Consider the following 70,342-nt stretch of genomic DNA (forward strand, 5'->3'; position numbering starts at 1 on the left):
TGAAGGAGAGAGAGAGAGAGAGGGGGTGGTGGAGGGAGAGAGAGAGAGAGGTGGTGGAGGAGAGAGAGAGAGAGGGGGTGGTGGAGGAGAGAGGGAGAGGTGGAGAGAGAGAGGGAGAAAGAGGTGGAGGGAGAGAGAGAAAGAGAAAGAGAGAGAGGTGGTGGAGCAGAGAGAGAGAAGTTTGGTGGAGAAGTGGGAGAGAGAGGTGGTGGAGGAGAGAGAGAGGTGGTGGAGGAGAGAGGTGGTGGAGGAAGGAGAGAGGGGTGGTGGGAGGAGAGAGAGAGGGGTGGTGGAGAGAGAGAGTGGTGGAGGAGAGAGAGAGGTGGTGGAGGAAGAGAGAGGTTGTGGAGGACAGAGAGAGGTAGAGAGAGAGGGAGAGAGAGAGGTGGAGAAAGAGAGAGGTGGAGAGAGAGGGAGAGAGGTGGAGAAAGAGAGAGGTGGTGGAGGAGAGAGAGGTGGGGAGAGAGAGGTGGAGAAAGAGAGAGGTGGTGGAGGAGAGAGAGGTGGAGAGAGAGAGAGAGGGAGAGAGAGGTGGTGGAGGAGAGAGGTGGAGGAGAGAGAGTGGTGAAGGAGAGAGAGGGAGTGAGGTGGTGAGAAAGAGAGCGTGGTGGAAGAGGAGGAAGATGGAGAGTTTGTGGAGGAGAAAGAGATGGAGAAAGAGGTGGAGAGAGAAAGGGAGAGAGGTAGAGAGAGAGAGTGGTGGAGGAAGAGGAGGAAGGAGAGATTGTGGAGGAGAGAGAGATGTTGTGGAGGAGAGAGATGTGGTGGGAGGAGAGAGAGGTGGTGGGGAGAGAGAGAGGTGGTGGAGGAAGGAGAGAGGGGTGGTGGAGGAGAGAGAGGGGTGGTGGAGGAGAGAGAGATGGTGGAGGAGAGAGAGAGGTGGTGGAGGATAGAAAGAGAGGTGGTGGGGAGAGAGGTGGTGGAGGAGAGAGAGAGGTGGTGGAGAGAGAGATGGTGGAGGACAGAGAGAGAGGTGGTGGGGAGAGAGAGGTGGTGGGAGAGAGAGAGAGGTGGTGGAGGAGAGAGAGAGGTGGTGGAGGAGAGAGAGAGGTGGTGGAGGAGAGAGAGAGGTGGTGGAGGAGAGAGAGAGGGTGGAGGACAGAGAGAGAGGTGGTGGGGAGAGAGAGGTGGTGGGGAGAGAGAGGTGGTGGAGGAGAGATACATATGGTGGATTAGAGAGAGGGAGAAAGAGGTGGAGAGAAAGAGAGAAAGAGAAAGAGAGAGGTGGTGGAGGAGAGAGAGAGAAAGAGAAAGAGAGAGAGGTGGTGGAGCAGAGAAAGAGGTGGTGGAGGAGAGGGAGAGAGAGGTGGTGAAGGAGAGAGAGAGAGGTGGTGAAGGAGAGAGAGAGAGAGAGATGGTGAAGGAGAGAGAGAGAGAGAGATGGTGAAGGAGAGAGAGAGAGAGAGGTGGTGAAGGAGAGAGAGAGAGGTGGTGAAGGAGAGAGAGAGAGAGAGAGAGATGGTGAGGAGGAGAGAGAGAGAGATGGTGAAGGAGAGAGAGAGAGAGAGGTGGGTGAAGGAGAGAGAGAGAGAGAGATGGTGAAGGAGAGAGAGAGAGAGAGATGGTGAAGGAGAGAGAGAGAGAGGGGGTGGTGGAGGAGAGGGAGAGAGAGAGAGGTGGTGAAGGAGAGAGAGAGAGAGAGATGGTGAAGGAGAGAGGAGAGAGAGATGGTGAAGGAGAGAGAGAGAGAGAGATGGTGAAGGGAGAGAGAGAGAGGGGGTGGTGGAGGAGAGGGAGAGAGAGAGAGGTGGTGAAGGAGAGAGAGAGAGATGGTGGAGAGAGAGAGAGAGAGATGGTGGAGAGAAAGAGGTGGTGGAGGAGAGGGAGAGAGAGAGAGGTGGTGAGAGAGAGAGAGAGAGAGAGAGATGGTGAAGGAGAGAGGGAGAGAGAGGTGGTGAAGGAGAGAGAGAGAGAGAGATGGTGAAGGAGAGAGAGAGAGATGGTGAAGGAGAGAGAGAGAGAGGGGGTGGTGGAGGAGAGAGAGAGAGAGGTGGTGGAGGAGAGAGAGAGAGGGGGTGGTGGAGGAGAGAGGGAGAGGTGGAGAGAGAGAGGGAGAAAGAGGTGGAGGAGAGAGAGAGAAAGAGAAAGAGAGAGAGGTGGTGGAGCAGAGAGAGAGAAGTTTGGTGGAGAAGTGGGAGAGAGAGGTGGTGGAGGAGAGAGAGAGGTGGTGGGGAGAGAGAGAGGTGGTGGAGGAAGGAGAGAGGGGTGGTGGAGGAGAGAGAGAGGGGTGGTGGAGGAGAGAGAGATGGTGGAGGAGAGAGAGAGGTGGTGGAGGATAGAAAGAGAGGTGGTGGGGAGAGAGGTGGTGGAGGAGAGAGAGAGGTGGTGGAGGAGAGAGAGATGGTGGAGGACAGAGAGAGAGGTGGTGGGGAGAGAGAGGTGGTGGGGGAGAGAGAGGTGGTGGAGGAGAGAGAGAGGTGGTGGAGGAGAGAGAGAGGTGGTGGAGGGAGAGAGAGAGGTGGTGGAGGAGAGAGAGAGGGTGGAGGACAGAGAGAGAGGTGGTGGGAGAGAGAGGTGGTGGGGAGAGAGAGGTGGTGGAGGAGAGATACATATGGTGGATTAGAGAGAGGGAGAAAGAGGTGGAGAGAAAGAGAGAAAGAGAAAGAGAGAGGTGGTGGAGGAGAGAGAGAGAAAGAGAAAGAGAGAGAGGTGGTGGAGCAGAGAAAGAGGTGGTGGAGGAGAGGGAGAGAGAGGTGGTGAAGGAGAGAGAGAGAGAGAGAGGTGGTGAAGGAGAGAGAGAGAGGTGGTGAAGGAGAGAGAGAGAGGTGGTGAAGGAGAGAGAGAGAGAGAGATGGTGAAGGAGAGAGAGAGAGGTGGTGAAGGAGAGAGAGAGATAGATGGTGAAGGAGAGAGAGAGAGAGAGGTGGTGAAGGAGAGAGAGAGAGAGAGAGAGAGGTGGTGAAGGAGAGAGAGAGAGAGTGGTGGTGAAGGAGAGAGAGAGAGAGAGATGGTGAAGGAGAGAGAGAGAGAGGGGGGTGGTGGAGGAGAGGAGAGAGAGAGAGGTGGTGAAGGAGAGAGAGAGAGAGAGATGGTGAAGGAGAGAGAGAGAGAGATGGTGAAGGAGAGAGAGAGAGAGAAAGAGGTGGTGGGGGAGAGGGAGAGAGAGAGAGGTGGTGAAGGAGAGAGAGAGAGATGGTGAAGGAGAGAGAGAGAGAGAGATGGTGAAGGAGAGAGAGAGAGAGATGGTGAAGGAGAGAGAGAGAGAGAGATGGTGAAGGAGAGAGAGAGAGAGAGATGGTGAAGGAGAGAGAGAGAGAGATGGTGAAGGAGAGAGAGAGAGAGATGGTGAAGGAGAGAGAGAGAGAGAGAGATGGTGAAGGAGAGAGAGAGAGAGAGATGGTGAAGGAGAGAGAGAGAGAGAGATGGTGAAGGAGAGAGAGAGAGAGAGATGGTGAAGGAGAGAGAGAGAGAGAGAGATGGTGAAGGAGAGAGAGAGAGAGATGGTGAAGGAGAGAGAGAGAGAGAGGTGGTGGAGGAGAGAGAGAGAGGGGGGTGGTGGAGGAGAGAGGGAGAGGTGGAGAGAGAGAGGGAGAAAGAGGTGGAGGAGAGAGAGAGAAAGAGAAAGAGAGAGAGGTGGTGGAGGAGAGAGAGAGGGGGGGGGTGGTGGAGGAGAGAGGGAGAGGTGGAGAGAGAGAGGGAGAAAGAGGTGGAGGAGAGAGAGAGAAAGAGAAAGAGAGAGAGGTGGTGGAGGAGAGAGAGAAGTTTGGTGGAGAAGTGGGAGAGAGAGGTGGTGGAGGAGAGAGAGAGAGAGGGGTGGTGGAGGAGAGAGAGAGAGAGGGGTGGTGGAGGAGAGAGGTTCCAACGACCTTCCAGTGCCACCTTCAGCCAGTTATCAAAATCCTTCCAATGACCTTCCAGTGTCACCTTCAGCCAGTTATCAAAATCCTTCCAATGACCTTCCAGTGTCACCTTCAGTCAGTTATCAAAATCATTCAAATGACCTTCCAGTGTCACCTTCAGCCAGTTATCAAAATCCTTCAAATGACCTTCCAGTGCCACCTTCAGCCAGTTATCAAAATCCTTCAAATGACCTTCCAGTGCCACCTTCAGCCAGTTATCAAAATCCTTCAAATGACCTTCCAGTAACACCTTCAGACAGTTATCAAAATCATTCAAATGACCTTCCAGTGTCACCTTCAGCCATTTATCAAAATCCTTCAAATGACCTTCCAGTGTCAACTTCAGCCAGTTATCAAAATCCTTCCAATGACCTTCCAGCAACACCTTCAGACAGTTATCAAAATCCTTCCAATGACCTTCCAGTAACACCTTCAGCCAGTTATCAAAATCCTTCCAATGGCCTTCCAGTAACACCTTCAGCCAGTTATCAAAATCCTTCCAATGACCTTCCAGTGTCACCTTCAGTCAGTTATCAAAATCATTCAAATGACCTTCCAGTGTCACCTTCAGCCAGTTATCAAAATCCTTCAAATGACCTTCCAGTGCCACCTTCAGCCAGTTATCAAAATCCTTCAAATGACCTTCCAGTGCCACCTTCAGCCAGTTATCAAAATCCTTCAAATGACCTTCCAGTAACACCTTCAGACAGTTATCAAAATCCTTCAAATGACCTTCCAGTGCCACCTTCAGCCATTTATCAAAATCCTTCAAATGACCTTCCAGTGTCAACTTCAGCCAGTTATCAAAACCTTCCAATGGCCTTCCAGCAACACCTTCAGACAGTTATCAAAATCCTTCCAATGACCTTCCAGTAACACCTTCAGACAGTTATCAAAATCCTTCCAATGGCCTTCCAGTAACACCTTCAGACAGTTATCAAAATCCTTCCAATGACCTTCCAGTGTCACCTTCAGACAGTTATCAAAATCCTTCCAATGACCTTCCAGTGTCACCTTCAGTCAGTTATCAAAATCCTTCCAATGACCTTCCAGTGTCACCTTCAGTCAGTTATCAAAATCCTTCAAATAACCTTCCAGTGTCACCTTCAGCCAGTTATCAAAATCCTTCAAATGACCTTCCAGTGTCACCTTCAGTTATCAAGTTATCAAAATCCTTCCAATGACCTTCCAGTGTCACCTTCAGTCAGTTATCAAAATCCTTCAAATGACCTTCCAGTGTCACCTTCAGTCAGTTATCAAAATCCTTCCAATGACCTTCCAGTGTCACCTTCAGTCAGTTATCAAAATCCTTCAACCTTCCAGTGTCACCTTCCAGTTATCAAAATCCTTCCAATGACCTTCCAGTGTCACCTTCAGTCAGTTATCAAAATCCTTCCAATGACCTTCCAGTGTCACCTTCAGTCAGTTATCAAAATCCTTCAAATAACCTTCCAGTGTCACCTTCAGCCAGTTATCAAAATCCTTCCAATGACCTTCCAGTGTCACCTTCAGACAGTTATCAAAATCCTTCCAATGACCTTCCAGTGTCACCTTCAGTCAGTTATCAAAATCCTTCCAATGACCTTCCAGTGTCACCTTCAGACAGTTATCAAAATCCTTCCAATGACCTTCCAGTGTCACCTTCAGTCAGTTATCAAAATCCTTCCAATGACCTTCCAGTGTCACCTTCAGTCAGTTATCAAAATCCTTCAAATAACCTTCCAGTGTCACCTTCAGCCAGTTATCAAAATCCTTCAAAACCTTCCAGTGTCACCTTCAGTCAGTTATCAAAATCCTTCCAATGACCTTCCAGTGTCACCTTCAGTCAGTTATCAAAATCCTTCCAATGACCTTCCAGTGTCACCTTCAGTCAGTTATCAAAATCCTTCCAATGACCTTCCAGTGTCACCTTCAGTCAGTTATCAAAATCCTTCCAATGACCTTCCAGTGTCACCTTCAGTCAGTTATCAAAATCCTTCAAATAACCTTCCAGTGTCACCTTCAGCCAGTTATCAAAATCCTTCAAATGACCTTCCAGTGTCACCTTCAGTCAGTTATCAAAATCCTTCCAATGACCTTCCAGTGTCACCTTCAGTCAGTTATCAAAATCCTTCAAATTACCTTCCAGTGTCACCTTCAGCCAGTTATCAAAATCCTTCCAATGACCTTCCAGTAACACCTTCAGACAGTTATCAAAATCCTTCAAATGACCTTCCAGTAACACCTTCAGACAGTTATCAAAATCATTCAAATGACCTTCCAGTGTCACCTTCAGCCATTTATCAAAATCCTTCAAATGACCTTCCAGTGTCAACTTCAGCCAGTTATCAAAATCCTTCCAATGACCTTCCAGCAACACCTTCAGACAGTTATCAAAATCCTTCCAATGACCTTCCAGTAACACCTTCAGCCAGTTATCAAAATCCTTCCAATGGCCTTCCAGTAACACCTTCAGCCAGTTATCAAAATCCTTCCAATGACCTTCCAGTGTCACCTTCAGTCAGTTATCAAAATCATTCAAATGACCTTCCAGTGTCACCTTCAGCCAGTTATCAAAATCCTTCAAATGACCTTCCAGTGCCACCTTCAGCCAGTTATCAAAATCCTTCAAATGACCTTCCAGTGCCACCTTCAGCCAGTTATCAAAATCCTTCAAATGACCTTCCAGTAACACCTTCAGACAGTTATCAAAATCCTTCAAATGACCTTCCAGTGCCACCTTCAGCCATTTATCAAAATCCTTCAAATGACCTTCCAGTGTCAACTTCAGCCAGTTATCAAAATCCTCCCAATGGCCTTCCAGCAACACCTTCAGACAGTTATCAAAATCCTTCCAATGACCTTCCAGTAACACCTTCAGACAGTTATCAAAATCCTTCCAATGGCCTTCCAGTAACACCTTCAGACAGTTATCAAAATCCTTCCAATGACCTTCCAGTGTCACCTTCAGACAGTTATCAAAATCCTTCCAATGACCTTCCAGTGTCACCTTCAGTCAGTTATCAAAATCCTTCCAATGACCTTCCAGTGTCACCTTCAGTCAGTTATCAAAATCCTTCAAATAACCTTCCAGTGTCACCTTCAGCCAGTTATCAAAATCCTTCAAATGACCTTCCAGTGTCACCTTCAGTCAGTTATCAAAATCCTTCCAATGACCTTCCAGTGTCACCTTCAGTCAGTTATCAAAATCCTTCAAATTACCTTCCAGTGTCACCTTCAGCCAGTTATCAAAATCCTTCCAATGACCTTCCAGTGTCAACTTCAGTCAGTTATCAAAATCCTTCCAATGACCTTCCAGTGTCACCTTCAGACAGTTATCAAAATCCTTCCAATGACCTTCCAGTGTCACCTTCAGTCAGTTATCAAAATCCTTCCAATGACCTTCCAGTGTCACCTTCAGTCAGTTATCAAAATCCTTCAAATAACCTTCCAGTGTCACCTTCAGCCAGTTATCAAAATCCTTCAAATGACCTTCCAGTGTCACCTTCAGTCAGTTATCAAAATCCTTCCAATGACCTTCCAGTGTCACCTTCAGTCAGTTATCAAAATCCTTCAAATTACCTTCCAGTGTCACCTTCAGCCAGTTATCAAAATCCTTCCAATGACCTTCCAGTGTCAACATCAGTCAGTTATCAAAAATCCTTCCAATGACCTTCCAGTGTCACCTTCAGTCAGTTATCAAAATCCTTCCAATGACCTTCCAGTGTCACCTTCAGTCAGTTATCAAAATCCTTCCAATGACCTTCCAGTGTCACCTTCAGTCAGTTATCAAAATCCTTCAAATAACCTTCCAGTGTCACCTTCAGCCAGTTATCAAAATCCTTCAAATGACCTTCCAGTGTCACCTTCAGTCAGTTATCAAAATCCTTCCAATGACCTTCCAGTGTCACCTTCAGTCAGTTATCAAAATCCTTCAAATTACCTTCCAGTGTCACCTTCAGCCAGTTATCAAAATCCTTCCAATGACCTTCCAGTAACACCTTCAGACAGTTATCAAAATCCTTCAAATGACCTTCCAGTAACACCTTCAGACAGTTATCAAAATCATTCAAATGACCTTCCAGTGTCACCTTCAGCCATTTATCAAAATCCTTCAAATGACCTTCCAGTGTCAACTTCAGCCAGTTATCAAAATCCTTCCAATGACCTTCCAGCAACACCTTCAGACAGTTATCAAAATCCTTCCAATGACCTTCCAGTAACACCTTCAGCCAGTTATCAAAATCCTTCCAATGGCCTTCCAGTAACACCTTCAGCCAGTTATCAAAATCCTTCCAATGACCTTCCAGTGTCACCTTCAGTCAGTTATCAAAATCATTCAAATGACCTTCCAGTGTCACCTTCAGCCAGTTATCAAAATCCTTCAAATGACCTTCCAGTGCCACCTTCAGCCAGTTATCAAAATCCTTCAAATGACCTTCCAGTGCCACCTTCAGCCAGTTATCAAAATCCTTCAAATGACCTTCCAGTAACACCTTCAGACAGTTATCAAAATCCTTCCAATGACCTTCCAGTAACACCTTCAGCCAGTTATCAAAATCCTTCCAATGGCCTTCCAGTAACACCTTCAGCCAGTTATCAAAATCCTTCCAATGACCTTCCAGTGTCACCTTCAGTCAGTTATCAAAATCATTCAAATGACCTTCCAGTGTCACCTTCAGCCAGTTATCAAAATCCTTCAAATGACCTTCCAGTGCCACCTTCAGCCAGTTATCAAAATCCTTCAAATGACCTTCCAGTGCCACCTTCAGCCAGTTATCAAAATCCTTCAAATGACCTTCCAGTAACACCTTCAGACAGTTATCAAAATCCTTCAAATGACCTTCCAGTGCCACCTTCAGCCATTTATCAAAATCCTTCAAATGACCTTCCAGTGTCAACTTCAGCCAGTTATCAAAATCCTCCCAATGGCCTTCCAGCAACACCTTCAGACAGTTATCAAAATCCTTCCAATGACCTTCCAGTAACACCTTCAGACAGTTATCAAAATCCTTCCAATGGCCTTCCAGTAACACCTTCAGACAGTTATCAAAATCCTTCCAATGACCTTCCAGTGTCACCTTCAGACAGTTATCAAAATCCTTCCAATGACCTTCCAGTGTCACCTTCAGTCAGTTATCAAAATCCTTCCAATGACCTTCCAGTGTCACCTTCAGTCAGTTATCAAAATCCTTCAAATAACCTTCCAGTGTCACCTTCAGCCAGTTATCAAAATCCTTCAAATGACCTTCCAGTGTCACCTTCAGTCAGTTATCAAAATCCTTCCAATGACCTTCCAGTGTCACCTTCAGTCAGTTATCAAAATCCTTCAAATTACCTTCCAGTGTCACCTTCAGCCAGTTATCAAAATCCTTCCAATGACCTTCCAGTGTCAACTTCAGTCAGTTATCAAAATCCTTCCAATGACCTTCCAGTGTCACCTTCAGACAGTTATCAAAATCCTTCCAATGACCTTCCAGTGTCACCTTCAGTCAGTTATCAAAATCCTTCCAATGACCTTCCAGTGTCACCTTCAGTCAGTTATCAAAATCCTTCAAATAACCTTCCAGTGTCACCTTCAGCCAGTTATCAAAATCCTTCAAATGACCTTCCAGTGTCACCTTCAGTCAGTTATCAAAATCCTTCCAATGACCTTCCAGTGTCACCTTCAGTCAGTTATCAAAATCCTTCAAATTACCTTCCAGTGTCACCTTCAGCCAGTTATCAAAATCCTTCCAATGACCTTCCAGTGTCAACATCAGTCAGTTATCAAAAATCCTTCCAATGACCTTCCAGTGTCACCTTCAGTCAGTTATCAAAATCCTTCCAATGACCTTCCAGTGTCACCTTCAGTCAGTTATCAAAATCCTTCCAATGACCTTCCAGTGTCACCTTCAGTCAGTTATCAAAATCCTTCAAATAACCTTCCAGTGTCACCTTCAGCCAGTTATCAAAATCCTTCAAATGACCTTCCAGTGTCACCTTCAGTCAGTTATCAAAATCCTTCCAATGACCTTCCAGTGTCACCTTCAGTCAGTTATCAAAATCCTTCAAATTACCTTCCAGTGTCACCTTCAGCCAGTTATCAAAATCCTTCCAATGACCTTCCAGTAACACCTTCAGACAGTTATCAAAATCCTTCAAATGACCTTCCAGTAACACCTTCAGACAGTTATCAAAATCATTCAAATGACCTTCCAGTGTCACCTTCAGCCATTTATCAAAATCCTTCAAATGACCTTCCAGTGTCAACTTCAGCCAGTTATCAAAATCCTTCCAATGACCTTCCAGCAACACCTTCAGACAGTTATCAAAATCCTTCCAATGACCTTCCAGTAACACCTTCAGCCAGTTATCAAAATCCTTCCAATGGCCTTCCAGTAACACCTTCAGCCAGTTATCAAAATCCTTCCAATGACCTTCCAGTGTCACCTTCAGTCAGTTATCAAAATCATTCAAATGACCTTCCAGTGTCACCTTCAGCCAGTTATCAAAATCCTTCAAATGACCTTCCAGTGCCACCTTCAGCCAGTTATCAAAATCCTTCAAATGACCTTCCAGTGCCACCTTCAGCCAGTTATCAAAATCCTTCAAATGACCTTCCAGTAACACCTTCAGACAGTTATCAAAATCCTTCAAATGACCTTCCAGTGCCACCTTCAGCCATTTATCAAAATCCTTCAAATGACCTTCCAGTGTCAACTTCAGCCAGTTATCAAAATCCTCCCAATGGCCTTCCAGCAACACCTTCAGACAGTTATCAAAATCCTTCCAATGACCTTCCAGTAACACCTTCAGACAGTTATCAAAATCCTTCCAATGGCCTTCCAGTAACACCTTCAGACAGTTATCAAAATCCTTCCAATGACCTTCCAGTGTCACCTTCAGACAGTTATCAAAATCCTTCCAATGACCTTCCAGTGTCACCTTCAGTCAGTTATCAAAATCCTTCCAATGACCTTCCAGTGTCACCTTCAGTCAGTTATCAAAATCCTTCAAATAACCTTCCAGTGTCACCTTCAGCCAGTTATCAAAATCCTTCAAATGACCTTCCAGTGTCACCTTCAGTCAGTTATCAAAATCCTTCCAATGACCTTCCAGTGTCACCTTCAGTCAGTTATCAAAATCCTTCAAATTACCTTCCAGTGTCACCTTCAGCCAGTTATCAAAATCCTTCCAATGACCTTCCAGTGTCAACTTCAGTCAGTTATCAAAATCCTTCCAATGACCTTCCAGTGTCACCTTCAGTCAGTTATCAAAATCCTTCCAATGACCTTCCAGTGTCACCTTCAGTCAGTTATCAAAATCCTTCCAATGACCTTCCAGTGTCACCTTCAGTCAGTTATCAAAATCCTTCAAATAACCTCCCAGTGTCACCTTCAGCCAGTTATCAAAATCCTTCAAATGACCTTCCAGTGTCACCTTCAGTCAGTTATCAAAATCCTTCCAATGACCTTCCAGTGTCACCTTCAGTCAGTTATCAAAATCCTTCAAATTACCTTCCAGTGTCACCTTCAGCCAGTTATCAAAATCCTTCCAATGACCTTCCAGTAACATCTGACAAGGGTGCCGTAATCTTTCATTACGTTTTCCACCTATAGTTTGTGATATTGTAGAGTCTGTATGCAAGGCTGGTTTCCTAGTCTTTATGATTAACACCGGATCTCTGTCCTGCTTCTGTGTGTGTGTGTGTGTGTGTGTGTGTGTGTGTGTGTGTGTGTGTGTGTGTGTGTGCGTGCGTGCGTGCGTGCGTGCGTGCGTGCGTGCGTGTGTGCGTGTGTGTGGGTCTTGTCAGGCCCTTTCATCAGCAGCATTAGCATTAGCAGTAAATGGGTGGCCAATGAGAGACGTTATCATACAGCAACAAATGAGCAGTAATCCCCTGTTTAAACCAGCCAAGAAAGAGGGAGAGAACAGCCCAAGTCGATAGGAGGTACTGACCGTACGGTGACAATGGAAAAGATCAACTTGATTATGATGAAGGACAGTTAGTGTTTTTCCAACATAGAAAATGACCTCAGGCACACAGAGGTAGCATCCCTAATGGTACCCTATTCCCTAGACTCTGGTCTAAAGTAGTGCACTACGTAGGGAATATGGTTCCATTTGGAACGCAGTTAGAATCACATCTACCTGACCTCACATATACACACGTTTTCCCTAATCCTGAGACTATAAGGATTCAACCCTGAGAAGATTAAAGTGGATTTCTGCAAGGTAATGTGAATGACTTGATAAACACAATCTGATCACAGTGTGTTTGACCTTTTAACCCACATCCCCAGAACCGTTTCCATTGGATAATAATCACATTTCTCTCAGTCTCTTCATTGGTTTTAGCATTCCAGTCAATGTAGAACTGTCTGACTCTCACGTTTAGCAATTCAGCAAGGTTGAAACGACAACGTGAGGGATATTTGATTATGGTGAGCTTTAGCTCCCCCATGTGGTTACACGAGAGAGAGGTGGAGGAGTCCTTCTCCCTGGTCAGGTGACAGATCTATAACCTGCTCCTGTCACGCATTTTAAGTGATCAAATTCAACATGACATCATAATAAATCCTTGTGGTAGGATTTTATGAAATCATAGTCTTGTGATATAAAATCATGAACCTCCTTGAGTCCTGTGATATGACATCATGGTCGTGTGATGGTCGGATGAGTTGGTCTGCATGGTCGGATGAGTAGGACTGCAGAGTGATGGAAAAGCAGCCAACAAGTGCTCAGCATATGTGGGGACTCCTTCAAGACTATTGAGGGAATGCCAAGAGTGTGCAAAACTGTCTTCAAGGGAAATGTTGGCTACTTTGAAGAATCTAAAATCTAAAATATATTTTGATTTGTTTAACACTTTTTTGGTTACTACATGATTCCATATGTGTTTTTTCATAGTTTTCATGTCTTCACTATTATTCTACAATGTAGAAAATAGTAAAAAATAAAGAAAAACCCTTGAATGAATAGGTGTGTCCAGACATTTAACTGGTACTGTACTCAACTCTTTGCAGAGCTGTAAAAACCTTAGACATGACCTAGTAATCAACATGTAAAGTTAGGGATGTGGGAGGGAGATTTTACAGTACAGGAGAAAGTCTTCCATGGTTCTGTGTCATGACATGAGTCACAACCAATGATGTGCATAAACCCTGGATGACTGACAGGAGGCACTGTATTAAAGCCACAGTGCAGCCATCTTGGTACTCCTCCTCCATTGTAAAAATAATAATAATAATTTCTTAATGTCTAGATTTGTTTTAAAACATGTTTTCTATTAATGCATTGAAATTGTATCATGTGCACTAAACATGTTAAAATGAAAAAATACATAAAACATTTTCCTTAATTAAAGTATAGATTTTTAGAGATTATGAATGTTACTGTCCCCACAACAACAACAAAATCATGAATTATGTAATTTTGCCCTTAATTGAAATAGTGTAGAATTCTATTCATTCCTAAAGAGCAGTGGTTCCCAAACTTTTTATAGTCCCGTACCCCTTCAAACATTCAACCTCCAGCTGCGTACCCCCTCTAGCACCAGGGTCAGCACACTCTCAAATGTAGTTTTTGCGATCATTGTAAATCTGCCACACACACACTATACGATACATTTATTAAACATAAGAATGAGTGTGAGTTGTCGTCACAACCCGGCTCATGGGAAGTGACAAAGAGCTCGTACAGGACCAGGGCACAAATAATAATAAGAATCAATCATTTAGCTCTTTATTTAACCATCTTACATATAAAACCTTATTTGTTCATCGAAAATTGTGAATAACTCACCACAGGTTAATGAGAAAGGTGTGCTTGAAAGGATGCACATAACTCTGCATTGTTGGGTTGTATTGGAGAGAGTCACAGTCTTAAATCATATTCACATACAGTCTGTGCCTGTATTTAGTTTTCATGCTAATGAGGGCCGAGAATCCACTCTCACATAGGTACGTGGTTGCAAAGGGCATCAGTGTCTTAACAGTGTGATTTGGCAAGGCAGGATACTCTGAGCGCAGCCCAATCCAGAAATCTGGCAGTGTCTTCTGATTAAATAAAATCTTCACAGAACCACTTGTTGCAGTTTTGATGAGTCTCTCTTGTTCAGATATGGTAAGTGGACTGGAGGCAGGGCATAAAAGGTATAACCAATCCAGTTTTTTGTGTCATCAAACATTTTGGGAAAGTACCTGCGTAAATTGCACACCCAACTCACTCAGGTGCTTTGCTGTATCTCATTTGACATTGTCCGTAAGCTTGAGTTCATTTTCACACAAAAAATCATACAATGATGGAAAGACCTGTGTGTTGTCCTTGTTAATGCAGACAGAGAAGAGCTCCAACTTCTTCATCATAGACTCAATTTTGTCTCCACATTGAATATAGTTGCGGAGAGTCCCTGTAATCCTAGATTCAGATCATTCAGTCGAGAAAAAGCATCACCCAGATAGGCCAGTCATGTGAGAAACTCGTCATCATGCAAGCAGTCAGACAAGTGAAAATTATGGTCAGTAAAGAAAACTTTAAGCTCGTCTCTCAATTTAAAAAACACGTGTCAATACTCTGTCCCTTGATAACCAGCGAACTTTTATGTTGTAAAAACGTTACATGGTCACAGTCCATATCATTGCATAGTGCAGAAAATACACAAGAGTTAAGGGGCTTTATCAAAGTTAACCATTTTCACTGTAGTGTCCAAAACGTCTTTCAACAACTTTAGACAAACTATTATTGCCTTTTCTCTTCTGCAGGACAATGTAGAACCAATATCACCATCTTCGGTCTTCTCTAGGACAATGAAGCATCAATATCACCATCTCCTGTCTTCTCTAGGACAATGAAGCATCAATATCATCATCTCCTGTCTTCTCTAGGACAATGTAGAACCAATATCACCATCTCCTGTCTTCTCTAGGACAATGAAGCATCAATATCACCATCTCCTGTCTTCTCTAGGACAATGAAGAACCAATATCACCATCTCCTGTCTTCTCTAGGACAATGAAGAACCAATATCACCATCTCCTGTCTTCTCTAGGACAATGAAGAACCAATATCACCCTCCCTTGTCTTCTCTAGGACAATGAAGAACCAATATCACCATCTCCTGTCTTCTCTAGGACAATGAAGAACCAATATGACCATCTCCTGTCTTCTCTAGGACAATGAAGAACCAATATCACCATCTCCTGAACCAATATGACCATCTCCTGTCTTCTCTAGGACAATGAAGAACCAATATCACCATCTCCTGTCTTTTCTAGGACAATGAAGCACCAATATCACCATCTCCTGTCATCTCTAGGACAATGAAGAACCAATATCACCATCTCCTGTCTTCTCTAGGACAATGAAGAACCAATATCACCATCTCCTGTCTTCTCTTGGACAATGTAGAACCAATATCACCATCTCCTGTCTTCTTTAGGACAATGAAGCATCAATATCACTATCTCCTGTCTTCTCTAGGACACTGTAGAACAAATATCACCATCCCTTGTCTTCTCTAGGACAATGAAGAACCAATATCACCATCTCCTGTCTTCTCTAGGACAATGTAGAACCAATATCACCATCCCTTGTCTTCTCTAGGACAATGAAGCATCAATATCACCATCTCCTGTCTTCTCTAGGACAATGAAGCATCAATATCATCATCTCCTGTCTTCTCTAGGACAATGTCTTCTCTAGGACAATGAAGAACCAATATCACCATCTCCTGTCTTCTCTAGGACAAGGACAATGAAGCATCAATATCACCATCTCCTGTCTTCTAGGACAATGAAGCATCAATATCACCATCTCCTGTCTTCTCTAGGACAATGAAGCATCAATATCACCATCTCCTGTCTTCTCTAGGACAATGAAGCATCAATATCACCATCTCCTGTCTTCTCAAGGACAATGTAGAACTAATATCACCATCTCCTGTCTACTCTAGGACAATGAAGAACCAATATCTAGGACAATGTAGAACCAATATCCCTTGTCTTCTCTAGGACAATGAAGCACCAATATCACCACCTCCTGTCTTCTCTAGGACAATGAAGCATCAATATCACCATCTCCTGTCCTGACCACTGATCTAGCTGGCGTTCCAATCCATAGCCTCTTCAAGTGCAGCTACAGTATATGATTGCATTACCTTCAAAGTCATTATTTAAAGATGGTCAATTAAGATTTGAAATAACCTGCATGACAATGTGGAGCTGCCATTTACGGTAAACCAATTGTTATCTGAAATTAACCGTGTTGACCTGAGAAGAACACCGGTGCCATTCAATGCGATGATGACACTGATCATTTTAAATCACCATTACGGATCTCGAGATTGGATTGCTTATTTAGACAATATGGGTTTCTCATGCAGAGCGGTCGCTGGAAGCAGTTTTAAGAGGACATCCAGTCATTCACATGGGCGAGTGGTTATCAAGGTTCAGCCCATTTCATTCAACAAGCCGTCATTTGGTCATGAAGTTAAATTGACTCAGATTCAATACGCCGGTATGTATTCTATTCCATTAGGTGTTGATTATCTCAGACTGCCTGAGACCCCAATCTGCTGACTGCAGTTGAATACAGTGGCCAGTTAGAACGTGCAGTGAATGTAACAATTATATGGCCTGGAGTTAAACTTCATCACCAATGGTTTGGTTCACCTTGAACACTACGGATCCAAATACTGCTGGGTGAGACTCACTTTCTTTTTCTTCTCATAGTCTTCAAACTACCCAACCAACTGTCCTCTCTTCCTTTTGAGGAGCTGTGAAGAGACCCAGTGGACAGTACTTTAAAGTGAGATATATTAAAAACCATTAGTCATTTAGAAAAACTGCTCTGATGGACACAATTAAATCTTATTCCCCAATTCACTTCCATCAGGCAGATGCCTTTCCAGATGAATGCTGTGTGAGGAGAGCAGGGGACTCCCACAGGTTATCAAATAAGCTTCCACATACAGTTTATATACTCAATAGTATAGAAGTACCTTTCCTTCATATATTCATCTTTCTCCATACTTTCCTTAGAAAACAGCTTTAATAACCATATGATTTATTATGTCTTAGTGCTTTCCTTTGAACAATTGTTACAAAAGGCTCAGGACACCAGTTATTTTTATAGGGATCGTCACTTTATTTTGTAAATAAAATATGATTTCCATCAACATCATAGGCCTGTTTCCGTTTCAAATTAACACAGTGTGCATATATAATACTTTTCCATGTCCATTATTGAAAGATGTCACATTAAAATATTACATTAACAAAGAATGGTCCAGAACAGCCATCATCCCCAGTAACCCTTCAACACCCCAGACACTGAGACACACAGGTCCAATCCAGCTGTACTTTAGGACCTGGACTTTTACCCAATTTAGGCAACACATTAAATAGCGCCTATACTGCACTTTACCACAGTAAAACATCTCTATCCACCAGTTAAACAACAAAACATGTGGATGTGTCATTCACTGTGTACAATGACAGACTGATTAAGTAGTGCAACGTAAAACCTCTCGACAGGAATGTCATCTCAAGACCTCATAACCTGTTATAATCAGTACCCTAACCCAATCACATGAAACGGACAGGAGTGGAAAAGTGAAGTGCATCTTGTAAGAGAAAGAGTGAGAGATATGACTAGGAGCAATGTGAAAAGAAAAGGTTGTGTCCATCTTAATGCAGCTACCCAGTAAAACTAGTATTTGTAGATATGGGTTCAAATACTATTTGGAATCATTTCAAGTACATTAGGTGTTCTTAATTCTGCTTGCCTGCTGGCACAATGGATCCAATAGAAAAGCGCTGGCTAAACTGCCAACCCAGCCCCTCTGGCAGGTTAAAGTAAACCACACTATTTTTGAAATAAATCAAATAGTATTTAAATCCAGGTCTGATTATTTGGCACTGTGGCAACTCCACGGGAGGGCCTGGCTGCGTACATGTTGTACCTGGGGTAAAGAAGAACAGATAAAGACTAGGGGTCACGTTCATTAGGCACCAAATGGAAGAAAACTGACTGAAAACAGGGAGGGACTATCTGGACTAACTTCCCATATTCATTTTCCGTTGCGAGGTCCTAATGAAAGTGACCCAGACGTTTTCCCTGACCTGACGAGTAGAAACTCTGGGCCCTCAATGTATAACTATATAACTAGGGCCTGTTTTCCCCCTTGGTGAGGTCTCGTGGTCAGGAGTAAACTCCTGTTCCTACAAGACATTTTCTGAACTAGCTACAATAGTGTTTCAGGATGCAGTTCTGTTGTTAAACAATGCTAGCACGGGAATAAATGGAGCCTCTGAAATCCCTTCTGCCTCAGAAGTAACTGTAAGAACAGGTACATGGGATGGTTTTGGGCTGTCCTCGCTGACAGACAGCCTCCTTGGACGTGGCTGATAACTGCTCATCCTTGAGTGGAGGGCTGTGACGGTCATGGAGCTTTTGGTCACCAAATGACTGCGGTCACCGTAACAACCATTCAAATAGCTAAATAAATACAAATTAATAAATCTAGACGCACATTTCTCCTGCGTTCCTGACTGCATGTGCTGCCATAGAAACAGAATGAATAGAACAGGAGTCCCCATTCAACTCAACGTTGGCATAATGGGTGGACTGGCAGTCATTGCGAGTCTACCCATAGGACCAAAGCAGGAAGTAAAATATGTGCTGTGATTTGGTGATTCAACTCAATAGACATGACAAAAAGTACAGTACATTCCATTGCATGAGCCACAGCAGTTAACATCATTTGAATGAACATTCTACATTACAACAAAGTTTAATCATGTTAAGAGTCCATGTTGCAGAAGAAAGGGACTTCACTGCACACATTAATTTTCTGTGGTAATGGAGGTTACTTTCTTTCCGGTATTCATCCATAACCGTGGGTTACAGGGTAATAGTGCCCTACGTGTGTTTCAGGGGTTGATCCACTACACTAGTGTGAATAGAGGCTGGAGATCAACCCCTAGCCCCTCCCCGCAAGACCCTTTTCCTGACCTGAAAGGGACAGACCACTATAACCAATATGGTGGAGATTCCATCCAGCAGGCAAATCCCATCAGGAGGCCAAGGAAGTAACTACCATATTGCCTAAACTTTTCTAATCCCTTCAGGTCTACAGGTGTGCTTAGGGAAGAGGGGATAGGGCTCCATTTGGAATTCAGCTAAACACTAAGCTCAGCGGAGGTCAAGCCCATTGGCCAATTGACCTAACCCACTGTCAACATTCTAAAAGACAAATTCAAAAAGTGTCAGATTTCATAATACTGCTCCAAAGTGCTATGCATGTTTTCTATACATGGAGGTACAGTCTTTGGTCACTAATACATATTTTCACGGACTAATTCAAGTTGCACTGTCAACATGTGAAGTACCAGATCATCTTTGTAGAAAACAGTAACATGAACAACTCTAAAACAGCTAATGAAGTAATGAATGGCAGGCAGGATGTGTGTCTGTTCAATGGAAGTGGCCCATAGCTTCAGCTGCCTTGACTCTCACCACTGGGTCTGGGTCCTGGAGCAGCATGACCAGACCTGGGAGACACCACACACAGAACACAGTATGAGGTCATTGTCTTCCCCCAGGTGGCATCACTCCTATGCAACGCTGGTCAGATAAGAAAATTAGGTTTCCCGTTTCCCTGACCAGACAGAAGACAATGAGTATGAGGAGGTTTCCCTGATCAGACAGAAGACAATGAGTATGAGGAGGTTTCCCTGATCAGACAGAAGACAATGAGTATGAGGAGGTTTCCCTGATCCCTTGGATCTGAGAAGGAATAACTCCTGGCCCGACATACACAAGCACCTTTAGTGACAGTAATATCACATGGAAGGAGTACTCATCACACAGACTACTACAACCGTTCCAACAGGCCCAAGTCACTGGGAAGCAGAACTAGAGAAACAGCCTACCTTTGGTCACACTCCCCATGTTGATGTGAGAAAATAATTCCTCAGGAAGATTACCCAGAAGGAAACCTACAAAGAAATAAAGGACATTAGATAAATATTTTAAGTGAAAATCTATACCATGGTAAATGAGAGAGAATATTTGGTTTGTGCAAACAAGCTTCACTGATATTCTCTTCTTGAAAATGACATGTATCCTATATTAATAACAGAACACTGTTTGAAAAATGACTAATACTTTTCTAACTCACTAATGACTACAAAGGGATAGCTACAGAAGCTAAGACACAGAGCAGAGCCATGTTGAGCAGGGTTGAGGTCAATTCACAAGGTAAACTAAATTCCAATTTTCCTTATTGAAAAGCATTGAAGAGAATTGGGATTTCAGTGTACTTCCTGAATTGAATTGGAATAGAACCCAACCCTGGTGTTGAGGTGAAGTTGAGGAAACAGAGATGATCAAAGAAAACAGAGACATCCCACTAACCAGTTTCCCTACCTACCGATAAACATAGCAGCGCCGGCCCGAACCTCGGCCCAGCTGCTTTTGAAGAACTGGATGACAGTGATGTGGTAGAAGTTGAGCATGCCAGGGAAGTCTTGAATCTGGGGACAGATCAAAGAACAGTTCTATCATATGAAGAGAGAAAAATAACTGTAACCTTTTGTAGTAGAACATTATTCAAGGTGGGTTTCCAAGGCAACTGCTCGTGATTGCATAGCGTGCAACGCATTTAAAAAGCTGTTTACAACAGTAGGCAAATAATTTCCGCCTCCTGACGCCAGATCTCCGTTACTAGTTTTGATGGCCAACGGTGAGGTCTGTACCAGTTTGTGGATGGTGAGTAGAGTATTACAGTATTAGATAGTGATCAACTCACAATATATTTGGTGAGGTCGTTGATGAACTCTCCGTAGTGCAGACTCTTGTCCTCGTGGAGATGGTTCTGGAACATAGTGGTGATGAGCTCTGAGCCCACCACCGGAGCACACACTCGCATGGCATACTTACACGCCTGCACGGACAAACAGACAGGAAACAATCTTTTAGCCTACCATCTGAGTCTCTGCACAAAGGCTGCTTCAGTTCAATCCACATGACGTAATAATGTATAATTTCCTTTCATCTATGACATAAACCAGACTATATCAGATTAATCTTTGATATAACCTTTTCTAACTAGGGGGCAGTATTTTCATTTTTGGATTAAAAAATGCATATTATTGACAGCTTTGGATAGAAAACACTGATGTTTCCAAAACTGCAAAGATATGGTCTGTGAGTGTAACAGAACTGATGTTACAGGCGAAACCTAGATAAAAATCCAACCAGGAAGTGCCCCATTTTTTTTTGAAAGCCCTGCATGCCAATGACTCCTTATATGGCTGTGAATGGGCTACGAATGAGCTTACGCCTTCTACGTATTCCCCAAGGTGTCTACAGCACTGTGACGTCTTTTTACGCATTTATGTTGAAGAATAGCCATAAGGGACCACATTGAGCAAGTGGTCACATGATGGTTCCCACAGAAAATGTTGCGTAAAGTACACAAGAAGCCATTTTTCCAATCGCTTCTTATGAGAAACCAATTGTCCCGGTGGATATTTTATCGAATAGATATGTGAAAAACACCTTGCGAATTGATTCTAAACAACGTTTGACATGTTTCTGTCGATATTATGGAGCTAATTTGGGAAAAAGTTTGCAGTTGTAGTGACTGCATTTTCCGGTCCATTTCTCAGCCAAACGTGAAGAACAGACGGAGCTATTTCAACTACAAAAATATTATTTTTGGAAAAAAGGAACATTTGCTATCTAACTGGGAGTCTCCTGAGTGAAAACATCCAAAGTTCTTCAAAAGGTAAATTATTTAATTTGATTGCTTTTCTTATTTTCGTGAAAATGTTGCCTGCTGGTAGCAGAGCCTAGAATAGCATTATGCCATGATAAACTTACACAAATGCTTGTCTAGCATTGGCTGTGAAGCATATTTTGAAAATCTGAGATGACAGTGTGATTAACAAAAGGCTAAGCTGTGTCTCAATATATTTCATTTGTGATTTTCATGAATAGGAAAATTTTCTTGGACGATTTATGTCCGCTGCGTTATGGTAATTAGTTTGAGGCTATGATTACGCTCCCGCATGCGGGATGGGTAGTATCAAGAAGATAAACCAGACTATATAATAATATAATAATATAATATGCCATTTAGCAGACGCTTTTATCCAAAGCGACTTACAGTCATGTGTGCATACATTCTACGTATGGGTGGTCCCAGGGATCGAACCCACTACCCTGGCGTTACAAGCGCCATGCTCTACCAACTGAGCTACAGAAGGACCAGATGAATCTATGACATAAACCAGACTATATCAGATGCATCTATGATATAAACCAGACAATATCAGATGCATCTATGACATAAACCAGACAATATCAGATGCATCTATGATATAAACCAGACAATATCAGATGAATCTATGATATAAACCAGACTATACCAGATTAATTCTAGGTATGTAAAGCACAGGACTGCAAAGAAAACTAGACAACAGGTATAATATACCAAACATCAAACCAGTTTGTAGAACCATAGTTCCCCAAGTCCACTGCCTGAGTGTTGATGTGAAGTTACCCACCTTGACCACCTGCAGGTTGGGGTCACTGAGGTGCAGCAGCAGGCTGACCAGTACGTTGTGGATCTGGTCTTTGAACACAGGCTCTCCGGAACCAAACTTAGACAGGTTCCCCAGGAGCATGATGGAGGCACAGCGGATCTCATCATTCTCCTGTTGGGTCAACAGTACAGGAGCACAGTTAGAGGATTCAACCTAAACCCATCATAACATTAACACACACCAGTAGACCTACATAACAGAGAACCTTGAGAGGATTCAACCTAGACCCATAACATTAACACACACCAGTAGACCTACATAACAGAGAACCTTGAGAGGACTCACACTAAACCCATCATAACATTAACACACCAGTAGACCTACATAACAGAGAACCTTGAGAGGATTCAACCTAAACCCATCATTATATTAACACACACCAGTAGACCTACATAACAGAGAACCTTGAGGATTCACACTAAACCCATCATTATATTAACACACCAGTAGACCTACATAACAGAGAACCTTGAGGATTCACACTAAACCCATCATAACATTAACACACCAGTAGACCTACATAACAGAGAACCTTGAGAGGATTCACACTAAACCCATCATAACATTAACACACAGCAGTAGACCTACATAACAGAGAACCTTGAGAGGATTCACACTAAACCCATCATAACATTAACACACCAGTAGACCTAAATAACAGAGAACCTTGAGAGGATTCAACCTAAACCCATCATAACATTAACACACCAGTAGACCTACATAACAGAGAACCTTAAGAGGATTCACACTAAACCCATCATTATATTAACACACACCAGTAGACCTACATAACAGAGAACCTTGAGAGGATTCACACTAAACCCATCATAACATTAACACACACCAGTAGACCTACATAACAGAGAACCTTGAGAGGATTCAACCTAAACCCATCATTATATTAACACACACCAGTAGACCTACATAACAGAGAACCTTGAGAGGATTCACACTAAACCCATCATAACATTAACACACACCAGTAGACCTACATAACAGAGAACCTTGAGAGGATTCAACCTAGACCCATCATTTAAAACACTGTCATTTAGTAGATCAAACCCTTCTTATCCAGAGCGACTCAGTCTAACATCCATTTATTGAAACAAGGTTGTCCTTTTCTTGATCCTGTCAACTTCTACATGATAGAAATCTGTCCCTGAGAAACTAGGAACTCAAAACACCAAATATCACAAACATATATCTTGCCTTCTCTCTGAGAAGTGAAATGTAATAAGCCTAACAAATGTGTTTCAGACGTTGTAGCCCCATCACAAGCATCCTCCTCAGAGGCCACTAGTCTCTAATACCCTGACTATACCGATCGCTGCAAAATAAATGTAGGAATCCATGTTATTCAATTATTGTACCCACACTGCTCGTCTGCGTTGCCAAGGGCAAAAATAGAAGTCATTCCTATTTCTGACACAGATCGCGCTGCAAATCCTGCCTCTCCCATCTCCTCATTGGTTTATAGAAGCAGGTACGCACGTGCCATCTCCTCACTGGTTATACCCACGTGGGTGATTGAAAGACGAACTGTTGCCGGTTGTCGTGGTAATACGATGAAACTTTAGATACCAATCATCATATAAGTTAAATGATGAAAAAGCCTGGAAGGAGGAGAGATGACTAGAAACAATTCGGTTGACCGTTTTTTGTGTGTGATATTAACTAATGTTAATATCCCAGGACAAATTAACTAGCAACAGCAAGCTAGCAAAATAGGACAAATTAACTAGCAACAGCAAACTAGATAAATAGGACAAATTAACTAGCAACAGCAAGCTAGCAAAATAGGACAAATTAACTAGCAACAGCAAGCTAGCAAAATAGGACAAATTAACTAGCAACAGCAAACTAGATAAATAGGACAAATTAGCTAGCAAGTGTAAGCTAAATTGCCATAAATGTGTAATGCTTTTCGACCTGTCCCCAAATTAATGTAATTGGTTAGGAGTTTGTTTTGATATTTTAACCTGTGTGTCGTGATGGCGTTTGGTGTAGGGGGACAAAATAAGTGTGCACACGATGGAGCACGCTCGCAGCCGGTTTGGGTTCCGTGTCAGGGATTGGTGCAATTTCACCTTAATCTATATATATCAGGTAGGGGAGTTACCAAGAGAGAAAAGCATATTTTAGGGTGCCAGACGCTGGACTTATGTCAGGAATAGTTCAAATAAGCTTAAAGACCCAACCACATATACCTCAATGACGCTTGTCTCAGGTTAAACTGCATGTCTTATGTTATTAACTACAAAAGGCCCCTGAGGTAAGAAACCTATTTTGCAACCTTGCAAAGTTTCAGTAATTGTATTATTTTTTATTTATTTAACCTTTATTTAACTAGGCAAGTCAGTTAGGAACACATTCTTATTGACAATGATGGCCTAGGAACAGTGGGTTAACTGCCTTTTTCAGGGGCAGAATGACAGATTTTTACCTTATCAGTGCGGGGATTCGATCTTGCAACCTTTCAGTTACAAGTCCAACGCTCTACCCACTTTATTTTGTCCCCCTACACCAAACGCAGGTTAAAATATCAAAACACACACTGAACCTGCCGCCCCAAAGTAATAAATGGATAAAAGCTACTGGACATGGAATCAATGTACAAGGACCAGGATTCACCTCTATTTTGATTGAACCCAAACTACCAGTTAAGTTGACTGAAAAACACATTCCCATTTACAGCAATGATCTGGGGAATAGTTATAGGGGAGAGGGGCGATGAATGAGCCAATAGTAAGCTTGGGATGATTAGGTGATGGTATGAGGGCCAGATTGGGAATTTAGCCAGGACACCAGGGTTAACACCCCTACTCTAACAGTAAGTGCCATGGGATCTTTAGTGACCACAGAGAGTCAGGACACCTGTAACGTCCCATCCGAAAAACAGCACCCTACACAGGGCAATGTCCCCAATCACTGCCCTGGGGCATTGAGATATTTTTTTTAGACCAGATTAAAAGGGTGCCTCTTACTGGCCCTCCAACAACACTTCCAGCAGCATCTGGTCTCCTATCTAGGGACCGACCAGGACCAACCCTGCTTAGCTTCAGAGGCAATCTAGCAGTGGGCTGCAGCAGGGTGGTAATGCTACCATCACAACAGTGGGCTGCAGCAGGGTGGTAACCATGACAACAGAGAAGTGTATATCTGCTCAACTCACACTCTCCAGGAAGGGTTTGATCTTCATGAAGATGTAGACGACCAGCAGCTGGACGTTCTTCTTGTCCAGGTAGAGGAGCACCTTGGACAGGCCCGACATGGCCTCCAGAGTGATGCGTTTCCCAGGGTCGTCCTTCTCCTCCATCCCAGAGCTCATAGCAGCCAGCAGCTCCTTGGCATACTTATTTACCTAGAAAATAGATTTGGTATAGGTTGTGATTACCTAGGAGATGCATATTTGTCTTAAACATTGTTCCCCTCTGCTGCTGTCTTGGTTAGATGAGAAGGATGTACTACAAAGTAGGATTAGCCAGAACTTACCTAATATTCTGAAATCACTTATTTTATACAAGCTTGAAATTGGTATGGTCTAATTGATTCAACCAAAAACACAGTTCAGATTTCTTAATGAACCAGAAAATCAATATATATTTTGGGTTGTTTATAAAATATATCTGGCTAACGCATTGCTCCTGCTCTGTAGTATATCCTAACCCGATCCCTCTGATATCTCTTGAAACTTCTGTTAATACTTTTTGCCTGCGTAATATTGCCACATTGAGGTAAGATTAATCAGTCATACCTTCTCAGGTGATCCTATGGTGATGTTCCCCAGCCCCCTGACAACCAGCACCTCCCCTCCCCCCTCCATATGTACCTTCTCAGGTGATCCTATGGTGATGTTCCCCAGCCCCCTGACAACCAGCACCTCTCCTCCCCCCTCCATATGTACCTTCTCAGGTGATCCTATGGTGATGTTCCCCAGCCCCCTGACAACCAGCACCTCCCCCCCCCTCCATATGTACCTTCTCAGGTGATCCTATGGTGATGTTCCCCAGCCCCCTGACAACAAGCACCTCCCCTCTCCATATGCATCTTCTCAGGTGATCCCACAGCGATGTTCCCCAGCCCCCTGACAACCAGCACCTCCCCTCCCCCTCCATATGTACCTTCTCAGGTGATCCCACAGGTGATGTTCCCCAGCCCCCTGACAACAAGTCCCCTCCCCTGATCCCAACCAGCACCTGACAACCACCTCCCCTCCCCCTCCACATGTACCTTCTCAGGTGATCCCACAGCGATGTTCCCCAGCCCCCTGACAACAAGCACCTCCCCTCCCCCCTCCATATGTATCTTCTCAGGTGATCCCACAGCGATGTTCCCCAGCCCCCCCTCCATATGTACCTTCTCAGGTGATCCCACAGTGATGTTCCCCAGTGATGTTCCCCCCCCCCTCCATATGTACCTTCTCAGGTGATCCCACAGCGATGTTCCCCAGCCCCCTGACGGCCAGCATGCGGACGGTACAGCAGGGGTCAGAGATACGCTCCATCATGTTGTTCATCAGGACATCCATCATCATCAGCTCTGTCACTACGTGGTGGTTCAGCAACTAGCGTTACAGAGACAGAACACAGTAGTTCAGCAACTGGCGTTACCCACAGAGACAGAACACAGTGGTTCAGCAACTAGCCTTACACACAGAGACAGAACACAGTGTGAAGCCGGTACATTGAGATATACATGAAGGAGACCTACAAAAGCACAACAAATGCAATGTAAACTACTTTGACTCCTGGTGACAACGACAATTAAAATGCAATCCCTTCTAAGTATTATAATACTGTAAAGCCACTATGTCCAGTTTGACATCCTAACTCTGTCACACCTGTGGGCAGCCCCCCCTCCAACACCAGGTTTTACCTTATGACCCCCCCACAAGCATCACGGGTACATCCGATCTGCCAACTTCTGTCTGTAGTGTTTGAACAGTTTGGGCTACACACTAATATGACCCTCACAAACACGAACATGTCAGTTGTTTCACTCCAGGACGCCCACAACCCTTATAAGACTAGTCTGAAGGTAGCCGTGCACCACTTTAAAAAAAATATACATGGAACTTTATGGAGATAGTTTAGTGCTTAAACTAAGGGGTTAAATACATCAACAAAATGTTAGCTTAGTAAGCAGAGTTGCAGTTCTTGACACAAACCAGTGTGCCTGGAACCTACTGTACTACCATACCCTGTTCAAAGACACTTCTATATTGTCTTGCCCATTCATCTTCCGAATGGCACACATATACACTCCATATCTCAATTGTCTCAAGGCTTAAAAATCCTTCTTTAACCTGTCTCCTCCCCCAGACCTTTCTGTCCTTCTGTAGCTCAGTTGGTAGAGCTTGTAACGCCAGGGTAGTGGGTTCGATTCCCGGGACCATCCATACGTAGAATGTATGCACACATGACTGTAAGTCGCTTTGGATAAAAGCGTCTGCTAAATGGCATATTTCTTCTTTTATTTCTATGAACTGCACTAGCTAGCTAACTTAGCTCATCGCTAGCTTGGTTTGCTAGCTAGTTACAGTAGCTTGGCAAAACGGCAACATTTTCGCTAACTAGCTAAATTTTACAGCCAGCATTGTCTATAACGATGATGTTACAATTGCCAAACGTTTGGCAAAACAAATAATTTATGATACCATGATGTATGACAGGGTTGGATGTTGCATGCAATTTCTATTGCATTTGAATTGATTTGTGTAGCAGCAAAGCTGATGTCACTTGCATCTGCAACAGATATTGCATCCAAATTGCTTGGTGTGACACAGGATTTATATGTTTGCAGATGTGAAGGGTCTGGATAGGTATAATCAGTGTGGTGGTGGACATTCTACCATATTCCCTCCTTACAGACCTACAACAGTGGGCCCTGGGCTTGGCTCACCTTACAGACCTACAACAGTGGGCCCTGGGCTTGGCTCACAGACCTACAACAGTGGGCCCTGGGCTTGGCTACAACAGTGGGCCCTGGGCTTGGCTCACAGACCTACAACAGTGGGCCCTGGGCTTGGCTCACAGACCTACAACAGTGGGCCCTGGGCTTGGCTCACCTTACAGACCTACAACAGTGGGCCCTGGGCTTGGCTCACCTTACAGACCTACAACAGTGGGCCCTGGGCTTGGCTCACCTTACAGACCTACAACAGTGGGCCCTGGGCTTGGCTCACCTTACAGACCTACAACAGTGGGCCCTGGGCTTGGCTCACCTTACAGACCTACAACAGTGGGCCCTGGGCTTGGCTCACCTTACAGACCTACAACAGTGGGCCCTGGGCTTGGCTCACCTTACAGACCTACAACAGTGGGCCCTGGGCTTGGCTCACCTTACAGACCTACAACAGTGGGCCCTGGGGGCTTACAGCTCACCTTACAGACCTACAACAGTGGGCCCTGGCTCACCTTACAGCTACAACAGTGGGCTGGGCTTGGCACCTTACAGACCTACAACAGTGGGCCCTGGGCTTGGCTCACCTTACAGACCTACAACAGTGGGCCCTGGGCTTGGCTCACCTTACAGACCTACAACAGTGGGCCCTGGGCTTGGCTCACCTTACAGACCTACAACAACAGTGGGCCAGTGGGCCCTGGGCTTGGCTCACCTTACAGACCTACAACAGTGGGCCCTGGGCTTGGCTCACCTTACAGACCTACAACAGTGGGCCCTGGGCTTGGCTCACCTCAGAGAAGAAGGCTGTGATAGTGACCCTCTGACACTCGTAGATGTTGTTGAGACAGGGGCACAGACACTCCACTATGGCCGGGAGACGAGGGCCTGCGTGTTTGGCCACGGCCCTGAAAACAACAACACACCGCTCACACTAACTGGTACAGCATATAGGGTAGCTATACTGTACATATCATGAAGAAAGAGTTAGGGTTGAACCAGGATGTGGACATGAAGCCAGGGTCAGGGTGTACCTGGCGAGGAGGGTGACCCCGGTGATGTGCTGCTGGGGGTCCTTCATCTTGTCCCAGGCCCCCTCCTGGTCCAGGGGTTTAACTACATGGTCCAGCTGGGCCCGGGCCAGGAGGATCCGCAGCGCCTCCACCGCTACCCTGCAGACCCAGGAACACACAGACAAAGGAGTTAAACCTTGAATAAAAATAACTACATTTTTCTTCACATTGTATGGTAACTATGATCAGTGAAACAGATACTGTCATTACCTGTACTGAACTTCATAGAGTATGTCGCGTGTCTCTCCAGATAATCTAATGAAGTGTCCCTGCACTCCAGCCCATGTGTCTTATGATACAGTATGTGCTAGCTAGTGTATGTCGTCTCCTAACCCACCCGCACACGTCGAAGCCGGCGGACACTTTGGTGGGGCTCTTCCTGTGTGTTCCGGAGCTGTTGATGTCTTTGGGTAGTGTGACCCCCACGCTGGAGCCCAGGCGGACCAGCAGGGAGCTGAAGAGCTGGGGGAACAGGGACACCACCGCCTCCTGGCTCTGCCCGTTCAGCATCATCTCCTTCAGGGCACAGGTCATCTGACACAATAGAATAGCATAGAAAATGATTGCTCAGACTTGTACATTTGATACAAATATACTGAGCAAAACACCACTACCCAGATATCTACAGTCTCATCATAGCACTCTACAACCTGCTACTCACAGCTAGAGGGTGACTGGTGGCCACCTTGGTGAGGCCTCCTCTCATCATGGACTCCTTCTTGTCCACGTAGGGCACCATGATGTTGAGCTTATCCATCAGCATCTCCATGATCTGAGAGGTCAGTTTACTGTCTGCCCCCAGGGCAATCCACATCTCACAGCTCCAACTGGGGATCACACAGGGAGAAGTGACCATGAGGGGTAGGGCTCACTTTGAATGGGAGGCAGTGAAAACATTCTCTGCTACTAAACACAGGGTTGCAAAATGTCAAACATTCCCCAAATCCATCAGTTCTCCAGAAATACTGGTTGGAAGATTCATGGAGTCTCACTCGTGTGTGTGTGTGTGTGTGTGTGTGTGTGTGTGTGAGAGCAAGAGAATTAACACATCAAATGAAGCAGGGAGAAAGGGAGTTGACTTTTGGAAAGGAGAAGGACAGGAGGAGAGAGCTGTCACTTGTCAAATGGAGAAACAAAAACAGAGGAATCTTCCTTGTTGAACAGAGGGGAGATAGAAGAGGGAGAGAGAGCTGGTTCTCACCTCTCGAAGGGCAGGTGGTAGGAGATGGGAGGGAGAGAAGGTTCTCACCTGTCGAAGGGTAGGGGGTAGGAGATGGAGGGAGGGAGGAGAGGAAGAGAGAGATGGTTCTCACCTGTTGAAGGGCAGGGGGTAGGAGATGGAGGGAGGGAGGAGAGGAAGAGAGAGATGGTTCTCACCTGTTGAAGGGCAGGGGGTAGGAGATGGAGGGAGGGAGGAGAGGAAGAGAGAGATGGTTCTCACCTGTTGAAGGGTAGAGATGGTTCTCACCTGTTAGGGGGTAGGAGATGGAGGGAGGAGAGGAAGAGAGATGGTTTTCACCTGTTGAAGGGTAGGGGGTAGGAGATGGAGAGAGAGATGGTTCTCACCTGTCAAAGGGTAGGGGGTAGGAGATGGGAGGGAGAGAAGGTTCTCACCTGTCAAAGGGTAGGGGGTAGGAGATGGTTCTCACCTGTTGAAGGGCAGGGGGTAGGAGATGGAGGGAGGAGAGGAAGAGAGAGATGGTTCTCACCTGTTGAAGGGTAGGGGGTAGGAGATGGAGGGAGGGAGGAGAGGAAGAGAGAGATGGTTCTCACCTGTTGAAGGGTAGGGGGTAGGAGATGGAGGGAGGAGAGGAAGAGAGATGGTTTTCACCTGTTGAAGGGTAGCAGGGGGGTAGGAGATGGAGAGAGAGATGGTTCTCACCTGTCAAAGGGTAGGGGGTAGGAGATGGGAGGGAGAGAAGATGGTTCTCACCTGTTGAAGGGTAGGGGGTAGGAGATTGTTCTCACCTGTCGAAGGGTAGGGGTAGGAGATGGAGGGGAGGAGATGGAGGGAAAGAGAGATGGTTCTCACCTGTTGAAGGGTAGTGGGAGATGGAGGGAGAGGAGGAGAGGAAGAGAGAGATGGTTCTCACCTGTTGAAGGGCAGGGGGTAGGAGATGGAGGGAGGGAGGGAGAGGAAGAGAGAGATGGTTCTCACCTGTTGAAGGGTAGGGGGTAGGAGATGGAGGGAGGGAGGAGAGGAAGAGAGAGATGGTTCTCACCTGTTGAAGGGTAGGGGGTAGGAGATGGAGGGAGGGAGGAGAGGAAGAGAGAGATGGTTCTCACCTGTCGAAGGGCAGGGGGTAGGATATGAGTGTGTTGATGACAGTCTGGAGGTGCTGTGTAGCAAGGATGAGGATGGACTGGGCCACAGACACCTTCACCTGCTCCTCACTGATCATCTGCAGACGGATGTGAAGCACCTCCAGCATCTCTGATACCTGACACACACAGATCATTTAGAGGGGGTGAACGTGTGTGAGAGAGCCAGTGAGTGTGAGAGCCAGTGAGTGTGAGAGCCAGTGAGTGTGAGAGCCAACCAGGTCTTGTAGTCCAGCTCCTCTGTTCTTCAGCAGGGTGTTGAGTAGAACACTGGAGGCTCTGGAGCAGTTAGATTGAGAGTCCACCAGCCCCTCAATTAACATGAAGATCAGAGTGTTGAGCTGCTGCTGGGGCAGACGCTTACTGATGATCTACACAGATGAGGGGAAAAGACAGACAAAATAAAGACACACATTATGAAAGCAGAGTTGCAAAAATCCAGTAACTTTCCCTAAATTCTCAGGTTTTCCAGAAAGAGTTGACCAGAATTTTGAAACCCAAGGTGAAACATGTGTAAATATGTTTGACTATGTAATGCTGTATTCTCCTATCCTCACCTTGGCCAGCTCGGAGCACGTCTTGTAGAGGACAGAGTGGTCTGGGTTGTCCATGTTCTCCCTCAGTGTGATCAGTCTCTCCACAGAGTCGTCTTTATAGTCCAGAGAGAAGCCTAGCGCCAGGGCAGGGAGACAATGAGACCAGCTGCAGCTGAGCTCCACACACTGCAATCTCCCTCCCAGCGGAATGCCACACAGAGGTGTGCTTCCCAAATAGCAGCCCATTCGCTATATAGTAAACTCCTTTTGACCAGAGCCTTATGGGCCCTATATAGGGAATAGGGTGCCCTTTGGGAGGAACCAGAGTTTCCTGTATTAAAGGGGCTCACAAATGGGCTGTATTGGTCGCTGGGGGAGTTAAGCTGGTCGCTGGGGGAGTTAAGCTGGTCGCTGGGGGAGTTAAGCTGGTCGCTGGGGGAGTTAAGCTGGTCGCTGGGGGAGTTAAGCTGGTCGCTGGGGGAGTTAAGCTGGTCACCAGAGAATAGGAAACTAAACAAAACAAGGTGTCCTGAATCAGAGACAGTGTGTGTGTGTGTTACCTTCATAGCGTAGCTGGATGTAGAGCAGGGTGTAGATGCAGTCGATGGCTGCCCTGCGGACCAGGGGGTTGGGGTCGGTGCATCGGGGGGCCAGGCGGCCCAGGAGAGAACCCAGGTTGTGGAAGGTTACCATGTTCTACAAAGACAGAACACCCAGATTAAGGCTATGGGTTGGTTCCACGTTTAAAGGGATCCTTCAGGATTTTGGCAATGAGGCCCTGTATGAGGCCCTGTATGTGAGGCCCTGTATGAGGCCCTGTATGAGGCCCTGTATGAGGCCCTGTATGTGAGGCCCTGTATGAGGCCCTGTATGTGAGGCCCTGTATGTGAGGCCCTGTATGTGAGGCCCTGTATGTGAGGCCCTGTATGTGAGGCCCTGTATGTGAGGCCCTGTATGTGAGGCCCTGTATGTGAGGCCCTGTATGTGAGGCCCTGTATGTGAGGCCCTGTATGAGGCCCTGTGTGAGGCCCTGTATGAGGCCCTGTATGAGGCCCTGTATGTGAGGCCCTGTATGTGAGGCCCTGTATGTGAGGCCCTGTATGTGAGGCCCTGTATGTGAGGCCCTGTATGTGAGGCCCTGTATGTGAGGCCCTGTATGTGAGGCCCTGTATGTGAGGCCCTGTATGTGAGGCCCTGTATGTGAGGCCCTGTATGTGAGGCCCTGTATGTGAGGCCCTGTATGTGAGGCCCTGTATGTGAGGCCCTGTATGTGAGGCCCTGTATGTGAGGCCCTGTATGTGAGGCCCTGTATGTGAGGCCCTGTATGTGAGGCCCTGTATGTGAGGCCCTGTATGTGAGGCCCTGTATGTGAGGCCCTGTATGTGAGGCCCTGTATGTGAGGCCCTGTATGTGAGGCCCTGTATGTGAGGCCCTGTATGTGAGGCCCTGTATGTGAGGCCCTGTATGTGAGGCCCTGTATGTGAGGCCCTGTATGTGAGGCCCTGTATGTGAGGCCCTGTATGTGAGGCCCTGTATGTGAGGCCCTGTATGTGAGGCCCTGTATGTGAGGCCCTGTATGTGAGGCCCTGTATGTGAGGCCCTGTATGTGAGGCCCTGTATGTGAGGCCCTGTATGTGAGGCCCTGTATGAGGCCCTGTGAGGCCCTGTATGTGAGGCCCTGTATGTGAGGCCCTGTATGTGAGGCCCTGTATGTGAGGCCCTGTATGTGAGGCCCTGTATGAGGCCCTGTATGAGGCCCTGTATGTGAGGCCCTGTATGTGAGGCCCTGTATGTGAGGCCCTGTATGTGAGGCCCTGTATGTGTGAGGCCCTGTATGTGAGGCCCTGTATGTGAGGCCCTGTATGCCCTGAGGCCCTGTATGTGAGGCCCTGTATGTGAGGCCCTGTATGTGAGGCCCTGCCCTGTGAGGCACTGCTAACTAGCTAACTAGCTTTAGCGCAATGAGGCCCTGTATGAGGCCCTGTATGAGGCCCTGTATGAGGCCCTGTATGTGAGGCCCTGTATGTGAGGCCCTGTATGTGAGGCCCTGTATCTACTTCCCCCACTTGTGGATACCATTTTTATCACTCTGTGTCCAGTATTAAGGAAATTAGAAGTTGTTTCGCAAGCCAATGCTAACTAGCTTTAGCGCAATGACAAAGTATATTGGTATCTACAAGGCTGCTGCTAGCAGATACCCATAGACTTTAGTTCAGTTCACCTGTTCATCAGAGTCTGGGAAAGTAAATAAATGGCCTCATTGCAAAAATCCCCAAGAATCCTTTTAACAATAAAGAAGCACTTTTATCAACTACTACTGTTCTCCAGGAGTCCTTCAGTATTTTGTGGTGCTGGTACCACAAGCCCCATATTTCTTCCAAATGGGCCTTTAGAACCACTGCAAACATCGGTCAGCTCATAAGATACACTACTGAACATTATGGCTGAACATTATGGCAACGTTTTGAAGAACACAAACGCAGCTATTTGCTGTTAGTTCATGTCTACAGAACTCAGCTAGTAAGGCTTCAGCTAGTAAGGCTTCAGCTAGTAAGGCTTCAGCTAGTAAGGCTTCAGCTAGTAAGGCTTCAGCTAGTAAGGCTTCAGCTAGTAAGGCTTCAGCTAGTAAGGCTTCAGCTAGTAAGGCTTCAGCTAGTAAGGCTTCAGCTAGTAAGGCTTCAGCTAGTAAGGCTTCAGCTAGTAAGGCTTCAGCTAGTAAGGCTTCAGCTAGTAAGGCTTCAGCTAGTAAGGCTTCAGCTCTTCAGCTAGTAAGGCTTCAGCTAGTAAGGCTTCAGCTAGTAAGGCTTCAGCTAGTAAGGCTTCAGCTAGTAAGGCTTCAGCTAGTAAGGCTTCAGCTAGTAAGGCTTCAGCTAGTAAGGCTTCAGCTAGTAAGGCTTCAGCTAGTAAGGCTTCAGCTAGTACGGTCCAAATATACCTGAGAAAGAAGGGTTTGCAGAAGTTTCTCTGACTCACTTTGACGTGGAGGTTGTTGAAGTAGAACTCTAGGATGTGAGAGGTGGTGATCATCGCCCTCTCCCTCTCATGACCCTGAACAGAACTCAACCACTCCTCAATGTGCTGAGGACAACCAAAGACAGGGTCAAAGTGGAGTTCAAGATCAAGGTATAAATAAGTCAACATTTAAGCGTCTACTTCTTATCACCAACTTACCTTGAATACACTCTGAAGTCCGTCTGGACTCAGGTCTCTTGCAAGAATATTCCTCAACAACTCCTGAAGAGCATTGAAGGTGTCTTTGTATAACGCCTGTGGGAAAAGCAGTAGATAGAAGCTTTACCATCTCCACTGTCAGGGTATCTGCTGGTTCCATGAAGTTGAATTAAAGACTGTTCCCAAGCATTCCCACACAGAGAGAGACACGTGATCGTACACAAATGTAAGCAAGGTTTGAAATGATTATGTTTTAGTCAAACATATCTGTTTGGGGTTCTTGTGGTCAATTTGTAGTCTACAAATTATTAGTCATTATGTTCCATCCGCTCAATAAAAAAAGGAATATTTTTTGTTGTTGTTTTAATTAGCCTGCGTCTGAATCTAGTTGATGATTCCTGGGCTGCTAGGCTATAGATGACTGAAGCATGGGGTCGCCCATCTGCATTTGTTTAGGTTGGCCCAATGGGCTGATCATTAGCTAGATCAAACTAAGGCTTCGATACCTATTCCTGCTACAATGATACTTCATAACATCACCAACATACCACTGTGAACAAATCCTTTAAGTCAAAAATACAGCACAGTAAGTGTATAAACACGTGGTCAACTCTCCACCTGGAGAACCAGGTCACTGGGTGTGCAGGCGTTTGATTCAGCACTGAGTCAGATTAACAAGGTCCTGTTAAGCAGCTGATTTGTAGAATCTGACGTGTTAGACTGGGGCTGGAACAAAAGTCCACACACCCAGTAGGTCTCCTGGAGGTATTATCCAATAATAATTATGGGATACGACTAGAACATTAGCCTACAACCAAAAAGTCTAATAAAATAACTCATTCAGTGAATCCAGGATCAAACGGTGGTACTTTGAAGCAAGGTAGCTGAGAGGGAAGGCTCTAAGACTGACTTTATCCAGTGCAAAGACAGACATTATTATAGACATCTCACGTGTTCAGGGAATGCATGATAGTTATTCTGATGTGCAATAACAAAATAGGATCCAGAATAATCAAATATTAGTTTGATTTATTTGCCTGCATGTTTGTGTATATTGTCCTAGGCTTTATGCTACATAATGATACAAATAAATAAATATAATGTATTGTCACATACACCAGATGGGTGCAGTGAAATGTGTTGGCTTTAAAGGGTCAGCCATAGTAGTGAGGCACCCCTGGAGCTAATTAGGGTTGAGGTGCCTTGCTCAGATTTTTCACCTTGTCGAGTCAGATATTGAAACCAGAAACCTTTTGGTTACATGCAATTGATCTAACAGTAAATGTAACATCCTACAAAAATGTTCCATTGTATTCACCCCAGATGGTACGCCCCTCTCCGTTCCACTGGCTCATCATCCGTTTGTAAAGTGGTGTCATTTCCTCCATCTTGACAGAAATTATTTTTACCGTAGACACAAGGTTGAGATTCTACTCTTAACAGTAACAGTAGTTGTTTTAAAACAGCTGTGTCTTTCCCACAATTATATTTCTAAAATGTTGCTCAACTGTCAGTATGCTCTTATCAGAAGGCATCTCTCCCTTCACTCCGTGTGTAAAGGGGGGAGAAGGAGCGAGAGCCGGCAGCGAAACAGGGCAGATACTTTCATTTCAGGAAGCAGATTAATGCACATTACTGTTGAGAAAAAAATGTTTTTACAACCAAAACAATCTGCAGGAACGTTGTGTAGCCTCATCACCAACATAAGCAAAATGGATTAGGTAAGAAGGACGAAGTCTGTTTATCATCCCAGATCGGGTTGTTGTCTGATTGTATAGGCTACCTTCTCTCTCCCAACACACCTAACATCTTGAAAGTGCGGTTCGATTGTTATTTAATATTGCCGTTTTGTCACAGTAGCAACAATTACACAGAAGCACATTGTAAAACAGTGTAGTCATCTCAGTCACATTATTTAAGAGACTTAAACTGAATTCAAGGTATTCTTAGACTTAAGGTCTTCAAATCAGATAAATTAATACATTAAGATTCTTTTAAGGACCCGCGAACACCCTGTTTCATTCTTTCACAAAAATGAGTGTGAAGGAACAAAGTGCAGGTTTATGTTGAGATGACTGTATGTCTACACACAGAGAGAAGGTCTGTGCATACAGTATATGTATACTTGAGGTTGTTCATGTGTGTCCTAAAGTTGAACATAACTAAGGTTTCTCTATAACAGGATACATAATAATTCACTTCCTGCTTTAGTCACATGGCTTGTGACTCACCCTATGCCAATCCACTGACTTTGAAATGTCCTCGATGCAATGGTTTGATTGCACTCAGGTCAAGATCAATTATACTAAAATCAGGAACAAACGTTGTTTGCAATATGGATTGGTTGATTTGTATGAATAATGGTTCATGTACCTACATGTACAGTAATTCTCATTTTGCTCCCCCTCCAGGTTTGTGCACCTGTTGACTACAGTAACCCACTGACGGTGAAGAATCACAACGAGGTATTGAGATGCTCCAGCTCTCACCTCTCTCTGTTGGGGCTCCAGCACCTCCTCGTCTTTTCCCCTGTCCTTGTCCGGAGTGTTCACCGGGGGAAGGCCGTACACACCGTTCAGACACGTCCGCAGCATATCAAAGTTCTCATTCTCCGTCAGCGCCGGCTCCAGGTTACTGGGGTCAACCTGGGGTCAAGGACCAACTATGTCACTCAGTAGAGGCTAGGGTTGCAAAAACTGCCCAGGTTTTCCAGACATCCTGGTTGGAAGATTCATGGAATCAGGAGGGAAGGAATATCCAGAATCATCCAACAATTATTGGAAAACCTGGGAGTTTGGGGAAAGTTCCCTGATTTTTACAACCAGAGAAGAAGATGAAACACCTGGTACTGACAAGCTCCTGACAGGCTGACAGTCAACAAGACATCTCTGGGCTCTGTTCCAATATGCAACCCACGAGCACACCTCTGGGCATTAAAGGATACACGAGGTTGGCACACGTGGTCATCACAAGGTGGCGAACCGGAGTCCGCATGGCATTCGTGGGTTCTGCCTTGATAAAATCCTTCAACAAAATGAAGATATTGAGATGGGTCAACACAATCAGAACCACTTGACTGTAGCAGCCCTTACATCATAAAGCCTTTCTAACAGCTGCCTAAGATATAACAGCTGTCATAGGCAGTCATAAACAACGTTTTACAGTTGGTGTGATCTAAATCCAGTAACATTTAATGTAACCCTCCATCATAAGGACGACATAACACTGTCCTAACAACGACATAACACTGTCCTAACAACGACATAACACTGTCCTAACAACGACATAACACTGTCCTAACAACGACATAACACTGTCCTAACAACGACATAACACTGTCCTAACAACGACATAACACTGTCCTAACAACGACATAACAGAGCACATAAACATGACAAACACTGACCATCATGACTCCCATGAGTTCCTGCTTGCGGACGAACATGTAGCCCTGATTACGTACGACGGTGCTGATGGCCCTGGCTATGAGCCCCACACTCTGAATCAGACTCAGCTTCATGGTCAGGTCCTGACGGGGGGGGGGTACAGCGTACACACACACACACACGGAGACAGACACAAACACAACAAAAACAAGGACACAGAGACAAACACAGCCTCAGACTGTGTTCATGGCAATTGGCGATCGCAGTCCGAGGTTTAGTTTGTTCGCATCATCGTGAGCAAGACAACCACATATTAGTTGTATAGTGCAGCCCTCAAGCATACATAGACAGTCACTTACCCTATGACTCTAAAGTTCCCTATGCCATTCATAAAACATCTAGAGATAGATGGATAGCCTAGAGCAGGAACAAGGATTTCAACCATAGTGATTTTTAGATTCTGTTGAAAATGTCAGGGGTCCATAAAAAATAAAAAAAATAATAAAAAACTTATAAGAGCATCTCAACAATAGAACTGTTTCAGAAAATGGCATAAGAAACAACAGCTTATGGTTGGGTAAGTCACATTATACTGAAGATGAATTTGACTACTTTTCAGTTGGCTTAAAAATCAATGTGTAGATACAGGTCAATATGAATTAAACAATCAAAGAGTAGAGGGTGTATTGCCTTGATTTGGAGACTGTAAATGTCAGACAGAAATGTAAGCTTTGCGATCTGGAAGGGGAAAAAGAATTTGAACATCAAATTCCACCATCTGATTTGGCATCACAACCTAAGAGCTGGTGTGTGTCTTCGATCATAAAGGGGAAGGAGGAAACCACAAGGCCCTAGAAACACCATAGTGTCAGACAATGTTAGTAGGACATGGAGGGCATTCAGAAACACCATAGTGTCAGACCATGTTAGTGGGACATTCAAAAGCACTAAACGTTCTGAACTTCTGAAACACAGGCAAACAAATACACTGCCTCCCATCATAACTACATGTGGTGCTGATCTTTCAACTGGAGCCATTTACTTCTAAAAGTTCAGAAAGTTGAAGCAGCAGCGTTCTAGAGAGAAGAGATTGTTAGAGGAGTTTTAGTGAGAGACAGAGGATCCTTCATTAGGGTCCAGTCACGGTACCTTGGTCTCTATTTTAATTCCCAGAACCTGCACAACATAAAAGCAACAAGGAGTTTAATCCACAAGTGTACGCTACTAGACGAGAATATATCCTATCCCCCTAAAGAGAAGAGAATATGCTCTTTCCCCTCATTAAGAAAATGTTATGAGACTACAGTGTTCCCCGGTTAGATGGTTAACCATGGTATGGGACAGCGATACATTAAATGTCTCACAGATGCAGATGAACTCAACCTCTGTTTCCACATTGCAGTAAAAAGGTTAGCAAATGTTACAGTGCTAGCCAACTAGCCGTAGCCAATTAAATGAGCCCCTGTGTGGAACCCAAACGACTCGATGGATATAGACTCGGCTTCTTAACATTAAACACCTTGTGTGTGTGTGTGTGTGTCCAATGACCCACCCTAACCACGAACATAAAATCCCATGATCCAATTCAAGTGGACATCTGGAGGTCATAGTGTACATTGGCAGCGGCCCCTGAAGGCTGCAGTTTAACAGGACTCATTTAACCAAGACAACTAGTATTCAGACAGTCATTGTGATGCTAAGCATATGGCCCGCAACTTCAGGAGAAGAACCCGAGGATATGAACCAGGTTCATCGGTAGCCATGGAGAGACAGAGACCTCCTGAATGAAAGGAGTGAGACATTTGAAACACTACAACGTAGCGTGACTTCTCCAACTGGTTGATATAATCGCACATTCCTTTCACTGTGGTTTGTGCTGTGTGGTTTTATGTACCTTTCAAATGCCTCAATTATGACCCATCGTTGGTTTTAACGATCTAACCACCAGTATGTAATTGTGAGCAGTGAGCCTAACCGACTGTCCATGTACATCCCAAATTCACCATATAGTGCACTATGTAGGGAATAGGGTGCCATTTGGGATGGATCCTCTGTCTGACCAGCATGTCTTAACTCCATCAGCCTTATCACAACTTCTGCTCGGTGAGGTCACTCAGTACCATGCCAACCCAAGCATGCTCACAGAACTTCTTCTCGGTGAGGTCACTCAGTACCATGCCAACCTAAGCATGCTCACAGAACTTCTTCTCGGTGAGGTCACTCGGTACCATGCCAACCCAAGCATGCTCACAGAACTTCTTCTCGGTGAGGTCACTCGGTACCATGCCAACCCAAGCATGCTCACAGAACTTCTTCTCGGTGAGGTCACTCGGTACCATGCCAACCCAAGCATGCTCACTGGGCCAACAGAGAATGTTCAAAAATAGATTTTCAGGAATAATGTGAAACTGCAGCTATTCTGACTAGGCTAGCTAACGCTGCCATTGAGGAAAGAGAAAGCATTACAAGTCGATGGTAAAACACAGTGCTGTGTGGTGATCAGCAACGGGTATCGCTCAGTCATTATTCTCCCTCTCTGCAATGGGGGGATAAATGGATGGTTGGAGATGAGAGTGGGGTTTAATTTGACTGGCCGCACCTCTTTATAGGACATGTAGGGGCTTTTAACAGGTCGGTCCCTGGCGGCCTCTGTACTCTATAAGTATGGGCAGCCAAATGTAACACCCAAACTAACTCTTCGATCTTTATGCTGATTAAGGCCTGGGCCTGTAGAGTCTCAGAGTAAGAGTGCTGATCTAGGGTCAGGCCCCCCCCTCTTATTCATTATGATTTAAAACTGATCCCAGATCAGCACTCCAACTTTGTGACTATGTGCCCTGAAGGCCAAAATGGGTCCATTGAGACTGATGACAACATCTAAAGAACTATTTACATTTGAGAGATGCTGGCTGTTGGTTTCATCCAGGGCTTCCTGACAGAGATTCCCTCTTGGGTGGAAACGTTGTGGACTAGCTCTATTAAAGGGATGTGGTGGAGCAGTCATGTGAGTGTCTCCCCCAAGCCCTAGCTTCTTACCTTGGTGTTGAAGTGCTTACTGATGCTGCGGAGGATGTCTGAGTCGATGCGGGACAGGATCTGGTCCTCTGGGGCGTGGAGCGCTACGTAACCGTAACACAGGATCAGCGTGCTCTTCATCTTCTCTACATCCAAGTCATTCTTATCCTGAGGAGGAGGTGGTAGAGATGGGAAGATTTCGGTGTAGGGGCTGGTCTCCCAGACACAGATGGAGCCTAATAGTGGACTAAAAAGCTATGTCATCTTTATAAAAACCTTCAAATATATAAATTAGGCTAATTAAAAATCAGTTTATCAATACCTGTACACGTTTCCTTTAAAATGACTTTAGCAGGGCTTGATCGAGCTTGTCTGGTGAAATGGAACCAATGCAATAGTCCCAAAAGTGCAAACCGTGCCTACTGTACCTGGCACTCCAGACTCAATCAAATGCTCAAAGTAGTAGAAAGAGATCAACAAACTCCATAAAACCTTCAATCTGAAAGTGTTAAATTGCTGACTGTACGGAGCAGATAGAACCTCCAAGGCAGGCAGACATTGCCAAGTTTGTGTTTATCCACCTACAATGAAAATAATAACACGAATAGCATACTAACTTTGAGCAGGCTGAATATTCCTGAGGCTTTCTTGAAGGCGTCAGATTTCCCGAAGTCGTCCAGTTTGGCCAGAGTGGCATCGAGATGACTGCTTGCACACAGCCCGATCCCCATGGCAACACCCTGGGAAACCCATTACCCCACCCTTTTAGCACAGTTTAATGGACACTTCAGCCTCCAATGACCAAACAGTACATCTAGATTACCATTAACACCGGCATTACAATTTCACTACCACTCTCCATTAGGCCTAAAGACTGTAAAAACACCACAATTCCCAATCATCTGGTTAAAATACAACTGAAATGAGGGGAAACTTAACACCAGACAAATTACAGCTTAGCAAGGCAGACGTGACCTCCCTTTGAAAATAAGCAAAGGCTTAGGAGTCCATGTCACAAGACTGTCTTAACTGGGCAATTCAGCTGCACAAAGAAACCCTGTCCTGCCCGGCGACGCTCTGCCTTACACAGACAATTACATCACAGGTCACGCTGAACATATGATAAATAAAAGCAAATGCTATCAAGAGGATCATGGCCTGACTCAAAACGGGGACTAAGAGGCTTTTACCGCTCTCTCGATGGCGTCGTTGTGTCGTGCACTGATCAGCATCTCCTGTAGCTGCTTCTGGACCACTTCCTTATTGGAACACTGCTGCAGAGTCACACCAATGCACCTGTAGAGGAAACTCTGGAAAGAGCCATGAAGCCAAGACGAGAAACCTTCATCGTTTGTAGAATATATTGTTTTACTAAGATTTTGCTAAGGCTTATGAGGTTCTACCAACCTGGATACTTTGTAGAATATATTGTTTTAATATGATTTTGCTAACACTTATCCGGTTCAGAAGAGTTCCTTGGGGTACTTTTAAATAAGATCATGTTCAAAGAGACAAATAAATAGAATGTGTTACATCTCATGGTTAGGGCCAGGAGTTTTCCCTGAACTATAAGTGGAGACCAGAGAACTTCCTGGTCAGGTCATGAAGAACTCTTGGCCCTTCTCATGGTTGAAGAGAGGTTAGGATGAGGTTGTTCACTAACCTTCTCTTCCAGGGACTGGTTATAGGTGGACAGGTAACGTGTGGCCTCTACAGCCAGCTGACAGCTCCACTTGTCATCAGCTATGGCCACCAGGGACTTGGCTAGGAACTGTACATGTCCAAACAAAACCCCACCACACAGCCATGTGACCACATCATAATTCTGTATATCAAATCACTTTGAAACAGAAAACACTTATCCAACACTATGTGCATGCATCCCAAATGGCACCCTATTCCCTATGTAGTGAAATACTGTTGACCCTGGTCAAAGTAGTGTATTATAAAATTAATAAGATGCCATTTGGGACAAAATTTGTTCTACATATTGACAGTGTTGTGGAGACAGACAAAGAGAATGTTAGATAAAGATCACTATAGGGACTGTTATTGACAGTGTTGTGGGAACAGACAAAGAGGATGTTAGATAAAGATCACTATAGGGACTGTTATTGACAGTGTTGTGGGAACAGACAAAGAGGATGTTAGATAAAGATCACTATAGGGACTGTTATTGACAGTGTTGTGGGAACAGACAAAGAGGATGTTAGATAAAGATGGGCATACCTGTAATAGACTCTCTTCCCATTTCTTGTTGTCTAGTGTTTCTGGGGTAGACTCTGTAAAGAAGAATAGACCATACTACTCAGACCTCGCTCGCCGGTCTTCCTCCCAGACAAAAACAAAAAATAAAAGAGCAGCAGCAGAATATTCTGTACACGTTCCAAAACCGACCAAAGAGCTAAAATGATTTAAGATGCGTTTTAATACCCTATGCTCTACTTCAATCCAAGCTATGTATTTTTATGATGGAAAGATGAAAATGGCCCACAGCTAAAAAAATATAAAAGAAAGTTATATCTCAAAAAAATATATATAGCCCATAAAATATTGCCTTTAAAATTGTGAATCACTTATAACATCCCTTAACTGCAGCTGTTGTGGTAGAAGCATGCATCTTTTTTATGTCAGTTCTCAGTAGACTACATGGAGGAAAAACTATTTTAAACCAGTGACATTAAAATAAGTTTGAAACAGCCTCCTAAGCTGTCAATACTGCAGCAGCAATACAAGTCCCTAAGGGTTATTTCGGCTTTGGAGAGAGAGAGATATTATGAGCCCCAAATGGCACCCCATTCAGTGCACTACTTTTGACCAGGGTCTATAGGCACTACATAGGGAATAGGGTGCCATTTGACAAACAGACATAGCTCGCTATAGGTTATAAGACTCTGGGGTCATTGAGTTGAGGTCCTTTACCTTCCAGGTAGCTGAGGAGAGCAGGGATCTCCTTCTCCCAGAGTGTCTCAGCGTTGGGGTGGATATTAGGACTTATAACGTTCAATAGAGACAGAGACGGTGCACCATGGCCACGACTCCGGAACGGGAACGAACCATTCACCTGAGACACACACATCCCAACTTACAGGTGAGACAAAGACATAGCCTAGCTATTACTGGAGACATTGATCATATTTCATGGGGGTTTAAATCAAGTTGACGTTTTATAACAGCCACATAGCAAACTGAAATCCATGAGCATTCAAGTGGCCTGTCATTAGGGTTTCATACTCACCAAGAGCCGCACCATCAGTATATGTGGGGAGGGAAGATTAACTGAATTAGAAAGAAGAAACAGATGAGAATAAACAAGGTTGATAGCAGACTAAGCATTATAATGAATGACTGAATGATTAACTGGCCAGGCTCATACTTCTCCCACAAAGAGTTCAGCTTAATCATTGAAACAATGACCTTACAGTTCAGGACCCAGCTGACGCTAGTGCTTTATTTAGTGATACATGTGGCTTCTCATTCAGCTAATCAGAACCAGACACTCTGGTCTGTCTGGCCTCTAAGAACCGACCAACAGCCCTTTAATGAGAACAAAATGGCTGTATAAAATACAGTTTCAACAAAGAAAAAAACTAAAGCATTCCCAATCCCAAAGAAGTGCTGACGAGGAGTGGGCCCGGGCTGCGACCATCTCCTTTACATTAAAGCATTCCCAATCCCAAAGAAGTGCTGACGAGGAGTGGGCCCGGGCTGCGACCATCTCCTTTACATTAAAGCATTCCCAATCCCAAAGAAGTGCTGACGAGGAGTGGGCCCGGGCTGCGACCATCTCCTTTACATTAAAGCATTCCCAATCCCAAAGAAGTGCTGACGAGGAGTGGGCCCGGGCTGCGACCATCTCCTTTACATTAAAGGGACTGTGTGCTGAATTCCAATACGGAAACGCCAGACTGACTCCGAGTGGGAAAGGGAGGGAGGAAAAGACCCCCCCGGCTCATGGTGATGACATCATAATGCCTTGTTAATATGAATGGAATGTGTATGAACCTACTGTAAATGTCTACCAGGGAGGAAGGGATAGAAAATATACATTTCTGTTGCACACCTAGTAAATGGAGCTCCTTCTTCTAAAAGACACCTACCATGCTCGTTGAAGTCGATGTTGAAGTTGGGTTCCTGGGAGGCTCTCTTCTTGGTTCCCAGCAGCGTGAGGCTCTTACAGAGCGGTGCGGTGGCGTTGGAGTACTGACCTGGGGTCAGGTAGTACAGCAACATGGGCCACAGTACCTGAAGAGACAGACAGACAGTCAGGTAGTACAGCATGCAACACAGCACCTGCCACAGATGTACAGTAATATCACAAGATTGAGTTTGCCTGGTGCAATTGAAGCAATAGAATAGTCACAAAAGTGCAAACCCAGAGCTCTAGGCATGCAAACCCAGAGCTATAAATCAAACAAAATATTTCATGTATGATTTGAACCCAAATCTGCAGAGATGTAATACCATGAAGACATGGTAAATCATTGTTCTCTTCAGTCTCTGTCAATGCCTTGTCTCATAGCTTCCAGTGGGAAGTAATACAAGAGACATATCATCTCAGAGAGTGTTGATGTTGGGAACTGCAAAGGAACAAGTAACTAAGAGCAGAGTGATTGGCTGTAAAACAGACAGGGTGATGCAGTCTTTGGATGTGAGCTGGTTTTCCCCTCAAGACATCTGATGATAGGAAAATATGAACTGACGGAGCTTCTTTACACAAAACTCCATATTATAGCAATTCCACCCTCAGGCTCTTCTCATAAAACGGTATTATGTTTGGTGTTAAGTGTGACTTGGCTTCGATGTATTCGAAAGCCGTTTTTCCAGCAGGAACAAACATTAAAATGTCATTTGTTCACTGCCTCTATACCTGAAATGATTTCATGAACGACAAAATATGTTTGTGCATAAATATGCTGATCAGATACATAATGTTAATGTGAGAGAAGAAAACAGGTGATGGATTGCCTGCCGAGAGAGACCTCTGATCTCCTTGCAGTAGACTCACGTCAGTCAGGCGTCCCACGGTCGTAGTGAAGAGGTGAAGTGTGTTGTCACACATGCTCCGCAGCGCCTCATTGGTTACTTCCTCCGGGTCACTGGGGCGCTGGCCTGGACGCTGCAACAGACCAAACCCACACACAGTTCTTCAGAAACACACAGACCACCGTCAGAGAGTAGTTTTAACTGATCCACCATCTACAATGTCATGCTAATCCCTCGCCAAGGAGAATGTCTTCAGACCAAAAGGGATTGTAGATATGACAAACGTACATAGTAGGTGTCGGGGAGAGCACAGTGTTGGATGATAAACTTGACCAGCAGGTCTCCTCCCTCCAGCTCCAGGTAACCATGGTGAGCCATGGCACTGATCACCTGGACAACCCTCTTCTTCACCTGCAGGGGGCAATGATTGATCTCTGTCTGAGGTCAAGCAAAATACTAATACAACACAACAAGAATAAAATGTAGCGCTAGTTTCCTGATTAAGCATGTTTGTACTGAAAGACATGTTATAGTCTATTGAAAGTGATTTTCAAACCAGGACCAGATTTAATGCATGTCTGAGGAATTGGCCCATAAAGTGTGATATGTTTCCCAATGGAAAATGTGGTTTTTACAGCACATGGATATGGGTCATTGAAACTGTGTTCATTGTTATTTTCTATGCCTTTTAGGAGAGAAAACTATGCCACATTGTAGCAGTTCAATATTTACATGGCATGAGGTTACCTTATTGCTGTGGTCAGCCAGTGGTTGTCTGATGCTGGCCAGGATGAGAAGCTTCTTCGACTCCATAATGGATGCTAGATCACAGACAGAAAGCCTTGAGTAACATTACGAGGTCATTTCATATCAAAACAAGTCCTTTGTAAGTACCAGTGATGCTTTCAAATCCAGAGAACAGGGTCAAATAACACTAACTGCTAATGTAGTCATTTTGACTGTTCATGAAAGTATTTTATTACTCTGCCATGTAAGTCATGCCCCCCCCCCTCTGTCCTTGACTTCCCTTAAATAAGTCTACATAAAAAGACACGGGTTGTTAGAATCTTAATATCACAAACAGAACTGGAGTTAGAACCAGTTTTAAGAGGGCATATCATTATTTGAATGGTTTTACACCATAAATTGGTGTGGATGTTTTTGATCAGATGGCACAGCTGCACTCTGAAAGGAGGCACCCGATGCTGGCCTGTTGCTGTGTTTTACAACATGCTTGACTTGGCTGCTGTCACCACACACACACACACACACACACACACACACACACACACACACACACACACACACACACACACACACACACACACGTGTTGTTCAAGAAGTGCATGGCCAACACCATGCCCAGGAGAGACTTCATCACGAGTCTGGCATATGGGCTACCTGAGAGACATAGGAGAGTTAAGGCAGCAGCAGATTCCCCATGAGCCTTTGCACGAGGCAAATTGCACACAGCTCCCAGGGAGGAGACAGATGCACAAAGAACAGAACCCAAGACACCTGTGTCCCCTGCAAATGACGTGTGGTGGAAAAAAAAAGTGGTGAAGATGTGTCGACTGTTAGGACATGGGATAACCGCTAAATAAAATCCAACTGATGCCATTATGTGAAGCACACCATGTACAGTGGCTTGGGAATCTTTTTCTCCACATTTTGTTATGTTACAGCCCTATCCTAAAATGTATTAAAGGTTTTTTCCCCCTCCTTAATCTACACACAATACCTCATAATGTCAAAGCAAAAACAGGTTAAGACATTTTTGCTAATTTAATCAAAATAGAAAAAAACAGAAATATTACATTTACATAAGTATTCAGACCCCTTACTCTGTACTTTGTTAAAGCACCTTTGGCAGCGATTACAGCCTGGAGTCTTCTTGAGTCTGACGCAGCAAGCTTGGCACACAGCTGTATTTGGGAACTTTATCCCATTCTTCTCTGCAGATCCTCTCAAGCTCTGTCAGGTTGGATGGTGTGCGTTGCTGCACAGCTATTTTCAGGTCTCTCCAGAGATGTTCGCTCGGGTTCAAGACCGGGCTCTGGCTGGACCACTCAAGGACATTCAGAGACTTGTCCCTTAGCCACTCCTGCGTTGTCTTGGCTGTGTGCTTAGGGTCGTTGTCCTGTTGGAAGGTGAACCTTCGTCGCAGTCTGAGATCCTGAGCTCTCTGGAGCAGGTTATCATCAAGGATCTCTATGTACTTTGCTCCATTCATCTTTGCCTCGATTCTGACTAGTCTCCCAGTCCCTGCTGCTGAAAAACACCCACAGCCTGATGCTGCCACCACCATGCTTCACCATAGGGATGGTGCCAGGTTTCCTCCAGATGTGACACTTGGCATTCAGGCCTAAGAGTTCAACCTTGCTTTTATCAGACCAGAGAATCTTGTTTCTCATGGTCTGAGAATCTTTAGGTGCCTTTTAGGAAGGAAAAGCAGCCAACAAGTGCTCAGCATATGTGGGAACTCCTTTAAGACTGTTGGAAAAGCATTCCAGGTGAAGCTGGTTGAGAGAATGCCAAGAGGGTGCAAAGCTGTTATCAAGGCAAAGGGTGGCTACTTTGAAGAATCTCAAATGTAAACTATATTTTGATTTGTTTAACACTTTTTTTGGTTACTATATTATTCCATGTGTGTTATTTCATAGTTTTGATGTCTTCACTATTATTCTACAATGTAGAAAACCGGTAAATAAAGAAAAACCCTTGAATGAGAAGATGTGTTCAAACTTTTGACTGGTACTGTATATAATGTAGTAAATTAGTAGTAGTGTCTATGTATACTGTAGCAGTGAGTAGTGACTATAGGCATACGGTAGTAAGTTAGTAGTAGTGCCTATATATATATATATATTTACTCTATTAGTCTGTAGTAGTGTCTATATATACACTGCAGTAAGTGCCTCCTGTCCTGTGCAGACAGGCCCGAGCCAGACTAATTAGCAGTCTTACTGGAGGAGTTGATGAGGTGTCGGAGCACAGCCAGGGAGCCCATGCGGATCCTCTCATTACTGTTCTCCAGTTTCTGAAGCACAAACATGACCAGCCGGTCTGGGAAGGTGTTGGCTGAGAAGGAAGGAAGCGTATGGCACAGAGTCAGACCACTGTTTAAAGTTTAAACACATTTACCTCTGAGTGAAGTCACACCATCTAAGATCTAAATCATGGATTATCTCATTACAGGAGGACATGGTGTCCATCATGTAGTTTCTCTGCAGCAGCTCTGTGTTCTAGAATAACAAAGACCTTGTTCACAATAACACACTATTCCCTTTATAGTGCACTACTGTTGACCAGGGCCTATAGGGTTCTGGTTAGAAGTAGAGCATTATATAGAGAGTAGGGTGCCTCTTGAGACACAAGGAGTCTTGTATTAGTTGAAGAGGGAAAACAGTCACTCTGAATATGGTATATCGGCCTAGTACCGTACCATGTAGGCAACAGAACCAATTAATACTGATTCTACAATTCCATGATCATTTTATATTATACAATGTGAAGGAAATTACCCAGATCTGAAAATATATAAACACTGCTCAAAAAATAAAGGGAACACATAAAGAACACAATGTAACTCCAAGTCAATCACACTTCTGTGAAATCAAACTGTCCACTTAGGAAGCAACACTGATTGACAATAAATTTCACATGCTGTTGTGAAAATGAAATAGACAACAGGTGGAAATTATAGGCAATTAGCAAGACACCCCCAATAAAACCACAGACCACTTCTCAGTTCCTATGCTTCCTGGCTGATGTTTTGGTCACTTTTGAATACTGCCGGTGCTTTCACTCTAGTGGTAGCATGAGACGGAGTCTACAACCCACACAATTGGCTCAGGGAGTGCAGCTCATCCAGGATGGCACATCAATGCGAGCTGTGGCAAGAAGGTTTGCTGTGTCTGTCAGCGTAGTGTCCAGAGCATGGAAGCTCTACCAGGAGACAGGCCAGTACATCAGGAGACGTGGAGGAGGCCGTAGGAGGGCAACAACCCAGCAGCAGGAACCCTACCTCCGCCTTTGTGCAAGGAGGAGCAGGAGCACTGCCAGAGCCCTGCAAAATGACCTCCAGCAGACCACAAATGTGCATGTGTCTGCTCAAACATTCAGAAACAGACTCCATGAGGGTGGTATGAGGGCCCGACGTCCACAGGTGGGGGTGGTGCTTACAACCAAACACCGTGCAGGACGTTTGGCATTTGCCAGAGAACACCGAGACTGGCAAATTCGCCACTGGCTGCAACATCCTCCAACATGACGGGTTTGATGGAGAGTCAGTCATGGTGTGGGGTGGCATTTCTTTGGGGGGCCGCACAGCCCTCCATGTGCTCGCCAGAGGTAGCCTGACTGCCATTAGGTACTGAGATGAGATCCTCAGACCCCTTGTGAGACCATATGCTGGTGCGGTTGGCCCTGGGTTTCTCCTAATGCAAGACAATGCTAGACCTCATGTGGCTGGAGTATATCAGCAGTTCCTGCAAGAGGAAGGCATTGATGCTATGGACTGGCCCGCCCGTTCCCCAGACCTGAATCCAATTGAGCACATCTGGGACATCATGTCTCGCTCCATCCACCAACACCACATTGCACCACAGACTGTCCAGGAGTTGGCTGATGCTTTAGTCCAGGTCTGGGAGGAGATCCCTCAGGAGAACATCCGCCACCTCCTCAGGAGCATGCCCAGGCGTTGTAGGGAGGTCATACAGGCACGTGGAGGCCACACACACTACGGAGCATCATTTTGACTTGTTTTAAGGACATTACATCAAAGTTGGATCAACCTGTTGTGTGGTTTTCCACTTTAATGTTGAGTGCAACTCCAACTCCAGACCTCCATGGGTTGATAAATTTGATTTCCATTGATAATGTGTGATAGTTGAATGCACATTCAACAATGTAAAGAAAAAAATATTTAATAAGAATATTTCATTCATTCAGATCTAGGATGTGTTATTACTAAAATAATATATATTAGGCCCAGACAGTAATATCTAGATGCAAGCACACAGAATGCTCACAGTCCAAACTATGATGACCAGCCCCTCATAAAATCCTTCTACAGATGTGGCATATTGCTGCAGCAGCATTGTGTCTGTGTGGCAGGGGTACTGTTGCTTAAATCCCTCCCTCTCCAACAGGCAGCAAATGACTCCTGGATTACAACTCCAACAAAGACCAGGTCAAGGAGCCTGTTCTAGAACCTTCCAGTAGAAATAGATTGGGTAGAACAGTTGTGATGGTCATGTAGAATAAAGAATCGTGTCAATTCTATTCAACGCATTTCTATCTGTAACATTCACTTAAATGACTACAACCCTGACCTCTCAATCCAATAAACCCAGAGAACAACACACACGGATTATTGAAGAACAGACAACCAACCTAGAATGCTGAAGCATCTCAATACCTCGTTGTGATTCTTCACCGTCAGTGGGTTACTGTAGTCAACAGGTGCACAAACCTGGAGGGGGAGCAAAATGAGAATTACTGTACATGAACCATTATTCATACAAATCAACCAATCCATATTGAAAAGGAAGTGTGTTCTTGATTCAGTCTAATTGATGTTGACCTAAGTGCAATCAAACCAATTTGAAATTTCAAAGGCGCATAGGGCGAGTCACAAACCATATGACTACAACAGGAAGTGATTTATTATGTATCCTGTTATAGAGAAACCTTATAATCCGTGTCTAGTATTACTAGCTATGCTAAATACAGAAAAACATCCTATTGACATTGCGCAAACAGCCCAGGCAGAGTGACCAGAAGCTTTGTGTGTTCAAGGAAGTACTTTCAAATCAAATGTTATTAGTTATATCAGTGTGCAGCATGTGTAAAAGGTGCAGTGAAATGCTTCCATGCTAGCTCCCTCAACATTGCATTGTACTGTGCCATCAGGGGACTGTCACATTGCCGTACCTGCTGGTTTAGAGTAGTGAGCAGGCTGTCGATCTGCGTCTCCAGAACTCTGCTGCCCATGTTCACAGAAGCATCCAGAACCTGACACAGGCTCTGCAGGGGAGGTGAAAACAACATGAGCTGATTAGTGAGCAGAGCAGACAGTATTGGGAAACTTAGACTAAAATACTGATACAGGACTGATGAATGACTGGGAGAGTAGGACTCCATTAAAAAATATATATGCCATTTAGCAGACGCTTTTATCCAAAGCGACTTACAGTCATGTGTGCATACATTCTACGTATGGGTGGTCCCGGGAATCGAACCCACTACCCTGGCGTTACAAGCGCCATGCTCTACCAACTGAGCTACAGAAGAAATGCAAGTCCCAATCAACATAAATACCATAGTGCCAGACTGCAGAGTACCCTGGTCTGAATCGGTATGTGCTTCAGTCAACTCCACAGCTAACTACCATTGTCATGCCAAGACAACCAGGCATCTTGGTGTGAGAACATGACAAGCATACCTCCTGGGGGCCCAACCTGATTGACAGGACACTGGCAGGTCAGAAGAGTTAGCTAAACTATTACACACACAGATCTGGACCAGGCAAACTGCTGAACTCTCTGGGTGCCTCACATACAGCACTTTATTCCCTGTATAGAACACCAGCAGCGGTCATTAGAGGCCGACCTACCTTACTGATGACGTAATGCTCAGTGTTCTTCTTGTACAGGGAGAGGATTGTGGGAATGAGTTTGGGAAGCTGCTCCTCCAGTTTATCATGGGCCATCAGGTGACTCATGGATCCCACTGCTTCTGCCACCGTCAGTCGTAGCTACGGCCCCAGCCAGGGAGAAACACCACAGTTAGTCGAGCTACAGCCAGAGAGAGAGAAACACCACAGTTAGTCGTAGCTACAGCCAGGGAGAGAGAGAGAGAAACACCACAGTTAGTCGTAGCTACAGCCAGGGAGAGAGAGAGAAACACCACAGTTAGTAGTAGCTACAGCCAGAGAGAGAGAGAGAAACACCACAGTTAGTCGTAGCTACAGCCAGGGAGAGAGAGAGAGAACACAGTCAGTCGTAGCTACAGCCAGGGAGAGAGAGAGAAACCACAGTTAGTCGTAGCTACAGCCAGGGAGAGAGAGAGAGAAACACCACAGTTAGTCGTAGCTACAGCCAGGGAGAGAGAGAGAGAAACACCACAGTTAGTCGTAGCTACAGCCAGAGAGAGAGAGAAACACCACAGTTAGTCGTAGCTACAGCCAGGGAGAGAGAGAGAGAAACACCACAGTTAGTCGTAGCTACAGCCAGGGAGAGAGAGAGAAACACCACAGTTAGTCGTAGCTACAGCCAGGGAGAGAAACACCACAGTTAGTCGTAGCTACAGCCAGGGAGAGAGAGAAACACCACAGTTAGTCGTAGCTACGGCCAGGGAGAGAGAGAAACACCACAGTTAGTCGTAGCTACGGCCAGGGAGAGAGAGCGAGAGAAACACCACAGTTAGTCGTAGCTACGGCCAGGGAGAGAGAGAGAGAAACACCACAGTTAGTCGTAGCTACGGCCAGGGGGAGAGAGAGAGAAACACCACAGTTAGTCGTAGCTACGGCCAGGGAGAGAGAGCGAAACACCACAGTTAGTCGTAGCTACGGCCAGGGAGAGAGCGCGAAACACCACAGTTAGTCGTAGCTACGGCCAGGAGAGAGAGAGAAACACCACAGTTAGTCGTAGAGAGAGAGAAACACCACAGTTAGTCGTAGCTACGGCCAGCGAGAGAGAGCGAGAGAGAGAGAAACACCGAGTTAGCGAGAGCTACGAGCAGAGCGAGAGAGAGCGAGAGAGAGAGAAAGAGCCACAGTTAGCGAGCTACGGAGAGAGAGAGAGAGCGAGAGAGAGAAACACCACAGTTAGTCGTAGCTACGGCCAGGAGAGAGAGAGAGAAACACCACACTAGGACTGAGTCCCAAATGGCACCCATTTGGGACGTCTGCAGGTTTTTGTTTTTTCCTCTCAAGAACTCGACAGCCAGGTAAGGAGTTTACTAATTAGTGACCTTAATTCATCAATTAAGTACAAGCGAGGAGTGAAAAGCAGCACACACTCAGCGCTCCATGGAATTAGTTTGACACGTGATTTAGGGAATACAATGGCATTTGGGACACATACCACTACTGGAAAAAGATTGAATCAACAGAGTCCACATCTAACTGAAGCAGAAATCTGTTTACCAATGCAGAGACGGGAGTCATGTTACTTCTGGCATTCTCAAACATAAAGAGAGCAGCAGTTATGCTGCAGTTACTCTGTGGCTCATCATGTCATAACCAAATGGAGGAATACAGAGTTTATGACCAGATTACAGATAAGGGACTATTTGTTAGCCCACAAGCCTAGACCAACCTGCACTGTGATTATGTCCTCTACTCGGAAACCACAAGAAAACCTTTCTGCATAACCTTGCTGAGAATTAACCAGGCAAATATGTTCAGGAAACTCTCCTCAATGTCTTTATTCATCTGATATCAGTCATTGACCTGGCTGTGACTGTGGACCTCTCCTCCCTTCCCTATAAATACCAGCACAGTCTAAGGGGTTGCGTTCATCAAGACATCCCTACAACAGAGGGACCGTTGAGACAGAAATGTAATTAGGAGAAATAAATTGGTTTCCTGCTCCTCTTAATGTCATGTGGTGTACCTTGGATTCCCTGCTCTGGAGCCAGCTGCAGTAGAGGATGTCGTAGGCTGCGTAGATCTCGCTGGAGAACGTGTCCTTTCTCACCGTCGGGTCGGGAGCTTTGTCCAGGTTGGCTAAGTACTCCAGGATACTCTCACTGAAGTGGGACAGAGCTGGGAGAAGGAGGGAAGCTCTATAAACTGGGTCTGGTAATGCATGTTTAACCATGTACAATAATAATAAAATATAACGCTACAGAATGTTGGACATAGTGCATCTAGTCCTACCAGAGGAGAACACCCACTTCATGTTGTCCTGCTTGGCCATGCCCAGCATTGGGAGCATGGTGCCCAAGATGGCATTGAGAAACGGCACCATGCCATAAACTGTCAACAAAAGTGAGATTAGACGTTAGACTCTACCTCTATTACAATGCCAAGAGATCTCTAAGCAATTTGAAAACACTGAGGGGGATAGTCTTTGTAAAAAGACAAACAACTGCTTCTCGGAAGCTAGGTGACAGGACAGAAAGGATCCATGTCAGCAGCCTCAGTATTTACACAGATCTATACAGTGTGCTTGACATCGGTGTGTCTGGCGTTTGCCTACCATTGGATTCAGAGAGGCTTGATAATGTTTGGACCACAAAAAAATGAGGCAGGATCCCTGGCTGGAACTTGCTGAGGATTTCCTCCATGATGTCATTGATGTACTTGTTTCCCACAGCAACCAGAATATTGCTGGCTGCCTGTTGCCAATCAGGTACAACATCCTGTAAAAACATGAAAACTGAGCTGTTGAAATCAAACCCTGGGCCATTGTTTTCATGAAAATACAAAAACTAACAGATACTATTATCCATGTGTTCAGCTTGATGCAATGGCCTCAATGTTAGAACAAAGTATAACCAATGATAAATCAAGTACATTCTCAGAAGAATAACTAGAGTACATGTAATATTAGGCTAAAAGCATAGAAATGTAATGACCAACTTTGTATTTCAGATGAGACCAAATAACAATCATCAGAAACAATCTAACCTTTGATCGGGTCATTTCATCGGAGGCCAAAGAAATGATGCTTTTGATTTTCGGGTAACTGACATCGTCTATCTTGGTCTTCACAATCAGCTCAATCGTCTGCAGTATGACAACTCTGTGCCCAACGATAAGCTGCAGGAAAATAAGTTTACATTGTAATTCACTTCAAAACACAGGCCTTAAGTCTACATGCATTAATGTCAACACAGTGGCCTGTATGAAAAGTCTCTCCCATACAGTACATTTCATCATCTCTTTAGTATTCATATCATTGGTGCAGCACATGCAGAGTCCCAGTCAACAGAGAAGTGATGATAAGGTCTCCAGCTTCTGGAAGGATGTGTGTTATCTCTTCATGTTAGAACATATCACATCCTAATGCAATACTTTATTATTTCATATTGTTGTTGCACTGTCGAGAAGGAACCTGCAAGTGAGCATTTCATTGGACGATGTATACCATGTGTATCCCATGCAAACGACTAATACAACTCTAAAACCTCCAGCATTGTAAGGAAATCTGCAGCACAGAGCAGCATTGGTGCTGTCTGACATTTCATCAGAGGGCTATGGTCACACACAGTACAGTAGCCTTCTCATATCTAAGAACCCTTTCACTGTCACACCTCCACTTCCCATGTTTTGAGAGTGAAAGTTACATCAAGGATGTTGACAGGACAGATAAATGGCTGAAAGTAAGAGGAACGACACCTCAAAAACAGAACTAGAAATCTATGCTGTTATTCAGGTACAATGGAAACATGAATGCCAAAGTAGGTTTTAAACATCAGGCTTGTAATTACAATTTTCTTGGGTCTTGGTAGTAAAAAGATCATATTAATATTGTTAACATAGAGCAATGCTTACATAGGTGGTACTCAATGCTGGCCTACCTCAACACAAATACAGACACAGATAGCCTACAAACATGGGCCACATCAAGTTCTGCATAAATTGCTAATGAGACTGGGGACTTTCTATTATAGTGTTCCAGTCTCTCTAATTAACAGTAAGTGGCAGTAGTAGTGGTGGTGTCTGACCTTGGGGTGCTTGACCAGGTAGTCCTGGCACATGGACAGGACCTTGTTAGGCTGCTGCTTCCCCAGGGTCAGTATGGACTTCCTGACCTGCTCCCTGACCACTGGGTCCTTGTCATTGGCTGAATCCAGCAGGGCCAGGGTCACCTCTGACGGGGAGAGAAGACGTGGAGGAGTGAGAGAACACACAATAGACAGAGGAGGAGGAGTGAGAGAACACACAATAGACAGAGGATGAGGAGTGAGAGAACACACAATAGACAGAGGAGGAGGAGTGAGAGAACACAGAATAGACAGAGGAGGAGGAGTGAGAGAACACAGAATAGACAGAGGAGGAGGAGTGAGAGAACACAGAATAGACAGAGGAGGAGGAGTGAGAGAACACACAATAGACAGAGGAGGAGGAGTGAGAGAACACACGTGGAGGAGGAATGAGAGAACACAGAATAGACGGAGGAGGAGTGAGAGAACACAGAATAGACGTGGAGGAGGAGTGAGAGAACACAGAATAGACGTGGAGGAGGAGTGAGAGAACACAGAATAGACGTGGAGGAGGAGTGAGAGAACACAGAATAGACGTGGAGGAGGAGTGAGAGAACACAGAATAGACGTGGAGGAGGAGTGAGAGAACACAGAATAGACGTGGAGGAGGAGTGAGAGAACACACAATAGACAGAGGAGGAGGAGTGAGAGAACACACAATAGACAGAGGAGGAGGAGTGAGAGAACACAGAATAGACGTGGAGGAGGAGTGAGAGAACACAGAATAGACAGAAGAGGAGGAGTGAGAGAACACACAATAGACAGAGGAGGAGGAGTGAGAGAACAGAATAGACGTGGAGGAGGAGTGAGAGAACACAGAATAGACGTGGAGGAGGAGTGAGAGAACACAGAATAGACGTGGAGGAGGAGTGAGAGAACACAGAATAGACAGAGGAGGAGTGAGAACACAGAATAGACGTGGAGGAGGAGTGAGAGAACACAGAATAGACGTGGAGGAGGAGTGAGACACAAATGAGAGACCTGGGGTCTATTCATACCACCAAACAGCATGCAAGGGATAGCCAATATCAAAAGAGGTAATGGCATAAGCACACAACTATGAATAGAGGTCACTCACGCTCCACATCTGACTCCTCCATTGTGCCTGTCTGAAGGCTGGAACTGGAGATATTTAGGATTTCATTTGGTGGTCAGAAAGAGTTCAAACTTGTTCATCTGGTTTCACCACACTGCAGAGAGAAAACATGCATGTTTGACATGTCAAAGAATGTAGTCTATGGTAAAAGTCGGGCGAATGGAGAGAACACCAACACAATGTGATTATTATTCATGTGCTTAAAACGGTGCAATATCCATTATATTCTCACTGGCGATGATGTTCAGTAGCATCATGACTAGCTCAGTGGCGTCACTTTATGTGGCAACTTTAAGACTAGTGCAAACAGCCACATGACATGTCCTATGCTGGATACAAACAAACTGAGTTGCAACACACCGTTGCAGTGCATGACAAAGTAAATCAACTGTTAACTAGCTGTCAAATCATAACGAGCCGTAACCTGAAAAGTCAGAGAGAAGTGCAGCACTTCCTTGTCCCAGACCAAGAAAAACAAGTCTTGGTTGGGATATTACTGTGGCTAATTTAGCTATTCCACATGTTCTGCGCTGGTAAGTGGTTAATAGTATGGTTGTTGTCAATGTACTATAATTGAATTTGGATACATGAAGTGTCGTCGACCTATTTAGTCTATTACTACAGGTGACAGACAACAAGCTAGCTCTGTTTCGGACTGAGACAGAAGGGAAAGCTCTGCAACAGAGCTCGCTAGCGGTCACCTGTAGCAATAGACAATGTGGGTCGATGACATTTCACGTATTCAATTCTAGTATATTGACAACATCCACACTGTTAACCTTATACCAGCGGCGACCATGTGGAATGATGAGCGTCGTTAAATGCAGCAAAGTAGGCTCCCCACCTTTCAAACAGCCCGTCTGACAGGCTAGCTGGATGTTAACTAACTAGCAAGCAGGCTAGCTAACGTTACACACAAATGCAAGGATGAATCTCCTCACGCGCAGTAATCCAGTGAAGATGCGATGTATATCGTCCGATACTTGGCTGACTAACTGTCTTCCACTGTGATCTCGTATTTGTCCTCAATATAAAGAGAGAGACTTGTTAGCATCCAGTAGCTAGATTAGCTCTACGCCACTGCAACGCATCGCAGGTTAACACCCCTAATCATGTGCGTCGTCGTTGTGGGCGTGACTTTGACAGCAGTTCAGCAGGTTGAATGATTTTGATCCATGTGATAGATCACTGACTGGATATCACGAGGTACGTGAGATATCACTTTTCTGTCACTTTTGCAACTTTATAGCCATAGGAAAGTCATGTGTTTTTGTGTCATGCACTTGAAATACTTTGACAATGTGTACTGGATACATCTCAATATCTATGTTTTTATATTCTATTTCTATTTTCTATCCGACAATTACAGCAATATTAGCCATATTACTGCGAGCATGCGCTGACCAACCAGCAAGCGTATTCACTGACATTTTCAACCTTTCCCTGTCCGAGTCTGTAATACCAACATGTTTTAAGCAGACCACCATAGTGCCTGTGCCCAAGAACACTAAGGTAACCTGTCTAAATGACTACTGACCCGTAGCACTCACGTCTATAGCCATGAAGTGCATTGAAAGGCTGGTCATGGATCACATCAACACCATTATCCCAGAAACCCTGGACCCACTCCAATTTGACTGAACATATTTGGCGTGGGTCCTCAGATACTCAAAAGGTTCTACAGCTGCACCATTGGGAGCTAATTGCATCACCGCCTGGTATGGCAACTGCTCGGCCTCCGACCGCAAGGCACTACAGAGGGTAGTGCGAACGGCCCAGTACATCACTGTGGCCAAGCTTCCTGCCATCCAGGACCTCTATACCAGGCGGTGTCAGAGGAAGGCCCTAAAAATTGTCAAAGACTCCAGCCACCATAGTCATAGACTGTTCTCTCTGTTAATACACGGCAAGCTGTACCGGAGCGCCAAGTCTAGGTCCAAGAGGATTCTAAAACGGCTTCCACCCCCAAGCCATAAGACTCCTGAACATCTAGTCAAAAGGCTACCCAGACTATTCACATCCCCCCCTCCCCTCTCCTCTCCACACCACTGCCACTCCCTGTTGTCATCTATGCATAGTCACTTTAATGAACTCTACCTACATGTACATACTACCTCCACTAACCGGTGCCCCCCCACATTGACTCATCTATGCATAGTCACTTTAATGAACTCTACCTACATGTACATACTACCTCAACTAACCGGTGCCCCCCCACATTGACTCATCTATTCATAGTCACTTTAATGAACTCTACCTACATGTACATACTACCTCAACTAACCGGTGCTACCCCCCCACATTGACTCATCTATGCATAGTCACTTTAATGAACTCTACCTACATGTACATACTACCTCCACTAACCGGTGCCCCCCCCCCCACATTGACTCATCTATTCATAGTCACTTTAATGAACTCTACCTACATGTACCTACTACCTCCACTAACAGGTGCCCCCCCCCCACATTGACTCATCTATTCATAGTCACTTTAATGAACTCTACCTACATGTACCTACTACCTCCACTAACAGGTGCCCCCCCCCACACCCCCCCACATTGACTCATCTATTCATAGTCACTTTAATGAACTCTACCTGCCCCCCCCCCCCACATGTACCTACTACCTCCACTAACAGGTGCCCCCCACATTGACTCATCTATTCATAGTCACTTTAATGAACTCTACCTACATGTACCTACTACCTCCACTAACAGGTGCCCCCCCCCCCCCACATTGACTCATCTATTCATAGTCACTTTAATGAACTCTACCTACATGTACCTACTACCTCCACTAACCAGTGCCCCCCACATTGACTCATCTATTCATAGTCACTTTAATGAACTCTACCTACCTCCACTACGGTGCCCCCCCACATGACTCATCCTACTTTAATGAACTCTCCACTACTACCTCCACTAAGTGCTCCCCCCCCCCACATTGACTCTGTACCTGTCACACCCCTGTATATGCTGTTATTTTTTACTGCTCCTCTTTAGTTACTTGTTACTTTTATCTCTTATTCTTATCTGTATTTTTTTTGAATGAAGTAAGCATTTCACTGTAGGTTAGGGGCTCGGAAGTAAGCATTTCACTGTAGGTTAGGGGCTTTAATGAAGTAAGCATTTCACTGTAGGTTAGGGGCTCGGAAGTAAGCATTTCACTGTAGGTTAGGGGCTCGGAAGTAAGCATTTCACTGTAGGTTAGGGGCTCGGAAGTAAGCATTTCACTGTAGGTTAGGGGCTCATAGTCAGCATTTAATGTAAGCATTTCACTGTAGGTTAGGGGCTCTCATTATTCATAACTAAGCATTTCACTGTAGGTTAGGGGCTCGGAAGTAAGCATTTCACTGTAGGTTAGGGACTCATCTATTCATAGCATTTCACTTTAATGAACTAAGCATTTCACTGTAGGTTAGGGGCTCTGCATAAGTAAGCATTTCACTGTAGGTTAGGGGCTCGGAAGTAAGCATTTCACTGTAGGTTAGGGGCTCGGAAGTAAGCATTTCACTGTAGGTTAGGGGCTCGGAAGTAAGCATTTCACTGTAGGTTAGGGGCTCTACATGTAAGCATTTCACTGTAAGTAAGCATTTCACTGTAGGTTAGGGGCTCATAGTCACTTTAGTGAACTCTACCTACATTTCACTGTAGGTTAAGCATTTCACTGTAGGTTAGGGGCTCGGAAGTAAGCATTTCACTGTAGGTTAGGGGCTCAAGTAAGCATTTCACTGTAGGTTAGGGGCTCGGAAGTAAGCATTTCACATTTCACTGTAGGTTAGGGGCTCGGAAGTAAGCATTTCACTGTAGGTTAGGGGCTCGGAAGTAAGCATTTCACTGTAGGTTAGGGGCTCGGAAGTAAGCATTTCACTGTAGGTTAGGGGCTCGGAAGTAAGCATTTCACTGTAGGTTAGGGGCTCGGAAGTAAGCATTTCACTGTAGGTTAGGGGCTATGTAGTCACTTTATGAACTCGGAAGTAAGCATTTCACTGTAGGTTAGGGGCTCGGAAGTAAGCATTTCACTGTAGGTTCGGAAGTAAGCATTTCACTGTAGGTTAGGGCTCGGAAGTAAGCATTTCACTGTAGGTTAGGGGCTCGGAAGTAAGCATTTCACTGTAGGTTAGGGGCTCGGAAGTAAGCATTTCACTGTAAGCATTTCACTGTAGGTTAGGGGCTCTCATTTCACTGAAGTAAGCATTTCACTGTAGGTTAGGGGCTCGGAAGTAAGCATTTCACTGTAGGTTAGGGGGGCATTTCACTGTAGGTTAGTAAGCATTTCACTGTAGGTTAGGGGCTCGGAAGTAAGCATTTCACTGTAGGTTAGGGGCTCGGAAGTAAGCATTTCACTGTAGGTTAGGGGCTCGGAAGTAAGCATTTCACTGTAGGTTAGGGGCTCGGAAGTAAGCATTTCACTGTAGGTTAGGGGCTCGGAAGTAAGCATTTCACTGTAGGTTAGGGGCTCGGAAGTAAGCATTTCACTGTAGGTTAGGGGCTCGGAAGTAAGCATTTCACTGTAGGTTAGGGGCTCGGAAGTAAGCATTTCACTGTAGGTTAGGGGCTCGGAAGTAAGCATTTCACTGTAGGTTAGGGGCTGTAGGTTAGGGGCAGTCGGAAGTAAGCATTTCACTGTAGGTTAGGGGCTCGGAAGTAAGCATTTCACTGTAGGTTAGGGGCTCGGAAGTAAGCATTTCACTGTAGGTTAGGGGCTCGGAAGTAAGCATTTCACTGTAAGCATTTCACTGTAGGTTAGGGGCTCGGAAGTAAGCATTTCACTGTAGGTTAGGGGCTCGGAAGTAAGCATTTCACTAGGTTAGGTTAGGTTAGGGGCTCGGAAGTAAGCATTTCACTGTAGGTTAGGGGCTCGGAAGTAAGCATTTCACTGTAGGTTAGGGGCTCGGAAGTAAGCATTTCACTGTAGGTTAGGGGCTCGGAAGTAAGCAACCTGTAAGCATTTCACTGTAGGTTAGGGGCTCTGAAGTAAGCATTTCACTGTAGGTGATACCTGTTGTATTCAGCATTTCACTGTAGGTTAGGGGCTACACCTGAAGTAAGCATTTCACTGTAGGTTAGGGGCCGGAAGTAAGCATTTCACTGTAGGTTACACCTGTTGTATTCAGCATTTCACTGTAGGTTAGGGGCTGTTGAAGTCAGCATTTCACTGTAGGTTACCCACCTGTTGTATTCAGCATTTCACTGAGGTGATAGTAAGCATTTCACTGTAGGTTAGGGGCTCGGAAGTAAGCATTTCACTGTTAGGTTCACTGGGCTCGGAAGTAAGCATTTCACTGTAGGTTAGGGGCTCGGGGCATTTCACTGTAGGTTAGGGGCCCACCTGTTGTATTCAGCATTTCACTGTAGGTTAGGGGCTCGGAAGTAAGCATTTCACTGTAGGTTAGGGGCTGAAGTAAGCATTTCACTGTAGGTGACCCACCTGTTGTATTCAGCATTTCACTGTAGGTTAGGGGGAAGTATTAAGCATTTCACTGTAGGTTCAGCATTTCACTGTAAGGTGATACACCTGTTGTAAGCATTTCACTGTAGGTTAGGTTGGCTCACTGTAAGGTGAAGTAAGCATTTCACTGTAAGATACACTTGTTATTTGGGGTGACTAATACAATTGGATTTGTTTTTTAAAATTTGATTTGATTACACAGGAGGTTGGTGTCACTAGAATGGGCTCGTGGTAACGGCTGGAGCAGAACAGGTGGAATAGTATCAAATACATCAAATCCTTGTTTCCATTTGGTTCCAGCCATTGTTATGAGCCGTCCACCCCTCAGCAGCCTGCTGTACCATCTTGGCTATTTAACATCTCTTGCTGAAGGTAATAACATTAACAACAAGCCACTGGGACTTGGACAAACCCTAGAAAACTGCACTAGGGGGAGCCAGTCAGTTGGACAAGGCTCCTATGTTTACCTGCTTCCAGTGCACTCCAGCCAGAGGCCGAGGCATGTGCTGTACCATTACCATCACCTGCAAAAACACCAGCACAACCTGACAAATGTTTTCAATAAGCTCTTAGTGATGACAACATCAGCACCACTCTTCAAACTAAAAGATCATGGCATCATGGTCGCTCCAAGAGAAGAGAGGGGGAAAAACATGGTTTATGGTCAAGGAAATTTGGATCCAAGGTAGGCCAATAGTTAAGGCATAGCAACATTCTGTGGAACTCATAATGAAACTGCCCTTCTTTCTTGAAGCCTTTGGAAATTGGAGAGGCAGATCAATCTAGGGCTTCATTATGAGTGTAGTGAATCACGTTTGCCTCTGTTAAAGGTGCAATGCCATATCTATCAAGATCAAATCTGGCTATACTCATGGTAAATAAACACAACTTACTTCCTCTCTTTCTCAACTATTAAGGATCCGTCCTCAATGGCACCCTATTCCCTTAACCCCCCCCCCCCTATCCCCCATGGGCTCTGGTCAAAAGTAGTGCACTATATAGGGGGTAGGATGCCATTTGGGATGCTCAGTGGAGATAAAGACGAGTCATATTGTTTTAGGCATGGTGAATGTAATTACTTTTTCTCTTCCTCAACTATAAGTGCTATTGCAAGTCAAACAGGACGAATGTGATATTACATCCCATGACTTCTTCTATTCAATGTGGCACAAGTCTATCATAATAATTCATCAGCATGAACTAAACCCAACCCAACAATTTACTGGGGGGGACTGGTCCAACTCAAGGTGTCATTGAAAGAAATGCACCCCTCTCCCCAAAGTTATAAATATTTTCACATGACCCTCCCCTTGTACTGTAAAATAAATTGAACACGCTCATAAAATTTACTCAAAATAATGTTTACGACCACAAATAACAATCCCTGTAGCGACTCTGTGTTTATAACCGTGGATATCGACTTTACTACTTCAGCATGGGTTCGTGGTACAGTTGATGCCACGCAGGGATACGGGCCAGAAGGTTTAGGGTTCGTGGTACAGTTGATGCCACGCAGGGATACGGGCCAGAAGGTTTAGGGTTCGTGGTACAGTTGATGCCACGCAGGGATACGGGCCAGAAGGTTTAGGGTTCGCCGACCACCACAGACGAGCTCACTCTCCCTGCCTATTTCATTACAGTACAATCAGATCCGGCAGCAGACAATGATCAGCTAGGGGGAAATTCCATTTTCAACATTTTTATGCCATATTTATAATTATATAAAATAAATGCAATGAACTTAACACAAAACAGGTTTCTGTGCCAATGCACCACACAACCAATAAACAAAGCATACCATCTTCGGGCACTTCAATATCATGGTTTGCATTTTCAACACCACAATAGATTGACTATTCACACTGTATATATGTCAATCTCTACAAACAGAGAATACATCCTTCCCTACCTTGTAGAATTACTCAGTATCGAAGGCTTGGCTTCACAATCTACAAATGTCATTCAACTTTATGCTGTTTTGTAACAGATGTCTCTTTCCATTCATCAATTGGCTGCTGCACAGTTTGGATTGATTGATTGATTTTATTTCTCAGGTAAAAAAATATTCTAAAATGGATTGAATAAATAAAAAATCCTCAGCAATCTACACACAATACCCCATAATGACAATGCAAAAATAGTTTTTTTGAATATTTTGTTAATTTATAAAAAATAAAAACTGAAATATCACATTTACATAAATATTCAGACCCTTTACAGAGTAAGCATTGAGTCTTCTTGGGTCTGACTACAAGCTTGGCACAGTGTCACGGCCGTCGAATGAAGAGGACCAAAGCGCAGCGTGGTGAGCGTACATATACCCTTTATTAGAAATGATGCCGACAAAAAAACAATACAAAACAACCGTGAAGCTTAGGGGCAATGTGCCACAAACAAAGTTAACTTCCCACACTGAAAGGAGGGGAAAAGGCTACCGAAGTATGGTTCCCAATCAGAGACAACGATAGACAGCTGTCCCTGATTGAGAACCATACCCGGCCAAAACATAGAAATGCAAAATCATAGAAAAACAAAACACATCACACCCTGAACCAGAAATAAAACAGCTCTCTAAGGTCAGGACGTGACACACAGCTGTATGTGGGGAGTTTCTCCCATTGTTCTCTGCAGATCCTCTCAAGCTCTGTCAGGATGGATGGGGAGCATTGCTGCACAGCTATTTTCAGGTCTCTCCAGAGATGTTCGCTCGGTTTCAAGACCGGGCTCTGGCTGGACCACTCAAGGACATTCAGAGACTTGTCCCTTAGCCACTCCTGCGTTGTCTTGGCTGTGTGCTTAGGATCGTTGTCCTGTTGGAAGGTGAACCTTCGTCCTAGTCTGAGATCCTGAGCTCTCTGGAGCAGGTTATCATCAAGGATCTCTCTGTACTTTGCTCCATTCATCTTTGCCTCGATTCTGACTAGTCTCCCAGTCCCTGCTGCTGAAAAACATCCCCACAGCATGCCACCACCATGCTTCACCATAGGGATGGTGCCAGGTTTCATCCAGACGTGATGCTTGATTTCATCAGACCATCAATCTTGGTTTTATCACACCAGATAATCTTGTTTCTCATGGTCTGAGAGTCATTAGGTGCCTTTTGGCAAACTCCAAGCGGCCTGTCATGTGCCTTTTACTGAGGAGTGGCTTCCGTCTAGCCACTCTACCGTAAATGCCTGATTGGTGGACTGCTGCAGAGATGGTTGTCCTTCTATAAAGTTCGCCCATCTCCACAAAGAAACTCTAGAGCTCTGTCAGAGTGACCATCAGGTTCTTGGTCAACTCCCTGACCAAGACCTTTCTCCCCCAATTGCTCAGTTTGGCCGGGCGGCCAGCTCTAGGAAGAGTCTTGTTGGTTCCAAACATCTTCCATTTAAGAATGATGGAGGCCCCTGTGTTGTTGGGGACCTTCAATGCTGCAGAAATGTTTTGGTACCCTTCCCCAGATCTGTTTTTCAACACAATCCTGTCTCAGAGTTCTACGGACAATTCCTTCGACCTCATGGCTTGGTTTTTTTCTCTGACATGCACTGTCAACTGTGGGACCTTATACAGACAGGTGTGTGCCTTTCTAAATCATGTCCAATCAATTGAATTTACCACAAGTGGACTCCAATCAAGTTGTAGAAACATCTCAAGGAGAATCAATGTAAACCGGATGCACCTGAGCTCAATTTTGAGTCTCAGAGCAAAGGGTTGTTTGTTTTCGCTTTGTCATTATGGGGTATTGTGTGTAGATTACTAAGGATGTTTTAAAATGTAACCCATTTTAGAATAAAGCTGTAACGTAACAAAATGTGGAAAAAGTCAACGGGTCTGAATATTTTTCGAAGGCCCTGTATCTCTGGTAGGTTTGAAACAGTCTTCCTCAAGTTCAACTGTCGGAGTCAGTCTGAGTGACGGGGCGCACTGCCTTCATATCGTAGACCTGCAGTAGCTAAAGCTTAGTAATAGCCACTCCATAACAAACCTTCACAACTGTTTCTAAACTTTATTAGGGTAATATCAAAAGTAAGTCAAGCCATTGTTAATAGGGAAAATATGAGCAGAAGAGCAAATGTAAACCTGGGAAAACTACACAACCCTCCCCTGTGCCCCCCCAAAAACTCTACAACCCCCCCAACTGTGCCCCCCAAAAACTACACAACCCTCCCCTGTGCCCCCCAAAACTACACAACCCTCCCCTGTGCCCCCCAAAAACTCTACAACCCCCCAACTGTGCCCCCAAAAACTCTACAACCCCCCAACTGTGCCCCCCAAAACTACACAACCCTCCCCTGTGCCCCCAAAACTACACAACCCTCCCCTGTGCCCCCAAAACTACACAACCCTCCCCTGTACACAACCCTCCCCTGTGCCCCCAAAACTACACAACCCTCCCCACAACCCTCCCCTGTGCCCTCCAAAAACTACACAACCCTCCCCTGTGCCCCCCAAAAACTACACAACCCTCCCCTATTTTGGACCGCCCTCCTCCCAGTCAATTTGGCATGAAAGTATTTTGTCTGATGTTTGTAGTAAAATATTGTGGTGTGTTTGAATGCTGTCTAATGAGCTATTTAGGACATGGAGTGGTAGTCTCTGTGTGGATAGAGTTGTAGTCTCTGTGTGGATAGAGGCTTTGTTTGTCATTTGTATGGGAATTTATTTATTATCTATTTAATAAACCACAAATAATAGTTTTCCGAAACAGTGCAGCTGTAGTAACAGGCCCAGACTGTATATCTTGATGTTTAAACTTCATTACACAAATTGTATATTGAAATGAGGCACTTGTTAAAGAATGTGTCAAATCCAAGTCCCACTTCAAATTCACAGGGAATATTTGTCTGGGACTGGTATGTGTGTGTGTGTGTGTGTGTGTGTGTGTGTGTGTGTGTGTGTGTGTGTGTGTGTGTGTGTGTGTGTGTGTGTGTGTGTGTGTGTGTGTGTGTGTGTGTGTGTGTGTGTGTGTGTGTGTGTGTGTGTGTGTGTGTGTGTGTGTGTGTGTGCGACTTTGACTTTCAGGGGCACTGAGCTGTCTGTCAACCTAAGCAAACATCTAAATAGCCATGATTTGGTAGGTGCAGAGTGGATACGGATATTTCAAGACTGATGGACATGAATCAGATATGAAATAAAATGTCAAAACATTACTTTGACATTTTATTTATACATTTTCCAATACCACATTGCTTACATAAAGGTTTACATTTGCCAGCTAGTTAAATAATATCCTACATTCAAACATTTGCTATAGCTTAAAGTCAGTATAAACAATGAGGGTGAGAGGCCCATTAGGAAACCAGTCATGGTTAAAGCTCAATAACTCTCCGTTAAATATCGCTGCATCTGTTGATTTGGGGAGCCAACTGTTTATAAAACTACGCATTTTCACGGCTCCAAGTCCGTTAGCTCCCCGAGCCAAAATGAATGGTCTCTCCTGGCGGCCCAGTCTATCCTCCTGAGTTTTAACACAGTCCATAATGAAAGGTTTAAGGAGACAGACGAGACGGAACGGAGGTTTAGACTTTTATTAAACAACATTAAACAAATTACAGGCCAACAGGCAAATCAACCCTGTGACCAATTTTAATTAGGAATGCAAAGCATTGAGACAATATGGCCCTGTCCATATGGGGACTGAGACCGTTTGGCCCTGTCCATAGTCCATATGGGGACAGAGACAATCTGGCCCTGTCCATAGTCCATATGGGGACTGAGACAATCTGGCCCTGTCCATAGTCCATATGGGGACTGAGACAATCTGGCCCTGTCCATAGTCCATATGGGGACTGAGACAATTTGGCCCTGTCCATAGTCCATATGGGGACGGAGACAAACTGGCCCTGTCCATATGGGGACTGAGACAGTTTGGCCCTTTCCATAGTCCATATGGGGACTGAGACAATCTGGCCCTGTCCATATGGGGACTGAGACAATTTGGCCCTGTCCATAGTCCATATGGGGACTGAGACAATCTGTCCCTGTCCGTATGGGGACTGATACAATCTGGCCCAGTCCGTATGGGGACTGAGACAATCTGGCCCTGACCATATGGGGACTGATACAATTTGGCCCTGTCCATAGTCCATATGGGGACAGAGACAATTTGGCCCTGTCCATAGTCCATATGAGGACTGAGACAATTTGGCCCTGTCCATAGTCCATATGGTCCATAGTCCATATGGGGACTGAGACAATTTGGCCCTGTCCATAGTCCATATGGGGACTGAGACAATTTGGCCCTGTCCATAGTCCATATGGGGACTGAGACAATTTGCCCTGTC

The 70,342-nt window shown here is 44.9% G+C and overlaps 1 protein-coding gene across 4 annotated transcripts; it reads right to left on the bottom strand.

The window, feature by feature from the left end:
• Nucleotides 1-16,922: 16,922 nt before the first annotated feature.
• On the bottom strand, nt 16,923-59,742 carry mroh1 (maestro heat-like repeat family member 1). Of its 4 annotated transcripts, none has more exons than XM_046334873.1 (43): nt 59,561-59,742; nt 58,602-58,713; nt 57,485-57,630; nt 56,445-56,576; nt 56,014-56,176; nt 55,692-55,790; nt 55,426-55,577; nt 53,424-53,564; nt 52,742-52,834; nt 52,202-52,280; nt 49,772-49,885; nt 47,552-47,625; nt 47,093-47,215; nt 46,827-46,937; nt 45,919-46,063; nt 45,057-45,097; nt 44,741-44,882; nt 44,048-44,100; nt 43,482-43,589; nt 43,009-43,128; nt 42,436-42,558; nt 41,840-41,986; nt 39,953-39,979; nt 38,824-38,946; nt 38,362-38,441; nt 37,907-38,051; nt 35,418-35,513; nt 35,220-35,324; nt 32,807-32,942; nt 32,268-32,380; nt 31,929-32,081; nt 31,675-31,829; nt 30,050-30,215; nt 29,726-29,922; nt 29,350-29,487; nt 29,109-29,223; nt 26,832-26,978; nt 25,587-25,775; nt 22,376-22,525; nt 20,614-20,748; nt 20,236-20,338; nt 19,736-19,801; nt 16,923-19,354 (listed from the first exon to the last, which is right to left on the bottom strand). In XM_046334873.1, exons 2-43 carry the CDS (start codon nt 58,621-58,623, stop codon nt 19,278-19,280), a joined length of 4,944 nt encoding a protein of 1,647 aa, XP_046190829.1. In that variant the 5' UTR covers nt 58,624-58,713; nt 59,561-59,742; the 3' UTR covers nt 16,923-19,277. The 4 variants fall into 4 exon arrangements, with proteins under 4 accessions (XP_046190829.1, XP_046190830.1, XP_046190828.1 ...); XM_046334874.1 differs by having other exon boundaries at nt 59,537-59,742; XM_046334872.1 differs by having other exon boundaries at nt 59,464-59,742.
• Between the last annotated feature and the right edge of the window lie 10,600 nt (nt 59,743-70,342).

The sequence above is a fragment of the Oncorhynchus gorbuscha genome, unplaced genomic scaffold (genome assembly GCF_021184085.1).
Source record: "Oncorhynchus gorbuscha isolate QuinsamMale2020 ecotype Even-year unplaced genomic scaffold, OgorEven_v1.0 Un_scaffold_617, whole genome shotgun sequence".
Taxonomy (NCBI): domain Eukaryota; kingdom Metazoa; phylum Chordata; class Actinopteri; order Salmoniformes; family Salmonidae; genus Oncorhynchus; species Oncorhynchus gorbuscha.

Bases quoted from the DNA above. Each gene is read 5' to 3' on its own strand.
- mroh1 (XM_046334873.1), bottom strand. From the start codon at position 58,623: ATGGAGGAGTCAGATGTGGAGC. The intron at 39,980-41,839 runs GTAAGAAGCTAG...TATGTTGTGCAG, and splicing joins GTAAGCACTTCAACACCAAG to GTTCTGGGAATTAAAATAGA. The intron at 38,442-38,823 runs GTCAGTGTTTGT...ATTTTGTTGAAG, and splicing joins AACTCATGGGAGTCATGATG to GATTTTATCAAGGCAGAACC.